This window comes from Homalodisca vitripennis, chromosome 2, assembly GCF_021130785.1.
Source record: "Homalodisca vitripennis isolate AUS2020 chromosome 2, UT_GWSS_2.1, whole genome shotgun sequence".
NCBI classification, from domain to species: domain Eukaryota; kingdom Metazoa; phylum Arthropoda; class Insecta; order Hemiptera; family Cicadellidae; genus Homalodisca; species Homalodisca vitripennis.
In genome coordinates this window covers 142,980,284-143,052,372 of record NC_060208.1, presented here as the reverse complement: position 1 = coordinate 143,052,372, position 72,089 = coordinate 142,980,284, and the positions used below count along the sequence as shown (strand labels likewise).

Below are 72,089 nucleotides of genomic sequence, written 5' to 3'. Positions count from 1 at the left end.
ATGAGTGTTTATGTTTACCTACTAAAATTTATGAAACAAAGTCAATTTTCTTTATTTACAAGTGATTTCATTACAACATTGGTTTTGAAATACAATGGAACATGGATATGCATAAAACATTTTACTGTTACTTAAAATGAACATTTAAGTTTGTAGTTGAGAACTCTACTCATTGTGTCGTCCTCCTTTACCTCAGTAATATGAAGAATTTATTGCACTTTTAAAGATCCAAGGAGTAACTTTAGTAAAACAAGTTTAAATATATTGATAGAAATAAGTTGCATCTATATAAGTATTCTTTGTTACCTTAGACTACTAGTGTGTGTGTAAACTGTAATATATTAGTTAAAACTAACAAATATAACAATTACAAATTTCTTCCTGCAAAATTTTGTAGTTTTGACAAACAAAATCTTGAAAAATCTCTTTAAAAACAGCCATGTCTATGAGTTTTACTAAGTTTAAGATGCGAAACTATTTATTATGAGTGAGAAAACAATGTCAACATAAGAAAAATTTGATTATTGGATTAAAGATGTATAATTCAAAACACTGGTTTAATAATACTGAATTTTTTGGTAGGCTATTGATTAAAAATTGTCTTTGGTCTAGAGGGAAAATGTTGTAAATTATACAAAAAATAACACAGGCCAACGAAAAATTTTTTTGTGAAAACTTTTTTTACTTTAATAGCTGATTTTTATAGATTTTTATGTGCTGAATCCAAATCTGGCCTTAGTTTTTTTGTATCACCCATAGTTTTTCTGCAATTTGGGTTTTTATGTAGTATACATTTTTATGTAGTTTCTTATGTAGTATAAATACGGTATATGGTGAAATTAATGAAACACTATGTTACATCATAATTATGAATATATTAATACAATAGGTTACTTGAAAGAGTTATACATGTGGTATAATACAGGTTCCATTAGTCATCTGGGATTGGTTTGTATTTTCTTTCCCTCTTTTCTTTGAAACTTCTTGTGTAGCTTTTTTCTACGATGAGTCGCCTGCTGAACTTCTCTGTGAAGTGACCAACAGTAGTCCCCCATCATGTTAGTGTTCCAGCGGCCCTGATAGCGTTTTTCCATCAGTTTAATGTCCTGGTGAAAACGCTCTCCTTGCTCCTCACTTACATCGCCCAAGTTTTCCGGGAAGTAATCAAGATGACTGTTCAGGAAGTGAACTTTCAGTCTCATCAAACATCCTAACTTTTTAAAGTTCTTTAACATGTTAGCAACAATAGCAACATATTCTGGATCTTTTTTATTCCCCAAGAACTTGGTAACCACTTGCTTGAATGACACCCATGCTTCTTTCTCATTTGAGGTCATTGTCGATTCAAAGTTAAGGTCTAACATCATTTTTCTAATGTCTGGTCCGACAAAGACGCCTTCTTTCAGTTTAGCTTCTGAAAGGTGTGGAAACTTTAGGCAGAGATACATAAAACATGGCCCATCTTTAGGCAAAGCCTTGACAAACTGTTTCATGAGGCCTAACTTTATGTGAAGAGGTGGTAGGAGCACTTTTTTTGGATCTACGAGGTTTTTGCGAAGAATGTTCTTTTCACCTGGTTTTAAAGATTCCCTAGCAGGCCAGTTCTTTTTGCACCAATGTTGATCTCTAGCCCTACTGTCCCATTCACACAAGAAACATGGAAACTTGGTAAAACCACCTTGTTGACCAAGTAGCATACATGTTACTTTTAAATCACCACATATCATCCAACCATGATCACAATAGCCTATTTTATTCAGCACTATTTCTAGGTTTTCATAGCTTTCTTTCATGTGTACAGAATGACCAACAGGTATAGATGCGTACTGGTTTCCATTGTGTAATAAAACAGCCTTTAAACTTCTTTTGGATGAGTCAATGAACAGCCTCCAGTCTTCCTTTTTGTACTCAACACCAAATTCATTCATCAGACCTGGAATGTCTGTACAGTACACCAAATTACCATCTTGTTCAAAAAACTTTGAAAATTGTTGCTCTCTCTTTCTATACACATAAATGCTGGTTCCAGCACCCAACAAGTTCTTTTCTTTTAGTCTAGAGCCAAGCAATTCAGCTTTTTCTTTAGTTAAGCCTAAATCCCTAACCAAGTCATTAAGTTCAATCTGAGTAAACAATTTAGGCTCTACATTTTCTGTAATACATCAAAATTCTTCATCATCTTGTTCATCTAACTCAGATTCTACATCATAAGATGGTTCAGTTTGAATGGAATCCAAATCATCTGGAGGTTCAGGGACCGGCAAATCTTGACCGTGTTTCACTGGTCGGATGGCAGACATAAGGTTAGGGTAGCTTATTACCTTCTTATTTTTTGAGTTGTGACCAGTTACATCAACACTGCAAAAGTAACAATCATCAGAATGATTTCTTGGCTCTCTCCATATCATAGGAACAGCAAATTTGAAGGATTTTTTCTCCTTTTTTGACCATTTTCTTAGATCTTCAACACATACATAACATACCTTATGCGGCGCCCAATATTTATCCTGATCTCCAAGTAAAGTTCCAAAGTATGATCGATAAACCTTTGTCACAAAGTCCGTAATGTTTCTTTGGTGTTTTTTAATCACAAACTCACTACAAATATAACAAAAACTGTCAACAGAGTTTTTACAACCGCGGTTAGACATTGTGTTGAGCACGTGTACAAAAACCGTGAAAGTGAGGTTAGATTGACAGTAAACAAACATCAGCTGTTAACGTTCAAATGTAATCTTCCTTTTTTGATCTTTTAGTGTGTTTCAGCAGTGCTACCAACACAATTTAAGTCCATTACCTCTACTTTTTTGATTATATTTAAACTCTGTAGAAATCGCTTAGTTAAAAAAATGTTACTTCAAATTGTGAAGAAATTGTGGGTGATACAGCTTTGTAAGCATCATATTTGGATTCAGCGACCTAAAAAACATTAGAATAAGGTATTTTTAGTAAACAAGTTTTTTCATCGTTGGCCTGTGTAACCACAACAATTAAATTAAAACCAATACAATTATACATACATAATGAGGTAAACACAACTTTAAACAGCACGCAGGTGTCCACTGGAGACCTAAACAAATCACGTTGCTTATTACTCATCAGCTGGCATCTAAAGCAGCCAGTAGTAGGACTTGAAGCCTAGTGATGCCAAACACAATGAAATGAGTTCCGAAAAATTCCTGAGAAAAAAATGCTGAGAAATCGTTTTCTATGTGCGTTAAGTAGTTAAAAAATCGCATAAAGCTGTAATATTTCTTTCTACCTTTAGACTTTAGAACTTGAGAGTCTTTTTACTTTATAACGGTTGGAAATAAACGTTTTTAACGACAAAGCATTCTTAGATCGAAATAAGTATTTTTTAATATCGACAGCAAGACAAACTGAACTATCACTTTAAGTGTAATTGAAAAACAATATAATTAAACAAGAAGATGAAATGACTTACTTACAAAACTACTGCTTAAAAATAGCCTAAATAATAATTAATTGCTTAGGAAAGTATTTTAATGCCTGTGAATGCATATTAATATTGTGTTTAACCACATGCTTGAACAACTTCACAATTAAATGCCTATAGAGTTCAATGTTTGAAATTTAGTTCTCTAATGAAAAGTAATTTATTTTACTTGTATAGCGCTTTCAGTAACAAACAATGGACGTAGAACTGTAATCACGGAATATTATGGACACTTCAATAACCTTCCTCCCAAATAACTCTGGGTCTTTCATAACATTTGGACAAGGGCTCTATTGTTTAAAGAAATGAGTTTGGAACATATTTGAATAATCAAATATACATTGTATTACCTTTATAACTAAGAATATATATATATATATATATATATATATATATATATATACATACACATATATATATTTGTGTGTGTGTGTGTGTGTGTGTGTGTGTGTGTGTGTGTGTGTGTGTGTGTGTGTGTGTGTGTGTGTGTGTGCGTGTTTGTGTGCGCGCGCGTCATCTTTAGTTAATTAATTGTAATTTTTTGTTAGATACACCCTTACTTTGCATTATTTATAATATAGCGTCGAGTGGTATAAGATCTGGATACTGACTGGTCCAGTCTGTATGATTTCTGCAAGTTTCAAAAGTTTCTGTCTATTTTGATAAAGATTTCCGTCACCAATTTTAGAGTTGTCGTTTTTTAATTGTCGCGAAGTATTATTTACCTCTCGCTTTTGATGTTTCTTGGTAGCTTCGTCACACTCTTGACCTAGGCTTGGGTTTATTGGTTTTCATTAATCGGAATTAGAGTCTTTATTACGCTTCCCATCAATGCCTGCACAGATGAACCCAGATTCTCTCTTTCTTTTCACCGTATTGAAATACGATGGCGCTTAACCACCAGGGTATTGTAAGTATTTTTTATTCTCTGAGAGTATTTGCATGGCTGTCTTTACTGAACTTGTTGCATACTCGGTACTAAAATATACCACTTTTAAGGCCTTCTTCCGTTTTTGGCCAGTAAACTCTAGAAGTACTGAGAGAGTTCTGGAACCTCATATAAGACAATTTAAGTCTATTAGATTTTCTGGTCAAATATTTTGCGGAATTATTAGTATAGTGAGCAAGAAAGGGTTGGCAATATTATTTACAATTAATTGGATTATGCTTCAACGGTTTAAATAACGTGTATTACCTACAATTTTTGACCAATTCCTGAAGTTATCATATAAATCATATAGAAATCCAAAGTAATTGCAGATATCATGAACGTATAGACCTAGTACAGACAAACTATTAAATTAGAAGAATTTCACGTGTTTCATAAAATTGCTATGTCAAAATATAAATTCCTCTGTTGTTCCGCTTTTTCCATGATACATCCATTCCAGATTCAGCAATAGTGATACATGTAGAAAGTCCTTTATACATGTCTTTATATATCCAAGAGGTTACCTGAACTGTATGATGTTTTATGAAACGTTTATTTTTATATGAAACGCTTTTATTCTCAATGTAAAATTATCCGTAACTACTTGGTATTCTGTATACAGTAATCGTAGATTAGTAGTAGTGTCCTACATACATGTCTGGTTCTTCAAAGTAAAAAATCCTTTTCCTGCTGTTTTAAAGTAAGCAGAATTTATGAATGTTATGTGTTATGATTGATTATATCACAGTATATTACTGGTATCCAATTATTTGTAAGGATTAATTTAGTCTTATTCTGATATTCATATATACGGTAATGGTATTCATATAGATGTTGCTAGATGTCCATCATACGCAATACAATTTTCTTGATTTCAGTTCTATTTAATTAAAATCTTCTTTAGGAGGGACACTTCTACGTGGAATATTGTTACAGGGAATATTGTCACATCGTAGCTGAGTATATTGCTTCATTTCAATTACTATGTTTTGATTATTTCCATGTTTATGAAAAACGATTTATGAACTTATAGTTACAAAATGTTTCATGTAAAGGGGAAATTAGTCATATTCAATATTCTTATTAACTTTAATAAGGGAAATTTGTTAAAACAATTATTACATAACATTTTGCATTACAAATTCTTTTTATTTTTAAAGTTTTACTTGTTCCAAACAATATGTCAAATTGTAGCAAATGTTTGAACAAAACAAACAAATACAGCACAGTTAGGCATATGGACATAGACTGTTGATAGAAGAAGAGGCAATAAGAAACAGTTAGAATACAGATTGAATAACATACTTACAAGGAAAGGAAAGTACAAGACTTTGGAGTGACCGCGGCCGGACCATTTCTCATTCAACGATACTACCGCATCAAATGAACGTTCCAGAACATGTGTCAGAAAAGGTATGTGTGTGTGTGTGTGTGTGTGTGTGTGTGTGTGTGTGTGTGTGTGCGTGCGCGCGCGCGCGCGCGCGTGTGTGTGTGTGTGTGTGTGTGTACATAAATGTTTACCTTATATATTAGTAAACGTAAAAATAGATCTAGAAATAAGAGATACAGTTGTAATCTAATTAACAAGAAACAGTTAATATGCTGTTTACTAAATTCCTGCATGTTCGCTAAGGGTAGTTTAGTATACACGTATAATCTTGCAACTTCTATTTTATTACCTTTGCACGTCGCAAATTTTAAGTTAAGCAAATATATTTGCCACATAGTGAAGTTTACAATAAAGGTATATAAAGGCAAGCAACATCAGAGTTTAAAGAAGAAGTAATTATCAATTTGGAATATCAGGTACGTAGTATCTATCGCTTTCTTATTCATTATTCTGATCTGCCTCACACTATTCAGCTTTTCTGTGGATGAGACCAGTTCAATCTGCACTACTTAAGACCGTTCTATAAAAGGAATGGATTTTGTATTTCGTTGCACTAAAAATCTTTAGAGTAAATTGAAAAAACTGCAAACAATATATTTTCAGTCAAACATACTGAGATTAATTCATTTGTGCCGTACAACAAGCTGAACAAGGAAAGGAAAAGTTCGGAAATATGCATTTACACATGCAACGTTCCTGCTCAATCTCACGTATGATCAAACACAACTGGATGTAGCTTTTTGATGACGTCACCACTTTGACGGTAGGTAATTCGTAAACAGAACAAGTTGTGCTAGTGTTGATTTACTGACTTTGGTGTCAGATTGTAACTGGGTCACTATTCAATAAAGCACACATTACATAAACCGTACCGATGTACGGATTTGCATTTTCGAGTGACGCATGTAAATTACCTTTACAAACAACGTATGAAAACCGCTCATTATAACTGTCAAAAGCTTAAATCTACATTATTTATCATTCGATATTTATGTTTTTAAAATTTTTGTAATAAATGTTTTCCTACTTTTATTGTTTTTAAGAATTGTCATAAGCATTATAGTTTCTACGTATTAAGCTTTAACAAACTACAACCATCCGCTTACTTTAACGTTATTGTAATATAATATTAACTCATCTCGTGATTTCAGACTGGAAAAAAAATGGTTTTTGTAAATTTTAGATTTATATCTTAACATTTTTGTGAATTAAAACATAACAGCTAAAAACACACCCATACAGACAGGTGGTAACCGAAACGAGATAGACCAATGGTTTCATTTTGTATTTAGCTCCTATTGGTCTAGGGAACAATATACTTAAGTTCCTCTAGATAGTCCTTTTAAACCCTGTATATATATTTTAATTAATACATGTATATATTTTATATTTTCACAATAATTGTTATTATTTCAAACATAAAAGTATAGAACTATAATATTATTATGTAGTTTACAGCCTTTTTTATTCCAAATAATAAACGAATAGTCTTTTATTCTTTTGCTATATCATTAAAATACCTTCATTGAATATTTTGCTTATTTAAGTAGTAAATAAGAAAATTCAAATTATTTATGAATAAAGGTTCATCCTGAATAAGGGTACTATGTGTTTTGTAATCCATAACTACACGGTAGTAATTTTTTTAATTGCCTTGTAGTTTTGGAGTAAAAATCATCATCTTCAGTAAAAATGAGCACTTAAGGTACTAGATACTATAAACTTTTCAATATATTGTAACGATATAAGGCATTAATATTTTACAGAACGATATTAACGGTAATATAAATCTATATTTAGCTGCCGTTAAATGCATACATTGTATCAAATATATTATGTTCTTATGGAAAATCACACAGAATGAAATCCTTCGTGAATACAGAAGGTATATCCAAAAATTTAAGAACTCACGTAAAATATTCAAGAAAATTTCTTTTCTTATCAGAAGAAAAAAATCAATTGGCGTTTAATGCACAGTTTATTTTTCTTCCGTGCTTGTGGTTTTGGTTTTAATTTTAATTTCAAAATCTGGTAGGGATGAAAATTTTAAATTTAACATAACAATTATTTTTTTAATCTATGAAATAAAACATCACCACATACTGCAAAACTGTGAATGGTTGATGTTTTAATAAATATGTTATTATTGATAATAAATAATAAGACACTTATTTAAAGTAGATTTAAAGTGATAAGACACCGCCCACATCAAAGTTCTCCACAAATGGCAAACATTGCAAAAACTGACTGGACAGCAGGTCCACAATATCCTATGCATATTGCTGATTTTTATGTTTTGTGTTGTTAATAATTCAAATGGATGTTTCAGGTCTATCTCAAGGCAGTGTAGTGTCAACTACTTAATCTTCAATGAATAGTTTTAAGATCTGTCGTCTTAGGAATTAAATCTTTACTAAAACCAAGTAATATGACAATCAATTCTCTTTCTCATAAAATCAGCAGATCCATGTTTTTTTATCTCATTTAAGCCTCAGCGTCAGCTATGCCAGCTTCGAAGCGCACTGGTTTTTTTATTGTTAAAGTACATGATTGGACCTCCCCGGGATTTGAACCCGTGATCTCTCGGTCGGAGAGCCGATACTATAACCATTAATCTACAGAGGAGGACTGATCCATGTTGTTGCCTATAAAATTATAGGAAGAATATTGGTTTAACGCTACTGTAAGATTTTGCTAGTTGTATATTATTCTTAATATACAATCGTTAACCTACTTAAAATAATTGTATTTTCAAAGGAAGCTTTACTGTAAATAATGTATTTTGTTATTGTTATTTATGAAGTTTGCTTTTATGCTTAATTGTTCATAAAGATGTATATTGCCAGTACATTAAAACAAATTTACCATAATTATTTTTATTTAATTAAATGAAGTAAAAACTACCTATCTATAGAACCTAACTTGTTTCGTCGCATTAAATCAAGATAAGATATTCGGAGCTGCCGTTTATTAACTTTGTTACAATTTGATTATTCCCTGAAAACATCGATGATGGCTATTATTTATCAAAGTAAATCTGTTATTTATTATTAAATTCAAACCAATTTGGTGTCATTACTTTTATGTAAACATTCACTAAAGATATTGTTCATGTAATTATTTATTAAAATTGCTGATTTATACAATTTTAATAACGTTTAAAAGTTTTAACCGCCATCATTTTTAAAGTATTGCAGATTTTAAAAATATTTTGCCCTGACTGGCCTTGTTATCTTCGACCCAAATTTGGTAAGATTTAATCCATTAATTTTAAGATATAATTTTGTTAAAAAAATGAATATACAAACAGAAACATGAAATACTAAGCACCGGTAACCTATGTTCATATTGTGAAACCTATGTTTCATATTGTCTTAGCTCGAGCAATTATGATATATGTTTGTCCAATAATGATAGTTACGGGACCCCGTATTAGAAATATTACCTTATCAAAGTTTACTGATTTACATTATTAAACCCACACATTACGTTAAACTAAATGTCATCCCTCAAGCCGCCTAACTGAGAAATAATGGGAAGTATAATTTTTGCCTAACATTTAGATTAAAATGTATATGTATAATTATACACATTTATGGAATATGACAATGAAATAAAATTGGAATAAAACAGGGGATTTCACAAAACTACCTATCGGGCATATAATTTATTTACATTATAGTGAGTAAATTATTTAAAGTGTAACCATTATTTTCCACGTCTAATATAAAAATTGCAATAATTATTTACCTTTGAAAGTGTCCTAAAACACAAAATGGTCAGAATTTGACTTCGAAGTCTGCCTATGAAGCGGTCAGCAAGATTCATACCAGATGAAAGTTCACTGGTTTGTGTTTTTGAAGTAATGTACCAATTCCAGGTCTAAATATTCTAAAATATAAAAAATAGAGCAGAGGTAAAATACATGCAACGGCTACTAAATTACGTGCAAAGCAGCGGGGTAACTGTAAGTAGTGCGGATGTACGACACAATGTATTTCTCACTTATAATATACATTTTAAGACTTTATGAAAGCCGTCTTAGTTGTATTTTGACAAAAGTATGCTTCTCAGATCCGTGTATGTGTATATGCACATGTTTTTGATCGGGGAAGAGGCAACATCAGGTATGGAACAACAAATACTAAGATTAGAGTAAATGAAAATAACTATAAATATAAAATGTTTCCTGATCGTGGGAAGAAGACAAACTCAACATGGCGTTGAAAATATAATTCACTCGAATCAGAAGTGCTCTTACATGTTCTAAACGTATGAGATTGTGTGCGAAGCTGCTGGTATCTGCTATTTTAAAATATATGATTACTCTACAAATGTTAGTTGTCTGCCAAATAGAGAAGTCTATATAATAATTGTCTGCCGTGTATAATACTTAAAGTAATATCCATGATCAAGGCAGGAGCGCCACACCACGTGTTACGTAAGCGAGCGGGGTTACTGAGGTTTCATGAAAAATGATAAATTTACACCTCATTTCATTCTGATGGTTAGACTACAGATTTCCAATATCATTCCCCATGTGTGATAGTAGCTACTCACTAATTCTCAGCTAATACATTACGAGTACATGTTGTATATAAATAACTAAAAAAGCTAACTGTTATTGGGATCTTTGTAAAAAAAGTAAAACGTTTTTATTTTCTTTGCTGAACATACAAAAACGATGATATATTATAATAAATGCATGAATATAACATTTATTGTTCATTTAAAGTCACTTCCGTAAGTAAAGTTACTTTCACTAATTTGATACTATTTGGTAGTAATTACTTATTAAATCAACAAAGGAACCGTTTTCATGAACTTGAAAATATACTACGTAACGGCTTAAATGTATATTTAGAGTTTTAGCTAGCACAGTGTGAGGATAATTATTTAGGAAAAAATAGTAGTTTAGTTTAAAAAAAATCATTTATAGTTTTTCATTGTATTATGTGAGAACCTGCACGGATACATTGATGACAAAACAACAGCTCGTTAAAATACCTTAAAAATCTGAAAATTTTACAATTAAAAACATAGTATGACAGAGAATATTATATTCAGTCATCGATCAACCTGGTATATATTTACAACCTTACGTAAACAGAAGGGTGTCAAAAACAAATAATTTATTGAGTACATCACAGTTGGAATCCTTAAAATGTCATCCTCTTTCATACCTCTATTACTTCGACATGAGATTTATTTTATATATCGTATAAATAATATAAAAAAATAGTAATGAAAGGAAAAATAATAATTTTTGTACACTTTACGGTATATAATAATAAGAACCAATTTGTTTTATTTGCCTCTATATTATTTATTTTTTAGAATTTTTGAATCCAATGTATATATTATTAGAATAACAAAATATTCAGAAATAATCACTAAGGGCAATATATATAATACAAATACCCATTATTTTGAAGTATAACACTAATCACTTGATTCAACATTACAGCTGAAACGGGTTTTTTACAAAATCTGAAATCTGAAAGTTAACGACAGCTAGTTGCTATTGGTGATATAGAACATAAAGATACTTATAATTCATAGGCTTACGAACCTATACTGGCTAATGCGATCTTAAGTTTGAAATATTTCACCCTCATTATGGAAAGCTTTATCGTACATTGCTGAACTTGAGAAGTTACGGAATAATCTGGCAAAGAGCTATCAGTATTTCTGTAATGTATTTTTTTCGAAGTTTTATATATAAATCGCGGTAGGAGTTTTTCGACGGAACCAAGATAAACCCAAAAACAAATAGGATAATCATAAAGGCAAACTTTTCGAATGGTGTTCCAAAATTTTACATCATTTGCTATGTATCGATGTTTGTTAAATATTAGAATATGATGAAGTGCAATTTGGTGTTACGATTGAATATGCTTAAAAATGTGTTATGGAATGTTATATACAATAAGTTTCAAATATTTTATTCAAATCTCTCTATTTGTAAGCTTAGCGACAAGGATAGTTAACTATGTTAAATTTGGCGAAAATGTATGTTATATTGTAAATTTTTAGAGTAATATTAAAATGCCTTGTAAATCAAACAAGGTTTAAAAACCATTTTTTTAAACTTATTTATATACCTGTGCAATTTTTTAAAGATTTATGCGCTTTTTATCCAGGAAAAGGGGTTCATAGAAGATTAATATGCTTCTACCCTATAAAATGTCTTGTACGTAGCTACTAAAGGAACTTTCTTAAGACTACTTGAGGGCAGCTCCTTAGAAAGGTAATGAGCTAATAAGTACACCTAAACATATTTTTGTATATTTTTACTGCTCATTTTGATGCAATGAGTTTGTTTTACGTGCAATTGTTTCAATTTGAGTTTATAGACGACTCCTTATCTTGCCATAACTAAAAATGCTTTGATAAAAAATTATTCTTTGCAATAATAAAACTTAAATTTTAGAATTAAAACTAATCGATACATTTTATTGCAGATCCTTACATTGTTTTTTTCAGGTATAGCTATCAGCAAAGGTTGAGTTACAACACTTATCTTCTGCAGTATGGATTGTTCCTTGTTTGTCTAGTTTCTTTTGTCATTGTGTTATGCAATCTAAACATCGATCCGTGTGTTCAATATGTTAAATACAGAAGGTGGATTTGATTTCAAAATGTATTAAAGAGGGTTAAATTTAGGGGCAATCTGTGTAAGTGGTACCGGACCCGGAGTTGTGAAATATTGGTCGTGCTGATGTAAAGATTTGTAACTGCTGAGGTTTGGCCTCAACTTGTTTTAGTTTTGATTTATGACCCAATATTGAGAACTTGTAATACATACCTTTCATTTATTTGTAATAGAGCCTCCATGATCAATACTTGATCAATATAAATTTAATTAGTATTTGTATAGCATATTCAATACTAAAATAATTATACATTGAAATACCAAGAAAGCAGCTGTTCATATTAAACATTTCAAACTTTATGTATTTCCAACGTGGTAAACTATAACTGAATCAGAATATGCTTTCGTTTAAACAGGTCTTAATTTATTTTACTATGACAAAGCTAAAAACTCAAAATATTTCGTTTATATTTTTAATTTTATAATTCTTCAAAAGTGATGGATGGTATTTTCTTTCAATTATCTCCTAATTTTGGTTTATACCTTATTTGTAGTCTCTAAATAAAAATCCCAATACTTTGTATTTATTCCAAAAGGTAAACTGAATCTATGTGATTAATAATTTTATTAACTACCTAATAAAGAACTGCTGATAAGGAACTAGAGCACTATCTTTAACCCGTCTTATATTGCCGAATGTAAGAGTAGTTGCCGTACCTGTTCATACATACGAATACATGTAATGTTATCATACGATTTCCTAAGTTGTGTCGATCTCCTACTAGCTAATTTCTAATCTTAAAACCCCTCTACGAGTTTTTGGTTTGTTACTAGTTTTTGCTGGTTACGAAATATTTAGCAAGCAGTTTATTTTTGTAGTAATACAAAATACATAAATATTAGCATGGGTAACTGAAACTGCTTAATAAATTAATATATTTTTAAAAGTGTACCGTAATAATATATTTTACTTCATGCATGAAATACATTTTTAGACAATAATTCGTATTAAGTATTGTTGCTATATACAATTTAAACGTATACATTTCACGTTGTAACAATAACCATTACCATATACTAAAACTTACTTGCCATACATTTTTACTGTCAATACAGATTTATCACAAATTTCAATTCAATTACCCCAAGTACTTCGTTTTATATCATAAATGTGAACTCTTAAAATAAAATAACCTTTATACTTAATTCTGTGTAAGACTATTCAGTAGCAACTTCCCATATCTGATGGAATAACTTGTCCGGCTTTGCGGCCACGCTTAGACTATCGGATTTATTTTCCATATTAAAATTATCGATCTAGTCCTTGGATTCCTGTTTAATTCATAAAATTTACAAGTTTTATCTAGCTTGTAATTATTTTTAACGTTAAAAACTCCCTTTATGACAGAAAACTAGTGAAAGTGTCTTTTTTTCGTTACATCTTTACTTTACTGGACCGTTCGTTGTATATTCAGTCATGCAGCCCTCCAATTTTTGTTTCATAATTCTTCTTCCCCCTCGCCGATTACATTAAGGATATCTAAGTCAGTGATTCTAAACAAGTCTAATATGGATGTTGAATTAGTAAAGTTAATATGATGACGTAAATGTTTGTTGGCATAAAAGGTTTTACCAAATACCCAAAATAACATTAAATATAAGCTTTTACTGAAATTATGTATTTGAAACAATAATATTGGTATGATACCCCAAAACAATATTTGGAATATCATATATTGGTAATTCTAGTAATAAACATTATATAGTAATATGAAGACTTCATGGGCGCCATATATCCACGTTCAACCTGTTTATAGGTATATTTAAAAAAATCAATTAAATATAACTTTATGTATTACATGTCCAAACAATATGCTAATTACGCAGCGGTATAATTTGATAACGGCATTTTTCACGTACTATTTAATTTAATTTATTGGTTTAAATAAACATTCGATATTTAAGTATTTTGCGTGATCTTTAGCTTCTCATTAATAATAAAACTTATTGTACAACTTATGATGGAAGGTTTGTAAACTAAACTCAAATAGTAATATAAGGATTTCATTACTTTCAAACTTGTCTTTTTAAACTTTTATAAGTAGAATAAATCCTACCACCACCTGTAAATAGTCATGAAGATAGAATAATATGTTTTCATACTATATGTTCTTTTTATGTATAATATTACTTAATATTTTTTCAGTGAATGCATTTTTTTAACATTCGAATAAGAAATATAATGATATTTATATATCACCAGTTGTATATATAAGTTTAGAAAGCAAGAAAATAAATCCAGGATACACGTCATATTGTCCAATAATTCACAATTTATACAGTATCACAGTGTCTATTAATAAAGACATGAAGAAATGGAGCATACACTACATAATGAAAAGTGCAATCAAATTCTACTAAAAACTTTGTTATTCAATTTCATACTTCATCGCACATTTTACAATAAGTTTTTAATGTGTTTAGGTTTCATCCAGGGTATATTTTTTTTAGACACAACAAAAATACACCCGGTTTATTACTTTTATTTCATTTTGATTCTCGATTTTATAAGGGATATAATGTGATAAATCTTTCACCGTATAACATAGACATTATATATTTAGGAGTACAAAGTTTTAAAGTTACCTTTGTTATTAGTTTATTACATATAGATTTCACAAAGACAGTACAAAAACTTCTAGCCTTCTAGACAAATGTTTTCGAAATTCACCACAGAAATTAATATATGGGTTTTTGAAATTTTACCTCATCAACACATATACCCAATTTGTTAAATATTTGTTTCAGGTGGACAGAAGCTGTAATTTGAAAAAAAAAAACAAGTAGCAATAGTCTTCTGTTAGCAGCAAAATACATGGTCTCCTAAAAATTAAAAGGCCTTTACTGCACAGAAGATACGTAAGTCATATAATCATATAGGTAAATTACCAGGGGTCGATATTAAGCAGCAGTTAATTACATAAAGACATTTCCAGGCAAAACGTAACAAGCCATGGTCAGATCTCAGTGTGAGGAGCACTGTGCTGCAGTTATCTGTTAATATCCACGCCCAGAGATCGTAATGAAACACACAATTACATAAGGCTAGTTGCACACACACCGATTTTGGACGACCAATTTTTACCGGCCGTCCAAATTCCAATAATAAACTGGCGCCGATCAGCTGTCGGCATGTGTGCCAGGTTCCGTTCCCTCATTCAGTTCACTATTTTAATTTGGACGGTTGGTAAAAAATCGGTCGTCCAAAATCGGTGTGTGTGCAACCAGCCTAAGGGATATTTCAGGTAGAAAACAACATACCAGGATCTGTATTCAATGAGACCAGCAGTGTACTCCAGCTATTAGTTAATATCCACGCCCAGAGATCGTAATGAAACACACAATTACATAAGGGATTTTTCAGGTAGAAAACAACATGCCAGGATCTGTATTCAATGAGACCAGCAGTGTAATCCAGCTATTAGTTAATATCCACGTCCAGAGATTGTCCTGAAATTCACAATTACATAAGGAAGTTTTCAGGCAGAATACAACAAGCCGGGATCTGTCCTCAATATACGCAGCAGTGTTCTCTAGTCATTTGTTAATATCCGCGTCGAGGGATCGTCCTGAAACCCACAATTATTCAACCAATTCCACAGCGGTAGTCACAATCAATTCCAATGCTCAGCTGTCAGGTTTGTGCCAGTTTTTTTAGAACAAAGTTGATTGATTGCACTCGGTTCAACACGCCCGATATCAGTTTTGACAGCAGTATCTGTTTCATTGTTGTGTGGCACTAGTGAAATATTGTGTTACAATTAGTAACTATTAGTTTATATTCAGGAATTATTTGAAAAGCATATCACTGGAGAGAGTGGAAAAATTTAATTTATGCCCATCTGTCTTCTCTCTGAACGATATCTTGAGAACAAACAAATTCATAGATTTGAAACATTTAATGTAGCATCATTTTTATTTAAAAAAACATCGAGTTCAATTATGGTAAACGTTTTCATTTAATTAATTTGACTGGGTAAACTTTTGACATTGATCTTATGGTTATCTAAGGTGTCATTTGAAAATAGCAGAATAAATCGATTTGTAAAAAAACTGAGTGCATTAATATGATCTTTTAACATTGAAATATCAGTTACAAAAAAACATGAAATGTTGTATGCAACTTCAGTGAATCCTTTTATTTGACGTATTATGGAACTGATATGGCGTATTCCTATATTGTTCACTAAGTTTTTAGTTTCTTTGTTAATCGCCTCTCGTATTTCAAAGTACTGTGAAATAAGTTCTTTTATGAAACTTCAAATAGTTTCACGTGCATCATGAACATCAGAGGCTTAACAGAACACATTAATTCATAAGTCTTAGGAACTCTGCTGAGAACTTTTCTCAAAACAATGTTACAACTCTGTACTGCCGATAAACATTAAAAAATTGGATGACAACAAAAAAACTACGGTTGACATTTTACAAGATAAGACGTGGTTTGGAATTCAATTACATCATGGCCTGTGACAACCGAATGACAATATGAAGACAAAGATGACGATTATTAAAATCAATAAATCTTTTATTTGTTGAGTTTGATTTTTTATCAAACCAAATTAAACCATTCATTAAATAAATGAGTTTACAACAGAAAGAAAACATATTCACAAGAAAAAACCCATTTTCCCTGTTCCCTGAAATTATTTTTAGTGCATAAATATATGTAATTCATACCTGGAAATACAATTAAATGTCTTGCATTATTATAATTCAATCCTTTGGCTTTATATTTAAGTAGTTTCTTCTCCCCTGAAAAGTTATGAAACTTTGACCTGTTGCTTTCTTTCTTTCATATTCATATTGACAATTCATTTAATATTGCACAACTTGTATTGTATTTAAGAGATGCTACATCACCATTTAAGCCAAAAATCACCTGAAAATGACAGTATATTCTATTTAAATATTCTGATTGGCTAATCTAGGTAAATCTTACAAACTTCTGATTAAAAAAATCACTACACACACACACACACACACACACACACACACACACACACACACACACACCTTAACAAGTGGCATAGTAACACATGTGATTAATTTGTTTTACATATAACGTAGAGCAAAGGTGGGAAGGGTTGATTCAATACAAAAGTTAAGTTAAGTTCAATTTCACCTTCCGTTTGGCTGATTTGACTCTGGACATCTGGAATCAAAATCCGTATGAAGAGATCCAAAAAGTCAGCGGCTTCTTGATGAACCTGACGAGACAATGAAAACAACACTTCATCTGGATTAAATTTCTTTGTAGTCTAGGTATCTCTGATGTCAAAACAAGTAAAGAGTTCGTTTTCAGCTACTGGTCGCTGACTGTTTTGGGGGTGTGGTCAGAGAAAATAAAAAAAATCTCCCGGAAATTCCGTCATGATGGCAATTCGAAAATTCTTATGAGTTGAGTTATAAAATGCGAAGGAATCCAAACTCATTGATTCTTGAATATTGATTATGTATAATTATATCAGTATTATGCTTGTTTTGGAGCGCAATAATATGTTAATAATTTAAACTAAAAGTCTTAAAAATATATATATTCTTGAACCTAGTGTATAAAATAAATTTGACTATTTATTAAAAATACATCGATTAGTGAGTCAATCATTCAAAGAGGTGTCGTATATTTTGCTCAGATAATAGAAATTAGGTGAATACTTTTTAATATATAAAATTTTGAAAGGGTTATAAAATCTAAACTTATTTAAAAAATTCCATTGTCAACGGTAAAATAAAATAGAAACATACATATTTTCTTTACTTTTGTACAATATTTATAAATCCAACACTGCATATATTTATATATATTGTATATAAATATATGCAGTGTTGGATTTATAAATATTGTACAAGAGTAAAGAAAATATGTATGTTTCTATTTTATTTATATATATTGGTTCAATATGAACCAATTATTTTACATTTAATTTTGATCATACTGTGTTGTGTTAAAAATAACGTTACTTTTGCTCTCATGATTGCGTTTGCTGTTGGAATAGATAAATGACTGTAGGTTTTAGGCAGTTTAAAGAAAGGAAACTGTATTAAAGCCAGCAGTCTGTCTAACTGTGTTATCAGCAGCAATGGTGAATGTTAATCAACCACTCACTATTCTCTCTTAGTGTTCACTCCAACCATTTGCATTAATGTTGTCTTAGAGGAATTCTTACTAAAATAACATGGATTTTCTAAAAAACCTTATTAAAAAGTGACAGTAAAATTTACCATCGCTCGTAATACCAAATAAAAGTAGAAAACATATTTAAATAGCATTAATAGACATTTTATATGGATATAATAAATATAAATGTATATATATACATGCAATAAGTAATTTATAGTTAGCAAGTCTACGAGTTCAAGACTATATTTCTTTATGATAATTTAAATACTTTATTATGAACATAATACACATTTATTAAAAATTCAAATTACAGATTATAGCTTCAGAGTGTGTAAAGACCACGAGCTCCATACGTCTAAAAAATAACGCCCGGAGAGTTAGAAGTTCATATAAATCTGGATACCATGATAGTGAAATGAGTAAATGAATTTTCTTTTCAGGTATGTATGATTGTTACATGAATTGTTTATTTTTATACAAAACAGATACTTATATCTGTATTATAATGATGCTTGCAACAATGATGCTTGCAACAATGATGCTTGCAACAATGATGCTTGCAATAATGATGCTTGCAATCTACATTGTGTTAGAGCTAAAATGAATTATTATTATCAACCGGTAAAAAATCTAAAGTGAATTAAAATAAAACAAATTGTAGTACCAATTCTTAACGTCTATAAAATTATATACAAAACATAATTTGTACTACAAAGGTTGTTTAGGAATTCTATATATATATATAGATAGATAGATAGGGGATTCAATCTTCTGACCTACTATTAATACATTAATACGCATAGGCATACCTTTGTATACTGGCTTTCATCTATAAGCAAATACAAAACGCAAAGAAATGTTCATCCAACTTTTCAAATCAGACTATCTTTGGAAAAACCCGACCGTAGAAATCCAGATCTTTTTGGATTAAACTGGGTAAATGATACAGAACGAAATACGTTCTAAATATGCTTTTGATTATTTTGCTTGTAACATTTAAAAATAGTAAAAATCAATCACTTAAAAAATACAACTTGAACATTTAAGAGTCAAAAGATGTATTTTAAAACCCATAATTTTCTATAATTATAATTATCACTCTTATCACTCGGTCAGTTCTGAAAATTATTAAAGAAAAAAAATTTAATATTTACTTAACTTAATAATAAATGCACTTTCGAATGTTAGGTTCTTGTTTAATTTTACAGTTCTCTCTAGTTGGTTTCCTACCATTGAAACTGTAATCAATAATTAAATAAAATATATATTATTGGTTTTATTCGTATGTTCATATACTTTATAAATTTTTCTTAAACTTAAAGAAGGCACAATGATAACACCATCTTCTTGCCACAGTACACAGATAGAAAAGGGATAATAAGGCTGTTTATATACGGAACTGAGCTCTCAATGCCACTGGCAGATGTTGTTTTTGTTGATGGTCAGTGTTTGCGTTCCAGTCATCTTTGTTCTTATTTATAGATGCTGTTGGGATTAACCAGGACTTGCATAACCATTGCCATGGTTAAAGATTTTATTAAAATTTATTTTTACTGATAAGACCATGAAAACTACGAGTATACGTTTGATATTCTTATAAAGCACACACGTAAAGATAAGTTCGGATAGAGATTAGTTGAGTAGTTTAAAATTATAAAAAGATAACTTCATATAAGCGCTATATGTTTAAAGAAAAAATGCTGAAACAACGCTAAAGAGTTAGCGTTTTAAACAGAGATTTAAATAGAGACACATATATGAATAAACAGTAACTTTTGCTTAGAACACACATCCGTAAAAATTTTCGTACTTAAGTTTGGTATGAAACCTTTGGTGTTTGTTGTAATATACGGACAATAATCTGTATGTAAAATTGAATATAGAACAAACAATACTAATAGTTTGAAGTCCTTAGGCCTTTGATTATACATAATTTTATTTCAGGCTACACAATAATGTGAGTGATGTATCAAGGCGCAATCCTTCTACCGACTTGATGTGGAAAGAGAGGCAAGCTAACTTCAGCTTTGTTGCACCCAAATAGAGAGAGCCTTGTTATAACTAAGAGTAGCACTTGGCTGTATCCGTGTGACACGGACAATACAACAGCTCGGGGCAAGGAACACCTACAACTACTGTGGTCAAGGGCTTCCCGTTATTGTTGTTTCTTCAAGTGTTAGCATCGCAACTGTCTAGTAGTAGTTTATTGCATATTGTTACTATACTTTCACTCTAGTAAGAGTAATTATATTTTCGGTTTGGAAATGCTTAAGGTTGGATTTTTTATGTTTGAAACACTCATACAAAAACCTAGAGGATACATTTTTAGAAGATATCCGGTATGTATGGTACTTGGGTATAATAACAAAACACAGTCATATTTTCATTCGAAAGTATTGGACACAAATACTAAGTTTGGAAAAACTTATGTTCTGTAAATATAGAAAATATTTTCAACAACTGATAAAAATATAAAAAAAACACGATGTGCCACGCAGTGTTACATTACTTTTTATTTGCATACATAAATATCAGCCGTCATTGGATGGTACATATTGTAGTAAAAAAGAATAGTATCTAAGTTTTGTTATATGTGACAGCAGTAATGAATTCGCAACCAATTAGTTTATTCTGTGTTTTACTTAATTAGCGAAATTGAAAATGTGGACATATAAGTTACTAGGAGTTGGATTCATTTGACATTGTGGAATGCTTTTGAGGATAGCCGAATAAAACACAAAGCGGATCTCTTCACTTACACGCACGGAGGCACTAGCATGATTCAATGTACCATTCGCTCCGTAACAATCTATGAACTATATTGAGCTTTATGTATTAAAGAATTTTCTTCATAATTATTCCAATAACAATTGGAAAAACGAGAATTACATTATTTATTTCGTTACGTTTATTTTGTTACGGGGTGGTTATACAATTTTTATAACATTCCCTCTTACACATATCAGCCGACCTTACAGACATACATGTCACTAGTCTTATCAGGTTATCTTATGTAACCTTAAGCTCAATAAGAATATCTTTATTTTATGGAATGTTTTTAATATACAGAATGTGATTTTTAGTGGTTACCGTCTCGGTACTTTAGTTTGTTGTGTTGAAGACCTTCAAAAATAAGTTTTGTTAACCAGTCTTATTTAATTAATCGAGTTTAAATTTATAACACTTAAGATGTCTCTCTATGATTAATGGTTTCACTATAAACATAGGTTCTCGAAGTTCTTATCGTTGTGGTGAGTCAATGAAAAATCTAACTGTACTGTAGTAAGATGTTTTAAAAATATATTAGGAAAGTTTGCTGTGTTAAATATAATAAATAAGGAGTTTCAGAAGGCTCACCATTTTCTACAGTTTATTAATTCAGTTACATCTAAAACATAAATCTTAGAAAACCAACTTAGAGTTAATTCCGATTTTTCCTCATCTTATGAGCTTCATTCTTGAAAGATTATAATCTTTTATAACTTTTCGTTTTTAATATAAATGAATCAAATATTTCTATTTCTGACAACAATAAATAGTGAGCAACAATGAAGATTTTAGTAAAAATATATATGACAGTGCAAGGTCTACAAGTACTGCATGCAACTTAGGTGTTGATACAGAATTTACTATAATACTGCTAACTAATTATGCAAAATAAAACTTCATATATGTAATATGTGTATATTATTATGAACAATAATCTTTGTAATAAACAAATAGAACACTATTGCAGTGAAATTGTCCTGGGATCAGTAGTGGACTGTAAACATATCAATAATATATCTGACAGCCTTGTTTCGTCAACACAATATTACAATAAAGAAAACATATACCCAAAAGAAAGTGTTATTGTTGCACACCATAGTGAAAGCAATCAATAGAATGTGCTGAAGTCGTCACTATGCCCATTCATGCCACAGATCCCAGTCAGAGTGTAATGGGACGATCGACACTGCCATTGTTGGATCAGACCGGCCTTTGAGAGCGTTTCGATGGCGGCCTTTACTAACATTACTCATTTCTGTCCGGCCGTACTCTTTGTTAGTGGTATTATTCTTATTGTAAAAGTGAAGCAAATTGCATTGGGTCATTTTATAAAAGCTGTTTTGTATTAGAGGCCTGGTATAATACCCACAGTGTACTTAATTCTTATAATTTAATTTGATTAAGTTAATATTTAGAAGTTTATTAAACGATCCGTCGTAGTTTCTGGACATGACCGGATTCAATAAGTGCCAGTATTGATTTTGGTATTTTATAGATATAAAGTTTCTTTAATAACTGTTATTTAAGATTTGAATCAAAATTTATTGTGATTCTTTTGTCTACTACTTGTTACGCAAATGGAAATTATAGGTTTCATATTAAAGGAGTATTATAAGTTTTAAATATTACGTTTAAATTTACAATTAAGTATTGTACATTTAAATTAAATTCTTCTATTGTTTTTAAAAAGAATCAGACTTAACATGAGGAATAACTTGCCTTTAAGAAAATTATACTTTATTACTAACACTTAGACTATTAGGCAGGGATATATAATGGATCAAATCATGTGCCACAATAATTACTTTTTGCTCCTGTAAAATATATTTGTTTGACAAAAACTACTAGTTTTAAACTGAAAAATAATAAAATGACAACTAGTAATAACATGAATATATGCTATAAATAAAAATTTGTTATATGATTTATATGAAAAGTTCATTCTGTTAATTCGTCATTCTTTATCAGGACAAAGTATTCGCGCCGTATTTGGAGGCGCAATATTTCTTTCCGATCGGTGTATTAGTAACGATGATCAACGTACTATTGTATAGTTCTTTCATTGATAATTAGTTTATATTTACTTCGTCATCACATACATAATGTGTCGAAGTCTAAGTCTATCAACTGTACTAGTCAATATGACCGCGCATTGCAGTTACAATAACATGTTGGCCCAGTATAGAATTTGAGGCATATTTATGCGAGTCGAGATGTTTCTACGTTTTTTGTAACTCTATGGTTCCATAAAAATATACTATATCTAATGATTGATGTTTTCAATTTTAATTCAACAACAAGCCCTTGATTTTGCTGTACCTCATCCTTTGTTTTTAAATAAATTCTTAACATATGTGGATGTGATTTAATTTCGCATTAGCTTCTACGATGATATTGTGGGGAGATATACTAGGTTTAATTTTTGTAGGCATTTTTATTAGTTTTGGATACATTTTAGATAAAAAACCCCCGGTAAAAATGTGTTTTAAATATATGTATATGTATTTATATAAATACATATACATATATACATACGCGGCTTCTTGAAACGATAACTGCTCCAAAAGAAGCCAAACAAGTTAAAACTTTTAAGCAAACATCTCGGCTAGGTTCCTGGTCTAGTTTGCATACTTTTTCAAAATGGTAGCCATTCATACTTGAAAGAAAGAAAAAAAATTCCGTTGTTTATGTACTTAGCGTAAAACTGAAATTTAATGCATATACAATTGCATAGTTTTTTCCTATAAACATATTTTTCCCGTCTCGAACGATTTTCTAGGTATTGAGTACATGTAAATTCCATGAGAATAAACTAATAATAATTTGTTCTATGGTTACAAAATCTACGTACTTCTTCTACCTGAGCAGTAGGACTACTAATTATACATACTGTTATTTTTCATTTGGATTTTTCTGTTAAATGTGTTATTATTATTTTTAACAACAAACTGACGAATATAGATCCTTTTAATTTTGTTGCTTACGTCATTCGTAATAAAATTCTAAATTGTTTCACGTTTTCATTATATACCTTTATGTCCAAGATTTAGTTTATTAAAATACTTATGTAAACTCCGTGGATTATTATTTTCAAAATGATTAAGTGGCACTGAACGGTTTTCATTTTTATTGCTCGTTTGTTATTAACCATACATTTTATCACACCATTATACTCTATCTTTTAAATGACATGGAAATTACGGTATGTAAATTAATTTATGTTTCTAGATGAAACAAATAGCAGATATATTATTTTGAATGTATTAATTTGTTTAAAATGTATTGATGTTGAACTTTTACCTTTATTCGAAGGCAATTGAGATTGGACATGATATTTTTATTATAAATTTGAATGTCAGTTATTTAATGTTACATTTAAATTGCATATTTGTATTTGATGATAAATTTAAAAATTGACCCTGGTGACTTTCTTGTTAAATCTTTAGCGCTATGTGACTACTTTTTGGATAAATCCTACGAACATACTGTTTAATAGGTTGGTATACATTAGTTGATTATGTATAAAATTTGAAATGAAATGCAAATCACATGGTAAACAGAAAGAGATAAATATTTGATTAAGTTTGAGTTTTTTCTTTATATAGGCCGAGAAACAATAATCAAAAGTTTTTGTACATTTTTACACCCTGTGAACTCTCCGGTCCAATTATAAAGTTAGTCAAATAAATAAAAACATGTTAATACCTAAAAAAAGAATCGGTCAATATATCAGATGTAATTTTGTAATAATTTAAATACAAGGGGAAATTTTATTTGCTTATATATTCACGGAATTACTAATCGTAAAGTACTGCAGTTAAAACTTTTATTTAGATTTTTTAATCTCCAATTGATGTGATATACGTGTTAAAATGTTTGTGCTTATACTTAGAAACATTTATTGTTTTTTTAAATACTTTCAAAATCCTATTAGATTTTACGCTTCTAAGAGTTCAATGTTCGTTTAACCGTAAGATAATATAGCAATAATATTTTTCTTAATTTAAGAATGAAAGAACTTATATTGTCAAATGAAATGGGAGCAGAATGATGACAAATATCCGTTGCGAACATTTGAAGTCTATTGCTTGTTTATTCTGAAGATAGGAATGAAATTTAAATGATACATTTCCCAATATTTCTTGCCAAAGGCTACGTTTACACTTTTAATAAAGGTTAGGTACGGAGGGTTCTACAACACAAAAGTGCTTTGAAATAAAATCTCGTCATCTATCTGTAACATCGAGTCTCCACTCTTTTGTTTGCTATCAGTTTGTACATTTATTTATGCTACTATTTTCTCGTTGCCATAATAGTTATAAGACCAATCTAAAAATATTAAGTTTCACTCACCAAAATCCCATGGAACACACACCATTATTGAACGCTGTGAATCCTATAATATATACACGAATCTCCAGAACTAAATTTTTAGGTCGGCTTGTTTTTGGAATATTGTTTAGAAAGACAAACGTAAATGAACTTGTTCCAGCCTGTCAGCAGTTTTTAATAATAAAATAGATAGTTAACTATAAAAAATATGTGAAAAACATTTATTTATAGTAGCTTACCTCATAAACCTACTGACATTCTTTGTTATCTTTTACATCAAGCTCTGTACATGTGATTCCGTCTCGGAGTGTTACGATTGTATAACAATGAAAGATTATTATGGGAATTTCCTTTTATGAATTTTATTTTTAGATTCTTAGCTTTCTGGAAATATGTGTTAGGAAAGAACTAAAAGTATGTGGAGAAAAACATTTTGACTGTTTTTATAGTTCTGAGTAACACTTTTTAACTTTACAGATATAAAATAAAAACAACTCTCTTTTCTTATTTCATCGGGTATCCCATGGATTGCAAACAACTTTTTCAGTTTTTCTATGAATAATTGATAGTTGTGATCGACACAAATTTGAATTTGAAAAATCAAAAAAATAGCTTTTCCTATCACGAGATTTTTTTCTCCTTATTAAAATAAGTTGGAACCTAAAAAACTATTTCCCATTCTATAAGAGTATTTTAAATGTAGTATTTTCTGAACTTGTTGCACACTCGGAACTTAAAAATGTGGTTTTAAGGTATTCTTACAATTTTTATCAATAAATATTGCCTCTTGTCTTGTTGAGAAAGCTCTGGAAACAGTTATGAGGCCTATGTAAGTCTCTGAAAATTTCTGATCGCATATAAATAATATCTTTTGATCATAGCGTTAAAAACACTGTTATTATGAGGATAGATATCCAGTGTGGTTTTTTAGAAGTAGTGATTTCAGTAAAATCTTATATATGATCTTTAAATCGATTTACATTGCTTATAGTCACCGGGATCCGTATGTCAGTTTGTACTTCCTCTCGTAATTCGTCATTCTTTGGATTGAGTATTAATAAATATTAATACTCAATACTCAATAAATATTAATAAGTATTCTTTGGAATACTCTATTAATAAATATTAATAGACTATTCTTTAGTCATCGTGGTAACAATACAGATAGATGTGAGCTAAGAAAACACTTGAAAGGTAATGCAGCACTTATTTATATCAGTGTTTTGTTATTTATTACAATTTTGATAATCTAAAATCATGAAATGAATTGCATATTTAACTTATTTATAAACATATACAGAATTAATTAGTATGTTTTAACTACTGCAGTTGCGACAAAGGAGATTAGGCGAACCTCGACCAATCGTTCATACGAGTTATAAAATTGACAGTGAACCTGAAACGCCTGATAACTGGATCGATTTTACTACTAAAACTCTTGCAGTTGTCATGAAAGCGACTGGGTGATCTCACTCAATCGATGATACTGAGTTATAAAATCGACAATGTACCTGAACTAGCAGATAACCGGATTGTTCTGACAACTTAAACTCTTGCAGTTGAGATAAAAGAGACTGGGTGAACCTCGCTCAATCGATCAAACTGAGTTATAAAAGCTGACAGTGGACCTATCCAGCTAATAACTGGATTGTTTTGGGACCGACTGTTTTATTGGATGATACATTGGTTCAAACAGGGACAACCGTATCGCACTGCTTTCGTTTGGGATACGTTTCATTATGTTTCCCCAATGCGTTTATTGTCCTTACAAATATATTTATTCCTAATTTGATTTAAAAAAGAAATCATGGGGAATGATTATTAAACTTGTGTAATGGATTTGTTTATTTTCAGTAAGTCGGGGATGTATTAATAATGAATCGTAAATTATGGTCCAACTTAATATTAAACAGAATTAAGTAATTTTCATTTGTAGATTTTTACATGAAGTACAAGGTGTTAACTAGGCTACCCTTGTTTGTATTATTTCACTTCATAAACTATTTTGTTGTATTTCTTTATTTAATCAATGTTCATACGCTGTGAGAAAGTAATAGCATATCATTCAATACATAAAAATCTATAAAAAAGATTTACAATATGTTTTTTACATTAAAATTGATTAAAATTTAATTTGACTCATTATATACACCTCATAGTTTCATATTAAGAATAGATGAAACATAACGCAACGTCGTTTTAGAACATTATTTAAAGCTTAATGAATTATGATTGATGTTCCACAGTCCACTAGTTTTACGTTTTCCAGGTGTTCATCAACTGTATATGCTCTTATCCTATTATTTATAAAAATCTTGTTATAACTAACAAAAATAGAGAAACAATATTGTTTTCTCAAATAAAAGTTACTGGAGTGATAATTGATTTTCTGGTGCACAAGTATACATCATTTTAAAGAAACCCAAAGATTTGCCAGATGACATACTTACATGAATAATATAAAAGGGATATTGCTTTTCACCGATTTCTTTTATATTGATAAAAAATTTCTATCAGGTGGAAAATTATCTGCTAAAAATACGATATGGCTCTACTGAAAATGATTTATGTACCTTATTTTATCTTATTCTGACCTTTCATTTACAACTATTTAAAGATGTATTCTATGTATCTCCTTTTATATTGTAAGCAACAATATTAAGTTTACGTGAAGTTTACGTGAAGTTTCTAAACGTAAAAAGTTACGCATACAGAATTACAATTTTCAACATGCCGTTAATATTATTTTAATGACTTTTATAGTGATACCAAATATTCAATTTCTAATACAATTATTTATCTATTTGAACCTTTTATTGGTTTAGGAATTTAAAACATTTCAAGTTATAAGTAAATAATGAATAAAGGGTGTGGTGTAGTAGTTTATATCTAAATAATTAAACATAATAAATACGACAATCAGTACCTGTATTCACACGGTTGAAGGAGTAAGTTGTATTTAAGTCTGAACTAGAGGTTGTATACTTAAAAAGAGTACCCTCGTTCGCTTACCCTCCATAAACTCTTAGTTAAATTTGTGGCTACTGAAGGACGACAAGAACAAAAAGGAATTAACAAAGTAACTTGTAACGTTATTTAGTCGTATTTTATATAATATATAAATTCGCAATCCTGTTACTCGTTACTAGTTAGTATAAGTTACATCCGATGTTTTAGCCCTAAATTATTGGTGGATTAATAATCTAATTGGCACGCGTATTATTTTTTCTCTCTTGAACTTTGTAGCTGCCGAGCAATACCTCGCGCGCCATGTCCGTAAGTTTAATTTATATTTCCTTATTATAAATTAGACCTTTTGTAGGAGACATTTAATTTCGAATGTAATATAAAGTAAAGTTGTTGTAAATAGTGAAGTAACTTACCTTAGTTTATATTTTATTTGGAATATTAATATGGATAATAGTGTGGTGATGTCCGTCTGACGAGACGAAGTTGTTATGAATCTTATATCTCGATAAATGGCTAATACCGTCGTCATTTTATTTTAGGCGAGTTCAACTTCGCGTCTCCGAGATTAATTTTAACTATGACAACAACTTCAAGTGCTTGCAGCACCCATGTTTTAGCCTTCTAGTCTAATAATCTTCAAGTTTTTCCAACTAAAGCTGCAATGTCGAATCAAGATGCTGACGCCTGCGCTTCTAAGTCGACATCAATGTGAAGGGGACTGAGTTTTAAAGTTGTAATAATTATACAGTTTGTATGAAAAATTCCCATGAAACTTTGGAACTATTAGGTACACCCCCCACGATATCATTTAGTTCATTATCACTCTATTTGGCAGCAACGTAGCAATTACATTATTATATTTTTAACATCGGCGCTTTTATGTTTATTTGCATCAATTAAACATATAAATAAAACTTTTTAAATCAAGTATTTATTACTCCAACCTCAGCGGTATCCGACCCCATGTGTTTCATTCTATTCGTTACAATTGGACCATTGATGAGGATAGCTTAGAACAATATTATGTAATCGATTACTCATTTTAACTAATTACATAATGTTCGTATTATTCTTGTAATTTGTAAAAAAAATTACTGTTCAATTACAATAATCATCTTCAGATATATAACATCACAAACATTTGTTAACTATTTTACGAGTCACTTAGAAACTATTGCCTAATAGTTTCCTTAGTTTAATTTGTAGTTACTTGTAGTAAATGTTCACTTGTTCACTTCAGAGCCAGAAAATGAGTACATTTATTTAACTGATCTGATTAAGCTCCACAGTCAATCTAGCAAAAGGGTGTTTTGCGCACACAAATAATTTATAAATATACAAATTTGGAATTTATATTAAACCACAAAGTTAAGTTGTATGATCAGCAACTGATCGTTCTCAACGTTTTAACAATATGTTAATATAGCATTAAAAATTGATAAACATCGGATTATTAGTGAATACAGTACCAAATTGGGCAATACACCTGGGGTTGGATACCGCTGAGGTCATAATAATGAATACTCGAAATTCGAAGTTAACGTATATGTTTAATATTAGAAAATAAACATAAAAGCACCACTTCTAATTGAGAAAATAAAACAAAGTATTGACACGTTGCTGCCAAATAGAGTATGAATTAACTAAAATATAATACCATGGGATGGGCCTAAATATTGCAATGTTATATGGATTGTACCTTCGAAATTGATAATTATTAAAACTTTAAAAATAACTTCCCTTTACGATGAACCTAACTCACAAACGAAAAAAATGTTGGATTCGTTTTTAATTATAGTATATAGGTATGTATTTCACATTATAGTCTTTTAAACTTGACAGGCTGGAATATAATTAGATATTTAAGATTTTAATTTTAAATGGGGACCAAACGGATGGCCTTCTATGTTATTCCACATTGTCACTGGGGTTATGTTATTTTTGGTTAAGTTATTTTATTGTGTTATGTCATCTGTGTCAATATTTGGAATCGTTCTCTACGTCCCTAGTTACATTAAAGTGAAGAGCAAGTTGCCCACACACATTAAATTTCATATATCAGAACGAAAATAAGCTGTGACCTAAAATGTTAAAAAATCTCCTCTCAGCACTTCCAACATTTCGCAATCTATAATAGAACAATATTGTGTCCTTCCAATTTATTGTTCTTACACATTCTCTTTATTGTTGTATCAGAGATAGAACAAAGAGTTACTTAATTACAAATATTATTCTCAAGATTTGATGTATGCATTGAAAAATAAAAATAGAATACTTAACTGGTATACTCTTCACTCTTTTGTATTATTCATAGTCCAGCATAGCCCTGGATGTAGTTACACCCTCGCGTCAAGTTTTATATAAAACCATTTAAATTTACTTTTCATTTTTATACTATTTATTTATAAATTGCATTACATATTTAGCACAAGGTGGTATTATCGCATGTTCCGTAACAACCTTCACCAAATTGCTTGAAAAAAAGCAATTGTATAGGTCAGAAAGATAGACAATCATGTTGAGAAAAAATTGTTATATCCCCTTCTCAGAAAAATAAAAGGTACATTGTACTAGCTTATCCATTTCGTGATATTATAATACTAAATCATGTTAACAAATTAGATTAAATGTGTATATATTTTACATTTTAAATGCTATATGATTCTACTCAGTTTGTTAAAAATCTTATGGATACTAAGAATTTTTGTTGCCATAATAGTTACGTACAAGACGAATAAAAACGTCTTCGTTTACGCTCAGCTGAAATCCATCGAGTGACAAGTACTTAAATCGAAGTCTACGGTGCTTGAGTAGGAATAAAGCCTAATGCAAAACTTAAAGCATATAGGTCAGGTTAATTTTTTTCTGTAGACAGATAGAGAAAATGAAAATCTTCCATTCTCTCGTGAGATTTTTCACCCACGCTCAGTTAGTTATGTGTGAAGTCAATTCCAAAGTATAGGAAAGCTTTATCTCTTACTTTAAAACCATTTAGGACGTACCTTTAAATTTTTAACTCGAATCCATTAGCACATGATGTTGTGATTATAATGTGACATTAAAATAAGAAAGTTTCCTTTTTTGGGAATCACACTTATATATGAACCACAATATTTCCCATAGTAGGTAGCTCTCCATGTAACGTCATTAAAGGATCTTTTTCTGAAGTATTTATTACAGATATTTAAAGTCAGAATATATTACATTGTTTCATATTTCAATAATGAACTTCTTGTTTTAGTAAACGCTCTATGGATAAGAATATATCTAACACTCACAGAGATACTGTCTGCTCATGATCTACTCCTATCAGCACCGCCTGAGCACCCAACTGTGAATGATGGATGGGTTGAGTCTTGGAGCTGTTATACATAAAACATAAGATAGACTCCATTTGGGACGATCTAAGTCATGGGGGCTATAAAGCTCAACTTTTACAATTCTTTATACGTCAGTTCTTATTTAAAATAACAAAGAATAATGTACTTGTATTAATAAACGAAAATAATAAAAAGTGCAGGTTTGAGCTCATTACCTTCATGCAACCTGGAAGGAAATGCGATCTCGGGCGTTTTATTTGAATTAAAAACATAATAAAACGAACTCAGGTAAAACATTTATAACGCAATAAATACCATTAGACTTCAGTAAAGTAATAGATGATGGATGATATTGAAAACTTTGTTACAACAATGGTATTTTGTAACATATATTTTAAAATCGTGTACTTTAAATATAATTATTTTTTACGATTAACAAATTTTGATTAAATATTACCAATATACTCGTATATTTAAATATATAAATATAAATATATATATTATTGTTATTGTTGTTGTTCTTTATCTGGTTGCGTATCAAAATACCATACCACATATGTGTTGGTTTTGGTAAATTTTTCTAATATTTTACCCATAATAATGTAAAAACTGATAGGATGATTTAAAGTTTAAGTATTAAGGATATAGCTATTCAATTGTTTTTTGGAACTTATGGTAAATGTTCACGTTGAGAACAATTCCAACTCATTGTTATTTGACAATAGAGGCTCTCACACAATTGAATCATGGCACACAATATAAATCGTGTGTAGCGAATGTACTGTAAATGAATAAGTCATGAACGCCATTACACATCACGATACATTGTTGAATGCACTATGTTTGTCCATGCATAACAAACACTATTTAAACTGTTTTATAATGCTGAGTAAACTTTCATATACAATGTAGAAAGAAGGTAATGTACAGTTTTAAACTGGTAAGCTGGGATACGAAAATGACAACATATTCTTTAGTGTTTATTTACATCTTACAACGTTACATTACTACGGTAAACATTCCGCGTACTATCATATAATGGTAATAAATTATAAAAGTCTGGATGTGGAGGTGATAAATACATATTTATACGCATCTGAGGGTTTAATATAAAAATTAATTTAAAACATCCTATATTTCCGTAGTTAATTTATAATTTGTGTTTGCTTCTGAAACGTTATTTAAGATATCTTATTTTAAATTTTTTGTATTAAAAGGAAAAAAAAACTCAATATGCACTTTAGTAGGCTTTAGTATGCTGAAAGTAAATTTTGTAATATTACACATTCTGTTATTGCCTAAATTGTTTTAGAAACAATCCAAATATAGTATGTTATATGCTTTAAATGAATTTTTGTACGCTAATTTTCTACATAGTAGGGCCTACTTTTAAAGGAGACATTTGAAAATAATTGCAGCTTTCTCAATGCTTTTTCCGTTAATGAACACATTTCCTAAACAATTTCGTATTAATGTTACAGTGGGAAAGAGGTTTAAAAATGTCCCTTAATTTTAAATCAACAACTATCCACATGTAAAATTTTATTTAGTAACAATTCACTAGCATAAATTATTCGCTTATATTTTTATATGTTATATACCCACTGAATCCAGAATCTGCAAACTGAATTCGAAAGGGCATTGTAATTTTGATTCTCTCAATCTTCAATATATAGCAATTAGATGTAAACGAGAAATCCGTACAATTTTTTGAAATTGAGACACAAATTTTATTTTATTGTTAAAGAAAACTTTAATCGAAGTATAATTTATATTTTAAGAACAAAATAATTAAATTAACTAGTCTTTAGAGTTTTAATGTAGTTTGCCTGAAATTTCACAATCAAGACAAAATTCCAATAAAAGTTAAGATTATAACAAAAATAAAAAAACTATTATAAAGTTTTTACCGTATAAACAAAAATTATACCATTAAGAACTGTAGACTAAAGACTTTGGAGGATTTTACCACACAAGCTGGGGATTTACCATGCGGGCGACGCAGATACCGGAAAAGACGCGGTGGCTTTTATTAACTTGGTTATATTTTTATTCATCTTGCGGTCTCCATTTAATTTTAAGAGTAAATAAATACTAAACTGGACCAAAAGTTACACCCAAAACTATATTTATATCCTTCGATTGTGAATATATATTATTTCAGATTCTCATATATTTGTACTTGAAATGTAAAGAGCAATATATTACGAATATGTTAACCCTGCAGAAGAACATCTTATAAATTATTGAACTAGCTTTAAATTATTGGTGGTACCAGTATAGACAATAGAATATTAGTTTGCAATGATTAGAAACCCCATAGCTCTGAATAAAATATTGAACTTTCTGGAGAGACCGAGCACTAATTATTACCGGTATATTTAGAAAACATATTTCGGTTAGCGTTATAAATCCTTCTACGGTAAAATTAAATATTGATCAGAATATTTCAGAAGTAGAGAACACGTAGACGGAAAATGGAATCATGGTTAGGTTAAATATGTTGATACATAAACACATGACCAGTCCGAGTTAAAGATATTCCAGTGCTTAAACTATTCTGTATGCCACAAATTATAAAAAACAGGCTATAGCCCAGGAACTTCCTTTCACTGGAGGTTCGAAGGTGTTTGAAACATGAAGGTTCGAAAGAGAGGAGAGTTTTATGAAGTTGATATCATCCGGTAACCAATATATTCAATATGACAAGAGCTCTCAAAGATCGGGGGCTCCTCAAGAGATGACCGATGCTAGAATATGTTATTGCATGAATAACTTCAAAGGCCACAAATAGTTTGATTACGGAAGCATACAGAGGCAGGATCTCTGTATAAGTCAAACTCTCAGGGCCCAAGAGCACTAGTGAAAACATTTCCTCATGGTCATGTATTGTTGCATTGTTCATATAAGTATGTATTTCTTAACAACCTAAAATAAAATAACAAAATAATATATGTAAAAATTACTGATCTAAATGTATTTATATCTTTAGTAGCTTGCTAAATGTTGACACAAAGAAACCTTTTGAAGTCTCTTCATTTTCTCGTATTTATTGTGTTTTGTTCTACTGATCACCATTGACTGTAAGTGAGCTTGCTTTATTATTTTTCCCCTAGCCTGGTACAGTGAAGGACAAAGAAAAGCAGGTAAGAAAAGAAATCTAATTTAATAAGCACTCACCAAAGTAACTCCAACCTCTAGACGTTCCATTAGCTTGCCGTGTTTTTCTCACTTATGTCATATTTTAAATACACAATGTATATGCAGTAGTTAGTTCTCTCAGCCTTATATCTAATACCAATTAACGAGGTAACTCACTGCTGGTTAAAATTATCAAAAGTAAGTATTACATTTAGATTAATAAAATGTAGATTACATAACATGCAATTGCTGGTGAAATCCAAAGTATTATGTGATATTATACGAAGTGAATAGTCTATTTCGTTAAACTACAGGCACACTCCTCGAAACTATAATACCAATCTGGTAAGTAAAGTGCTTGCTTGATTGTGAACTAAAATCAGATTATAGCAGATTCCTTAGGTCTTCAAAAATGCGTAATATTTTCTACCACATAATTTTGTATTCCAGTATTATAAAGTATTATACTACGAAAACTTGTAATAATAACCCGTCCTTTACGTTATTTATAATCTCTACATGTCCAAGAAAGTGAATTCGAGCTTCAAAATTAAATTAAGAAGTATAAGCAACTAACAACAATTATATTTTCTATTCGTATTATATAAATTTAAAATTCAGGAAATTGTGGATTAAATTACCATGTTTTATAAATATCTTGGTTAATAGAAAAACTATAATTGCCACGTAGATTTAAAATTAAGATTTTGGGTAAAATTACAACATACGAAGCAAATAACAAACCTAAAAAGTTGCAACTAGTAACCATTGCAGCATAGAAGACCATTAATGACATTCACATTTTGATGTGTATAGTTAGGCTATCTATATATAAGAAGACTCACAAGCTTCTATTATTTCAGATAAACGTTATGAAAAAGGAGGAACCGATCATTTGGATTAAATTTTTTAATCATATTCTGTAACTTGAAATTTACTGTAAAGATTACAGCTCTCTTATTTAAAAATTATCATCTGAACCTTCCTTTCGAATTATGAAACCAACAGCCTTGCTCGTAACCAAAATGTGCCACATCAGCAGAATAACATTTTTTAGGACCTCTCTATCTGCTCTCAGCAACCTCTTGCTCTTATTTCAAGCTATCTCTGAATGAAAATGTATACTGGAAAACTGCCAGGTATAATTAAAGTAAAAATTTTTCCCTATTGAGGGTTCGAGTTTTAACGTCTTAAAAAAAATGTACAGGAGTGCAAATAGGAATATCTGCCACCGATCGTCAGTATTCTTACGAATACTTCAATGATGAATATGGGGGCAATAAGTTCACCCAAAAATGGTCACTAGCAACTACTACTGCGCTCCGTGAAACAATTAGAAATGGGAATGGTATTCAATTATTTAACTCTCAATAAATTCCAAAACCTATCTCCTATCTGAAAAATCTGTCCCTTTAGTTATGGAGGTTTAATAATTTATGTTTGTATAATCGATACCAATTGAAGAGGCTCTGATAAACTGAACATCTTTCTCGTATATAATGTCGAGTAATTAATTGTAATGCAAACATATCTTGTCAAAAAACATAATACGTTCTATACGTAATATGCATACAAGGGGAATGCTATAAATATTTTGTGACTGCTAATTAACCAATCAGTAACAATGCTATTAATTATTGGGCGTCAGATAAAAAATTCCTGAAATTTTAATATTTCATATTATTTCCGTAAAATATTTTGCCCAGAAGAAGCAGAAAGCTCAAATATAAAAACGGTAAAAACAAAGATAGACAATGTGCTATATCAACTAATAAGCTGCTCATACATTTGGAAACCCAATATTTGACTACTGAAACGTATAAGAGTATAATAGAAAGACATATTTTAATAAAATTTAACTATTAGATTTATGAATGTACTTAATAGTTATAGTTTTTTAATGCAAATGGAAGTACCCACCAGTATAAAAACATTTTTTACTTATATTACCCAATGTTATGCTTACTAAATGGCCAAATATAACTTTGTTAACAAGATTAGTTTAAATAAGTTTTAGGTTAGATATTTTCATACGAAATTAAATAAATATTTATTTAAAAATGATTCAGTATTAAAATATACTTGGCAAGCCTAATCATAGTATTCAATTAACTAGTTCATTTCTTAACTATATTAGTTTATGAGCGCTAAATACCTGGAATTATTGTTGTCAATTTCATTATTATTAAAAACACCTGGATTTAAGATACTTTTGGTAATTATTCAAGTTTTTCTGTCTTATTATCTGACAGTTTCGTCTTAAATATATATTACCCGTAGCTTTGCACGCAATTTAGTGGGATTTACACATATATGAGCAATTCTCGTTGGAGTGAATTATATTTCCTATGCCAACCTTGAGTTTGCCTTACAAGCAAACAAAAAGAAAATATGTCAAATATGGTATATCTATAGGAATTTTAATTAAATATGATCTTAAATGTACATGTACATACACAGATATATGAAGCCTGTTTCGCGGCCAAACGATATATGAAGCGGCCAAAAGATAACTAATATGGGTTTTATAATAGTCTTTAAATGTATATTTAAATCTACATATTAATTTTGTATGTTATCTACATTACTGTACTAATATAACACGGGATCCTTATTGTTTGCTAAAGAGTACAATTAAAAGTATATCTTTGCTAACCAAATTAATTTTTCTTAACTGGATAATATATTTCTAATATGTGCTCAACAACAGTTGCTGAAAAGGTTTACGTAAGAATTGTTTTAAATATCAAGCTTACTCCATGGCTCAAATGAAATATTGAAATAAAATTGAATATTATGGTTAAAATAAATTAAACATATGGTTGTGCTGTTTAGACATAAAATAATGTCCACACAAAAACGTTGATATTAATAATTCTAGCAAGAGCAACACAATTCTACGCACATGCATCCTACCCCATCCAGTCTCATCTCCCCTTTTATATATTATGCTTTTTTGTTTCAAGCTACTTACTGTAATTTTGAAAATTTTTTCAGTTATAAAGATTATTTTTTAAGATTGAAATATTATTCATTTATTTAGTAAATAAATAGTTTTCATCATTTAACAGGCCATTTTACTTAATAACATTTTTTTGTGTAATGTACCTTTACAGACCAAGATCAGATATTTCAAAACTTTAGAGTGTCGCTTAGATCGTTGGGGTCTTTCAAAAATTAAATAAGCCTATATGAAATACTAGCTATAGGGATGGAGTCCTAGGAACCCCAAGAACGTTTGTGCAAAATTTAAATACAATTGGTCCAGTGGTGTTTACGTGATTGAGTAACACATACGCATACGCACGGAGCGATACCATAGGATTGAAAAATAACATTATTATATTTCAACGCAACTAACCATTATACATAATTTAGTTATAGTCCTTGGACAAATTTGAACCTATGCAGTGTGTATATTGTTCCAAGCCTCTCGTGATAACATTCGAAAAAGTCCTTGTCAGAACTTTAATAATGTATAATGATTGTAGACGCTTCACATTAAGCTGCAAGATTTTCTTTTTTCAGGCTCAACAAACCTGTAATTGGGTTGCTTATCTAAAAATGTCTCAGAGCTTGTTGGGAATTGATTGATTGTTGAATATCTACAATTATTATAAATGGAGTGATATTCTATTATTTCTTAAAATGTAGTTTAACTTTTCTAATTATTTAATTCACATTAAGCCTAATTTTAGTGTGAGGCTATATAAAAGCGAGGATTTAGCACAAGATGTTTAATTAAAATGTTTGGATTCTTTAAGTTATGAATCATAGGAAGAGATAGTTATAATAAATCTCACATAATAACTGCTACAAATAAGAAATGATAACGGCAAACAATCTTGGTTTAAACAAGATGTTAAGTCGTCCTCCACTTCAGTTTTGGACGATGTTTGTGTTTGAGATTATCCGTGTTGATAAAAATATCAACGGGTTTACGTTGCATAAGATTTTAGTCTCCTTTTAAGAATTTATTAACTTAATATTGTTTTATTAACTTACTAAAAAACCAAACGTTTAACATTTATATTATGTCATCGTATTTTACTAAGGATAGTTTTAGATTTAAAATATATGAAATGTACGTGACCAAATTAGAAACAATTATATCTGTTCAGTGCATTTTACATGCTTTGTATTTCCACGGTTAGTTTCAAGATAATATTTTTCGTAAGACCTAAAACCCGTCTTACGCGTACTAAACCACTACAGTATTAAAGTAATAAACCATTTCAATTAAGACTACACACATATTTATGTTGTATGCAAACTTTCTGTGTAAGTTTTCATCTCTAGTTCAGCTTTACTTATTTTACTGAGGAAACAGGGTATTTGAATTTCATTATCTTGAGAATGAAGGTACGCACGCACACGCGCACGCGCACACACCTTCCACGCACCTTCACACGCACACACACACATACACACATACCTATATATATATATATATATGTAAATATATATACAAAATATATGACTTTTTCTTTTCTTAATTAAAGTAATGCTAATCTAATTCGTATCCTGCTGGAACTCAGTGCTGGCCTTCATAGTTTTAATTTTAGAGAAAATGAGGTACAAACTGTAAGCGTTTAGAGTACGTTGACTTTCTACGAACACTCAAAAAATGATTTGTTTCCATGGTCATAATCAAAGTCCGATTAAGGAAGGAATAAGTAACATTTGAAATTAAGGATTAAGTGTCACTGTTGTATTAGTTTTTGAAACATAGGACTGGGAATATTTCATATGGTACCATTTTAATTTAAACCAAATGAATTTGGGAAATTTCAGATTTGTTTAACTTGTTACATAGAAGACGACCTCTTACAAAATTTAAACAAGTATGTAAATTTAATTTAATATAAATTTTCTTTTGACTCTTTTAAATATTTTACGTGTTCTAGATTTAGGTTTTATAGGTAATAATTAAAGCATAATTTGCCTACAATAACAGGTGCCGTCTCATGAAATTTATAAATTGATATTATATTTATAAATTAATTCTATAAAAAACACATTTATCTAATTTAGTTTCACTGTGCAGACACGAATGTTTTAATTCTATACTATATTTACATTAAAAATTATTACAAGGTCATTAAACAATGGCCTAAATATAAAATTATTGGTAAACGATGTCTCTTGATAGCACAAGTTGCTTCAACAAAGGATAGTTTAAGATTCCTTTATGTAATGTATCTAAAGAATGTTTAGCATCCCAGCACCCTCGTCTTCTAAGTTAACAAAGATGACGCAAACCGAATTATTTTCCTGATTGAAAATATGTAATATTTTACATATTATAATAGAAATTAAGAATTGGAAATTTATTACTTATACAAAATTTTAACTTTGTCAAATATTGTTAGATAGCTAACGCGAATAATACATTTGACCTAAACGTGTGTTTTGATATTATACTAATGGTGGTAATAAGTACGATGTAAAAAAAAGGTAATTACGAGAACAGTTGATTACGAATATACCCTTCTGTAGGAAGGATTGATGCAAAATGAACAAAAAACAATGTGCTGTTGAAAATAAGTACACAACATTATATCCTGAAGATCAACGAGGTAATTTGGAATTGTTATGTAACAGATAATGTTTATAACGGATTTGAGTGGTGTAATGTTGTGACTTTACAAGTACTACTCCATGTTCCCCAACAAAAGTTCATAAAGGAACGCTATTGACACCACTTAGCATTACACATGCTTTTGAGGTCATACATTACCCTCACATCAGCAGTATCTTCACCAGGATTAAGCGATAACAAATTTTAAATAAATTTTAACTTTAACGTTCTAAATATACTATAAATATTTTATAACATTTATGGAGTTCAACTATCCCCCAAAACCAAAGAAAATTCTCAAACCATATATAGAGTTCCCACGTTTATAAATTCTTTTAACAAATATTTTACCAGGTACACATATTTTCAAACCTAATTTAGAATAATAAAATTTTAAAACTGAGCAATCTTGATACTAATTGTATTTTTCGTTATAGTTTTAAAATTTATGGTATTGTCTTCTCGAAGATCTTAATATTACATAGCTGTTTTGGACCGTTCACTTACACCTACACAACAAAATAAGTTTTAAAAATACACACACTGAGATAGAAGACTATGTATTGTACCGGTTTTATCCAAAATCATGAACTTTGTAATTGATCTAAGGAAGAAATTAAAGTCGAATATAACTGTTTACTAAGGGGACCTAACAAAGTGATGGAATGTACTCGTAACTAAACTAGAACCACACTTTAGAAATAGCTTCCACAAATATTTTATTGTGTTTTTCATTTTTCTTTAAAGCAAAATGTACGTTTTAATGTAAACAAAAAACAGATCGTAAAACACCTAATGTTTGTGTTGGAATATAAATGCAGAGCACTTCATCTTAATTATTTCTAAATTCCAAATTTTTTCTCCATTTTCTAGTAGTCATTATCAACATGATATTAACAAAAAAAGTAAAGTTTATGCTCAGGAATCTCTAATTGTCATGGATCTACTATGCCTGATGGATGAAATTCTTAAGTCTACGTTCTTAATCCCCCCTTTCTCCGGAACACAGGTCACACACGTACACTCTGCTGTGGTTTTCAATCTTTAAATCATATCATATTAATTTAAGATACCTCATTTACAGGCTATAATTTTATGTATATATACGTACGTGCCGATTTATATTTGTATGAGGTATGAAGGTATGTGTAGAGTTTAATGTTTAAATGTTCATTTTTTTAATGAAATGAATTAATTATTCATTAATTCATCCTGCTCTGTCAGGATCTCTCAATTGCTGTCCAAGAATACTGAATGTGACACCGTCGTCGGCTTTTCTTTCACCCCACATCAAAAAATACCCTGGTCGAAGATTAATTCTCAATTGATTGATGTTTATGCTTTCAATTTTGGCAAAAAGGGAGTATAGGTGGAGCTTCAAACCAACCTAACTCAACTAAAATTTTAACCCTATTTGTTAGTGAATTCAAAAGGTATTGAGTGCAATGAAAAGTACTTTAATTACTTAAAGAAATAAAGCTCGTCTATCTAATAAATCCATGTATATTTTTAGCCTTTAACAAATGGTGCAAATATTTTGTGTAGTAAAGCAATTTTAATATGATATTTAGCTTTTATTTTAATTTTATAGACAATTATAGTGAAATAACAGGACAGGAATGTAATATAAATTTTATTTAGGTGTACCTGAATATAAGGAATAAATTGGAGTATTAAACAGCTGTGTAATAATATAAAAATAGTATTGTTAAATAGAAAACTATAAGTTGTTAGACCTAACAGGGACGGCCATTGCAACTCGATGCAATGTACACGAGACATAGAGACCGTAATAACAGTCTAGATTATATGAGAGTTAAACTGCATACTGTACACCGCATACGTTAGAAATAAATATTAAAATGCATACGGAAGCAACAATATGCGTACTGAGGTACAAATAACATGAAAGAACCTATTCAAACAATACTGTATTTTCCTTCATATTACATCTTAGCTTCTCTTCCGAAAAGTGAGAAACAATCTTAAATGTAGCTGAAAGCGAACAAGACGGAAATGAACCTCCTGACATTTCATCAAGGAAAGGAATACAACAGGCTTGGATTATTAAAGAGCTTAAATGAAGCAATTCCTAATATGTCATTCCGAAATGTTCGAGATGACAGTCCATTTAAAGGCATCGAATGACTGAAAATGTGTTATACTGTGTGTGTGTGTGTGTGTGTGTGTGTGTGTGTGTGTGTGTGTGTGTGTGTGTGTTTGAAGGTACGTCTTGTGTGCGTGTATGTCACTGAATTCCTCCAAAACGACTGGACAAATTTTAATGAAATCGTTTATGTATCTTCAGGTTGCTTCCAGAATTGCTTAGATTTACGACTCGCTCAAATTTTAATTGATTATTTAATTTATGTTTTATTTATAAATAATTGTTGATTTTTGAATGTTTCACATTATATCCGGCAGACTATGCTACGAAAGTAATACACTGTGAACTGATATGTTAAAGCTGTTAATACTTTCAGTTAAAGTTCATGAAAGTGGCAGAAACATTTGTTTAAGTATTAATTTTAGAAAATATTAAATTATTGTAAAGTGCAATGCACTTACAATACTGACTACAACACTGACTTATGTACTGATTATTATCAGTATTGCAATGCAGATTACAAAGATGACATTATTATATAATTTTAATTTTAGTTTACACCAATTGTCAAGAAACCATCTAATGCAATATAAATACTATTTAAACGTTGTTATAAAAATTACCTTACTGTACAAAGCTGTTAATGTTTACATATAAGGTCATATAATCTGGTTAGATCGAAAGTAAATTAAAAGAGCAGATAGAACACGCTTTATAATTGTAGTTTATTGCAGTTGGTATACATTTACATGATAGGGGCACAAGGCAAACTCTTCAATAATATTGGAAATATCTGACGAAAAGTAATTTAAACAGACAGAATTTTCTTCATTATAACCAAATTAGTTTATTGGGACATCTATATAAAGGAACTGTCCTAAATTACTTATCAATGCCTTAAGAAAAACCACGAAAGATAGAAACAGGAAATGTTGTACATGCCCTCATATTGTGCAAACATACCCTAGAGGCTCACGAAGGAATGCCCATGAATTATCTCAGGAGTGTTTAGAATGTGAGGAAAATAATACATGAATATAGTGACCTGGTTTTCAACAGGAAACGCATACGATACCGAAGGCAACTGCTATTATATTTAAAAAACCACCTATTTTAATGATACACTTTCTGACATGGCCATAAATAATGTACACTAGTTTTAAGTATTAAATTGATGATGCGTTAATTTGTTAATTGGGTAAGCTTTAGCGAAACCTATCACTCGTGGGGCTGGGAAAATTTCATTCCTGTCAGTCCCTGTGTTTTAATGATATCTTGAGCTAATAGACCTATAGACTTGAAATATTACATGGAGATTCATTTATATATGAATAACACTGAGTTCAATGATGATGCATGTCACACTTGTGATTTGGCTGAACGTTAGCGAATATTTTTATACTGTCTTATGAAGAAACAAAATTGAACACAATACATACATATATATGTACATAATACCTGAATGTGTTCAATATATTATGATATTGGTACATTTTGCGTAAAATCATATGAGATTTAATTAAATGAAACTTTTATTCATAGAGTAAACATCTGATATAATAAACTTGATTTAATATTAAACGTTGGTGACAATATTTGACTTCAGAACACTATTACGTTGCAGTACCCTCGCTTGCTTACAAGAAATTTATTTCAAGACCGCGTACTGTACACACTCTCTGTACACTTAGAAGTTTGCATGAAACTTCATTACTACGATGACAAGAATGAGTTCTAATGTTACATGTAAAACCATGGAATTTGGCTGAGTGCCATTGATGCCTATCACTCAGTAAGTTAACACAGTTTCTATTTGGTCAGCCGGGAGGATGTTAAAATTTATTTTGTATATATATATATATATATATATATATATATATATCTATCTCGCTATTTTGTAAAAGATATATATATATATATATATATATATATATGTACGCACTTTCCTAAGACATGTTTTCCAAATTTATATGAGATTACAGTTTATATCAAACTTTTGTTTAACGCCACAAATCGAAGATAAAAAATGATTTGATAAATAAAATATTCTACAATAATAACGGTTTGATTAGATGTACGTAACTCATATTAAAGTAATGAATGTGTTAATTTTGTGTATTTATACTTATCAAACATATTAACGCCAAAACACTTAGAATATATATGTATATATATTGCTATATATATATATATAAATTTTTATTTTTATTTTCTATGAATGTACAACTCCAAAACAACAAAATTGTTAATATTAGTTTAACTTTAAGCTGTTAAAACGCCTTTTTGTATTATTAACCTAAATTTTAATATGAAGGACTTAAAAAAATTTGACTATAAATCAGAATAGAACGTTTAAGCTGATTCTAAAAATGTATATGTTTACTTCTAATTCTATGCTTATATAGTCTTTTTGTATCCTTTTTGAAAACAGCAATATTAGTCGAAATATTAAAGGATTATGTGGGGTCTTTTTCTTTTATTGTTTTTGTTGGCTTATAGGCCGCCCATTGTTAGGCATACCTGTCTCGCTTCTTTGTTTCACTCTCTGTTCGTGGATCTTGCGATCGAAGTGAGGGGTGTGATATGTTTTAGGAGATATGAATGTTTGATCTCATGTCAAAAACAAGCAACGTATCTCGATATTACTGCCGACTCTTGAAAGAATCCAATACGTCACAGATTGTCAATGAGCCCACCAGAGTGACAACAACCTCAGCCACATTGTTAGACCACATCATTGTGGACAGGTCGTTGAGGGTCAAGAGGAACGGCGTCGTGGATGTCTCGAGTATTAAGGATCATAGGGGCGTAAGCATTACAGATCACAAGTTAACCTATTGCATTGCTGGGGTTACAAAGAACAAAATAGAACACAAATTTATTAAATATAGAGATTTTAGCAGCTGTGACCCAGAAAAAGTTGTAAGCGAGATAGCTGCTTGTGACTGGGATGGTATATTGAACGAAACAAGACGTTGATATTGTGGAGGCATGGATAACAAAAAATATTAGGAAAGTATGTGACAAAAATGGCCCTGTAGTATGTAAGAAAGTGTCCAAGAAAAAGGCCCCATGGCAAAACGATGACATCCAAAAGATGACGAAGGTTAAAAATAAGTTGCGAAATAGATATTGGAAGTACAGGCAGATAGATGACTGGGAGAGGTACAAAGAAATAAGAAACCGACTGAATAATATGATCAGAATTGCAAAAAAAGAGATTTTTTTCTGAAAAGCTATCCTCTTCAAAAAATCCAAAGGATCTCTTCAGAAAAATGATATTGTACAAACAAGGGATTGCTCGAACATTCCACCAGAACTTAAAGCGCATGAGATCAATGAATACTTTATAAACATGGGAGCTGGCCCGAAGATTGATAAAAGCGTATGGGAATTTTTTTGCAACCAATGGCCGAGAAGAAATTAGAGATAAATTTAAGTTTTACGCTGTCAGTAAAAGAGACGTTATTCGGCAATGAATGAAATAAAATCTAAAGCTGTGGGCAGCGATGAAAATTTCGATTGACATGATCAAGTCAGTGAGCCCCTACGCAGTCAAAGCCATTACACACCTTGGTAAACGTTTCCCTGGTTAGCAGCGTGTTTCCAAAGTCATGGAAAACAAGTATTGTTCGGTTCGGCCAATACCGAAAGGGCAAGCTGCCAACAAGGTAGACCAGCTTAGGTGCCAATTTCAAATAACTCCCGATTAGCCATGTCTAAGATACTGGAAAAGATTGCCATTAGACAAATAGACAGTTTTATGAAAACATCGGATATTTTACCGAAGCTGCAATCGGCTTCAGGCGCAATCATAGTACATGTACAGCCCTGACAAATCTTTTCATGATATGATTGACGCCAAAGAAAGGGGTAAATCATAACTGCATTGTTATGTTGGATTATTCTAAGGCCTTTGATTCAATGGACCATGAGATGCTTTTAGCGAAGATGAGCTATTATGGCTTTGACTTGAGCGTAGTCAAATTTGGATAAGGTCATACTTAGACTCCAGGCTGCAGGTGACGCGTTTAGGGAGTGAAACATCAACCCCGCTTGTGAAGTATCGAGGCATTCCTCAAGGTAGTTGCCTAGGGGCCTATTCTGTTCAATATGTACACAGCCGATATGCCAAGCTGTGTGCAAAATTGCACAGTTCATTTGTATGCTGACGACTCGCAGCTGCACTTGTCTTATGAGCCATCGCAGATGGTGTCAGCCATTGATATGATCAATGTCGACCTTGAAAAAATATTGGGGTGGTCAATGGCGAATGGGCTGAAAACTAAACATAGGGCCAAGTGCACTGTGTTGCATACGGCGCCACACAACATTGTGCAGTCCCTCAGTAGAAAGAGGAGTGATGGTGAGGCTCGATGGCCAGAGTTTGGCTGTATTTGATAGGGCGAGAACTCTTGGCGTTGTGCTAGACAGTGGCCTCCAACTTCTCTGACCATGTCACGCATGCCTGTCAACGAGCACTCGGTAGAGTGAAGGGGACTCTACAGATTTAGAGATAATTTTACCTGAGTCTGCGAAAAAAAAAAAAGCTACTTATCATGCAGTCACTAGTCCTGTCCGTTTTCGCCTACTGTTTCCCAGCCTACGGGAATAGCATTTCTGGAGAAGACATGCATCGCATTCAAAAGTTGCAAAACTCTGCTATCCGTTTCATTTTTAATTTGAAACGATTTTGAGCATGTCTCTCCTTACAGAGATGCCGCTGGGATGATGTCGGTAGAGACCGTCTGCAGGGACATGACGTGTTGCATGAGTCCACAAGGCTCTTGTTAATCAGGAGCCTCAGTACCTTAGTGAGAAGCTCTCATTTCGGGATGAGGTCTCTCAGCGCAGAACCCGCCATGGGAATCTTCTTCACTTTCCCAAAGTTAGGCTGGAGTTGGGAAGGAGGAGCTTCTCTTATTTCGCCCGAAATTGTACAAAGACCTCCCACCAACGTGAAACAATGTTCAATAGCTACATTTAAGAATAAGATGAGGCAGAATTTGCTTAATGTATAGATTTTATTTATTTATTTCTATTTAATTTTCATGTATATGTTGTATTTGACGATAGTTGTTCTGAAAAGCAGTTGTTCTGTATGTAACCTGAGAAACCGCTTGATGAAAATAAAGACAACATTATTATTATTATTACAGAAGCCTCTGCGCATTTATTTTCTGCATACAGTATATATATGTATATATGTGTGTGTGTGTGTGTGTGTGTGTGTGTGTGTGTGTGTGTGTGTGTGTGTGTGGTGTGTGTGTGTGTGTGTGTGTGTGTGTGTGTGTGTATGAAACTAAGTAGTAAGTTTCATCTGCTAAAAAGTAAATGTCGGAACAAATCTCTATGTAGATTTAAACAAGGTAGGAATACGCATGTACGTATACAAACACACACACATATATGTATATACATAAAAAAATAAATTATAATCATTGAAGTAATAAATTTAAAAAATAAAGTAATAATTAAGTAATAAAATTTTGGCTTTTACAAGCAAGGAATTTTATTTTTAAAGGGCAGCTCTACCTAGGTTAGTGCATGACATGTGTAATATATTACATGATTTGTTTAATCCTGATTATAAAATACTTAGAATTTTACAATGCTGTTTTTGTCTTTGCAATTTTCAACAAGATATTCCATTCATATTTCAATAGTTCCTAGGAAAATTTAACGAGACTGAATTATTGTTCATTGCTTAAATATATATTTCATCTCACAACTACTATTTATATCACAATAGTTGCATTGGACTTATTTTTACCTTAGTAAACTTTCATAAAAACAAATGTTTTACCACTGCTTACGTTTAAATTTATTTCATATTTTACGTTTCATAATATTTACATCATAGTTGTTTGTTTTTAAAGAAGTTGATATACGTTAATAAGACTTACGTTATTTTATATTCAATGTACTGTCCAGACAAATAAATACTCAACTACGTAAATAATTACGTCAAATGTGTCATGTTATAAGAGAATAATTGATTAAAAATTTCAAAATGTGTGTAAGTATGAAAAATCATGAACGACATATTTTATATTCGATATATTGTCCACATTATGAATTAAATAACATAAATTGTGTGATGTTTAAAAATTTGATAGTATATTAAACAATGCACAACTGTGTGCAATAATGGTCTTGATTTATTCATTTACAGTACATTCACCACAAACAAGCTATATTGAGTGAGATAATCCAATTGTCGAGAGCCATATTGTCCAAGAACACTGAGTATAAAATGTTTTTAAATGCATTGTATACCATTGTAACATAAAAAATATATAATCTCTCCAAAAATATTAAAAATTATTTTAATTTCAGCTAAAAGGCTATCACAATATTTTTATTAAAATGTATACATATTGACTGATACCTTTTGTAGTAAAATATTATAATTATCATTTTATTAATTTTCAATTTCACACAGCAACATACAACATAAACATACTCAATGGACGTTATGGAAACATATGCAATACGCATATTAAGAATACCATTATGGCTGTTGTTAGCAGTACAATAGTTACCGAGTGTGTACAAAGGTGTCATTTTATATTTGGAACAATATAAAATATTTAGCGTTCAACACAAAATAATGTTATTCTTTTGCATACTAGGCACTGAAATTCGTTGTTAAACCCTTAACAGAGAAATCTAGATACGTTATGTTTGAACTTTGTTTTGTAACTATAGTAACTGACGTGTTTAATGAGGATTCAACCGTATATTCTTTTATGTTTTGCTGTATGAACGGAACATATATTTTAAATGGATTAAGAAATCTTGCATTAAGGATTACGTAATCCATGTTAAAACCCAATTGGCTTTTGGGTCAAAAGACAAAAAGCAGTCCATCTGTCTGTAGGTCTTCTCGTATGTACAATAACTCTTGGTAGAAAGGTATTATAGGACACGTGCTTCCTTTGGTCGAAGGAAAAAACTGCATTGATTTAAGAGTCACAAATTTAAATTAATTAAATATAACCTGTCTGTTAGGGTATCTGTGTGCTAACTCTTGTGTTAATTTATGTCGGGTCCATGGATTCTCCGTTGCATCGGTTTATTTTTTAAATTGTGATTAACTCTTCAAAGGCAAGTAGTGAGCCATTGTCTAAAATCAGCTTTTGGCAGATAAATGCGTGTTTTCAGTATAATATTGTGTTATACAAATTATGTCAATCCACTTAAAAAGTGCCATATACAATACATTGTTATGATTGCACTTTAATTGCAGATTTGGAACAACTTTATCAGCATCAGCCTCTTTGATATCCTAATCAACTCGACGATGTCAAACATAACTGCAACTAATTATTTTACATCAAGTTTTTAATCAACTAGATAATATGATAAATGATTCAACACAGGCACTTGCTATGCCAATGCTACAATATCTAAATTTTCCCTCAATATATTAAAAATTTTGTAGATCCAATCTCTTTAGCAAAAATATACTTTCATGAGGGTCATTTTTGTAAAGTTCCCTTTATTTCAGTCAAACAGTTCAGAAAAAAAGCAATGTACTTGCTAGTCACAGTGACGATGTATTTAAGGGGAATCGTCTAACCGTAAGGTTACATTTTTTGTATATTATTTATATTTATTAAGCCCCCCTAAATAATGTGATAAGTAAAATATAAAAATGATCAGTAGGAACAAGTTTATGGAATTTTATATTAAAAAACACTTTTTCATATGCCATTGCGCCAAACTTATTGCGCATAATGTTTGAAACTGGATAGTTTTTTGTGTGTATTGCACAGTAGACAATACTTAATTTTTCTTTCGTTCATATTTCTTTATGACAGCTGTATTTTATATTGCTATTAATGTAAACAAGCAAACATTTGTCATAGATAAACCGCTCGCAAAAAACCTGGGCAGAACTATATTGCATTTTCGTGAGAAGGCCTATACAAGCGTAAAGTATTAATTGAATAGACTAATGTAACCATAGACGTATACAGGGAGCTTGCATTTTTGGTGAGGTTAGCCGCTAAATTGAAGTGGCCAGGTCAGGGGATAGAGCAAGCGGGCGAGTGCCGAGCAGTGGTGGGGATACTGGGAGAGGGCGGCATCACAGCGGCGAAGGGGTATTTACCCCACCTTGCGTAAACTAAAATCGCCAAGTGTCTTTTTGTTTGCGGTTTGTTTTTATTTATTTATTTCCCAACGTATTACACCATTTTACAATAGTTTTATACAATATGTGAACAGATGGAATTATACAATGATTTGAAGCTCAGGCAAGCAAAGTAGGTAATTGACTTAAAAATATGGATTTAGAAATGGTAATTACTAGATAGTGACTAGATGTAAAGGAGGCAGGTACAGTTGCTGAAAAATAACAGTGATGATATGATACTGAACTACACTAGTATACAAAAACAAGTAGGCAACTAAATACGTTAATAAATATATAAAGATATTTGGCAACATCATGCACAGCGATAAATAATGAAGCGATTAATCTGAAGTAATGCTAAAAGTTACATATAGGTAAATAGATTGCTACTTGAACAGAACTAGATTACACAATACGCTGCAACAAAACTAATAAATAAGAAATAAATTATAATATCAACAATAATAATAGTAATAACAATAATAATACAAAAAATAATGACAATAAATTAACACTGCAAGTTACAACAACTACAAAATTTACGAGTATGCTGGGGTGTGGTTTCTCAAGTAAGCAAGGAGACCCTTGAACGGGAAGGGCTTCTCATAGTCCAGTTGAGCAGCCACCGTGCTACCAGCCTTGAGGAGACGGCAAATTCCGCTGTTGTAAGAATAGTAGGCTGGGAGAAAGCGTCTGCGGAAGATAGTCTTGGAGCGAGTGCCTCTGGGTGTGGCAATGTCAATACCGCTCAGGATGTTGGAACAGTCGATGAGCCCGTTTACTAGCTTGTAGAGCAGAATGATGTCGGCATGATGACGTCGAAGTGATAGAGGTAGAAGAGCGAAGGACTTCTCCACATCGTCAACCGGGGTGGTGCGGTAGTTATAACCAAGTGTCGGTCCAAGCATCCGTATGAAGCGGCTTTGAATGTTCTCCAATTGTTTGACATGGTTCTTCTGGAAGGGAGATCAGACGATAGACCCATACTCCAGCAGCGGGCGTACCAGGGACTTGTAGAGCGTGACCAAGGTAAGAGGCGAGTTGAAGTTCCTAGTCGATCTGAATATGAACCCGAGCAGAGAACTTGCTTTGGCTGTAATGTGGGTAATACGCTCTTGAGGGTTGAGCGAAGGGGTCATTGTCACTCCGAGATCACATACTTTGTCCACTCTCTTCAGTGTACATCCATTGAGGACATAATCGTGTCGGACTGGAGCTGCATCACGTTTGTAGGAGATGACGACGCATTTCAAGACGTTTAGCTCCATGAAGTTCTCCTTGCACCAGGCATCGATGTTACTCAGAGAAAGTTGGATGCGCTCAAAATCAGGAGCCAATGAGACCGAGCCAAACACCTTGATATCATCGGCAAACATGAGATATTTGGTAAGGATGACGTTGCCAATGTCATTCATGAACAGATTAAATAGCAAGGGACCAAGGTGGGACCCCAGATAGGGCATTGAATGGCGCAGAAAGGCACCCGTCAAATTTGACTACAAGGGTTCAGTTGGTCAAGTAGCTGTTTAACCACTCAAGCAGGGGGCCCCCACACCATATCCGGCAAGCTTGGCTACACGAATGTTGTGATTAACCTTGTCGAAAGCCTTGGAGAGATCAAGGTAGACGCAGTCAACTTGGTGAGCATTGCCAGAAGCAGCCATGACGTATTCTTGAAATTCCATAAGGTTATTTACTGTTGAAAGTGAGCGCAGGAAGCCATTTTGAGAGGAAGAGATACATTTCCGGAGATGAAAATAAAGGTAGTCCAGAACAATGCTCTCGTACACCTTGGTAACAGCAGAGAGAATGATAATGGGCAGATAGTTTTTGACGTTTGAGCAATCGCCAGATTTGAAAATGGGAACGACAAAGCCACGCTTGAGGGCCGATGGGAAGATTCCAAGTGAGAGCAGGGAGGAAAACCAGATAGCCAGATGAGGAGCCAAAACAGGGGCACAGTATTTCAGAACGTATGGAGGAATAGCATCAGGACCAGCTCCCTTATTAGGGTCAAGCGAAGCAAGTTTGAGTTGAACGTCCGAGGCAGTGATGACACATTTTGTGATGGAGAAGTTCCAGCTAAAGTCGAAGATTGGTGAGGGAACTTCGTTCTTCGTGAAAACAGAGGAAAAATTGTTTGAGAACAATTCACACTTTCCAGCAGAACTCTCAGCCTCTCCTCCGTCAAATGATAGTTTGGCAGCAGGGGAGGGGCTGCTCTTAAGTCTGTTGACGTGAGACCAAAAGGATTTTATGTTATGAGGAATACTGTCTTCAATTCTGTTTAGATAGTCTCGATGACACTTGGTGGCCAAAGCTTTGCACTGGCTTCTCAAATTGCGAAAGCGTTCACAATGATGAAGATTCCCTGAGGTTTTAAGCAGTCGATGGGCGGTCTTCTTCCTTAAAACAAGCCATTTTAGTTCCGCGGTAAACCAGGCAGGAAAGGCTGAGGTTTGAAGCTTTTTGCGGGTGTATTTTGAGTTATGATAGAGCCAAGGTGGTCGCAGAACTATGAGAAGGCCGACCGATCAGGTATAGAGGAAGGAGAAGGATGGTTAACACTCTGCAGAGTAAGAAATATAGGGTCCAAGTTGCATTTTATAAAGTCTGGTACAATCCTGACGTTACTCGAAGCTGAGGATTTCTGCAGCAGGATTGAGCAGGAGAGCGCGGGGTGATGAGTTTCTTCGGCAACAAGAAGGTCGTCAGCGCGGATAACTACAGTCGCAGGGGTAGAGGAAAATATGAGGTCCAGGTAGACACCTCTGCGATTGCAGATCTTGTTGATTTGGAAAAGGTTGTGAGTAGAAGCTAAGTTGAATAAGTAGCTGGAAGAGGAATCTCCTTCAAAAGAATCAACAACTCGAAAATATAGTTTGATTATAGTTTCGTGGAGTGTACGTGATTCTCACTAAGGTTACTGTTTTACAATAGTGGGTTTAGACGTTTGTTTGTTTTTTAGTAAATATAATAGTATTCTAATATGCCTAGGCCATCGTTTTCCCTGTTAAAAGGGTATGAGGTTAAAATGCCTATTTATAATTTTTTAGGTGATAGGCATTTTTAGTTTGAATTAATTATATTGCCATCGCCACAGCTGAGTTGGCCTTGTTGACCCTATACAAATACATAGGTCTCGGAAACCTAATTTTAGTCAACAAGTATTTATTTCTAGCCCTTATCTGAAAATAATTCATTGATGCTATTAAATTAGTAGAATAACATATTGTACGGTTAGGCCTAGTATAATACATATTATAATATGTTACTTTGAATATGATTGGATTTAAATTTTAAATATTATAGGATGATAAATATGCTGTCTCTTGTAAATTTAATTGCAACTATGAATCAAATAACATTGGTAGATGATACGTTTAAATAACTACTCGTGCCACTAACATGAGAGCCAGGATATTAGGTGTCAGCTTTCCACCTACAGGTGGAAACTTTAAAAAGGCATTAGAGTGCCCATAGGACATATTAGGTCATAATGAAGTATATAAAGAATTGTTTCAGCTTACGCTAAAAATAAATTTAAATTAAAAAAAAAACTGCGTTATTATGTACTTTGAAAATATAATAATACCAGGTACCTTGGTATATAATAATACTAGGTAACTCATTTTACAGTCCCAAATGTAAAATATTTAATATTTGTAAATTTTTAGTAATATAAATAATTTTATGTATTTGTAAAATTAATAATGCAACATGTTATTTGCGAAGGTACATATTATATCTATCTGAATTAAAGTAATTAAATTTATTTAGGTTTTCAAAGGGCTTACACATTTATTTTTGTGTATTATGTAGTGACAGTATCATATTATTGTTTGGCAAACGTTTGTCCCCCCAAAGAACATAACCTGTTCCCGTGTTATGTTTTATGTTTGTGCACTGTCTCTGTCCAAAACAGACAGATGACAGATGTGTAGTGTGCATAATCACATAACCCCTTGATAAAAAAATCATATTAGGTCGACTCTCAGTTTATATGACGATTGAGCGAGTTTCTCCTCACTCTTTTTATCGCCAATTCGAAAACTTTGTTTACTAAAATATTGTTAAAGATTCTTATTTAATCTGATGAAAAACTCCTTTGTATATCGTGTGGGATTTGCTTATTGGAAATTTTCAAATTTGTGTTCATATGAATAAATCACAAATCTTGAATACGTATTTAATAAGTAAAAGGGATTGGATTGGATAATTACTTATCTCTATTAAAACAAAATTATGTATTAAATATATTTCAGATTTACAGCAATGAGTCTGAAACAATTCTAAAGCTTTGCATTAAAACTACTTGTTGTTTTTTTGGTACATTTTACGAGTTATGTATACATAATACATTAAACATTTTAAAATGTAAAAACAATATTGAAAACTACCGTTGATAAAAAATTGTTCTGTGAAATCACATAATCTAAACACTCATAAATTCTTTTACTGTCTTGTGTATTAAGTGTATAGTATATTTTAAATTATTTTTAATATGCCCATGTTTTATTCTTATTTATTGGTGTAATGTATATGCCAAACATCGTCATGCCAAATACGTACCAAAACATTTCTCTAGGTTACCTGTAATTAAGTATCTAATATACAAATATGTTCAAACAATTTATAAATATATATATATATATATATATATAAAACATAAAAAGGGTAATAAATTTATTTAAAAAATCCTTTTGTATTATAAAAAAAGGCTTAAATTGCTAATTATTAACTTTGTTTGAAAAAGTACAAGACTCTTATGTTTATTAAGGCATTAGTGAAACCAAAGAGATCTTTAAAAAAATAATAAAAACTTTGTTATTTTCTAAAGTAAAAACCTCAAATAATTGAAACAATATTACGAATAATGGCGTTTTTATCATCAAACTAAGAAAAAGTTTACGTTTATTATTTAAATGGACCTTACCGCCTGTCTTCACAAAGTTTTGGACCAAGACTTTGTAAAATAACTATATGAGAATATGAATTTTTTCAGGTTTCTTTATAAATAAAATAGAACAGACACACCGAAAAACTGTTTTCCTTAAGATAGTTGAAGAATTAAATACGAGCACATACTAAGTTCCAACAACATAAAAATGTACTCGCATTTATCATTGATATCCAAAACACTAAGTTGCATATAAACTGCTTTATTACTCGCATACGAACTGTCTGGAAGTTCTGACTCCTTCCTACTGCCCGCAATGTGGAGTTGAGACAAACATTGCATATAAGATCTACTGCTTATAATTTTAATTATTCATGTTATCTTTTATAATTTTATTTAGGCGTATATACATGTTTTAAATACTTATTTTCTACACATTTTGCACTTTGCAAAAACGCAGTAAAATTTAATGTAGACATTAAAAACTTTTCAACCATACTAATTAAAATTTAATTACTTCCAGTCTGGTATGTACATGGTTTAACACTGCTTATTCTAGTTTGTTATAACCATTGAGAAATGGTTCAGAGACAAGCTCTGTCATTATTTCTTAGATTTTATCTAGACAGATATTTTGCAAGACACATTAATAATTATTATAACTTGGCAGTGATAAATCCTAATACTATTTTGGAAACTATTTAAGTAAATGTCCAAACTATCTTACCTGGATAGTTTATTAGTCACAAAGTTTCAAATAATATAGGGGTAACACTGTAATATCAACAAAATAATACTTGGAACGAAAATAAGATATTTTAGGTAAAAATTTAAAACATACCAGATGAAAAAGGACAATAAAAATATACTCATAAAGTATATATTAACTATAAACTTCCGTATAGTTCAATAGGAGTAAGAAATACATGACATCTATTTATATTACTCTTTCTATGAACAAATTGCAGGTTTGTTACATACACTGGTAATTAAGATATTCAGACGAAATGGTTAATACAACTCCAATTCCTATTCCATTAATCGAAAAATGTATTAAATATCGAGAGTTTGAACCCCTCAAAGTATTAAATTATATTAAATAAAATGTGTACACCTGTGGGCCTTTGGCACGAGTGACGGCAACAACACAGAACAGCAATTGACAACGTCATCACTAACCTTTCAGGTGTCGCGGTATCCGTGGTAAACACAGCCATATCAGACCACTACGGCCAAGAGGCTGTAATTAGTGGCGAAAAAATAGAAAGGGAGTCCAAAACTACTAAAACTATAAGAGACATAAGGCCAGGTAACATTGCTCTCCTCAACGCTTCCCTTTCCAAAGAAAATTGGGATTTTCTTAAATCTACCACAGTCAGTAGAGCAGCACTTTAAATTGTTCTCCCAAAAATTTTAATTACCATCTAAATTTATGCTGTCCTACTAAAACAATCAAAGTTTGCCCGAGAAAGGCAAACAACAAATGGATCACAAAAGGAATATTGGTATCGAGAGAAAAACTTAAATTTTTCTCCGAAATTCAAAAAACTACTTCAAACGAAGATTTCAAAAATTTTTTTTCGGAATTACAAAAGAATTTACAATAAAGTGGATCCAAGCTGCGAAAGCATATGATGTCTCTAAATCAATCATCTCGTCAAAAAATGTTTCTAAAAACTGTTTGGGGCATCATAAACAATAAAAATGAATCACAGACCCAAATAAAAATCAAAATAGGGGATAGGCTTGTAGAGGATGCGACTGAGGCTGCGAACGAGTTTAACAGATTTTTCGCGTCTGTTTTGCTGGTGAGCAAGGTCCTTGTCCATCTCCTCCGCAAGTAAACCCCACGCGAAGACAGAGCCCAGTGTCATCATTGGCTTTGGGTCCTGTAGTTGAGGATGAGCTCGAAAGAATTATTCAACAGCTCCCGGCAAAAAAATCAAACGATATTAATTTAATGTCTGTGTGGCTCATTAAAAGGTGCTCAAAGCATATTGTGAGTCCATTATCCCAATTAGTCAATCATTCTTTTCAACAAGGAGTTTTTCCCTCGCTCCTTAAAATCGCGTAAGTAACTCCAATTTTTAAAAAGATGATCCCCAGCTCAACCAATAATTATAGGCCTGTCTCAATTTTGCCCGCATTGAGCAAAATTTTTGAAAAACTCTTTTTAACTAGAATGCTTCAGTTTCTAAACAACCATAACCTGCTTTCTGAACACCAATTTTGGTTTCAGGAAGGGGAAATCGACTACAGATGCCGTTGTGAGTCTTGTCGAAATGGTTGTAGAGGGGTTATAGAGTCGAGACTCCACATTAAGTGTGTTTCTCGACTTATCTAAGGCATTTGACTGTGTTGACCACTCGAAATTGCTTGACAAACTTGAATCTCATGGCATCAGAGGCGTGCCGCTCCAATGGATTAGCTCATTTTTAGGCCACAGAACACCAAATCGTCCAAATCTCAAACAAATTCTCTGAACCGATTCAGCTGAGCTATGGTGTCCCTCAGGGATCAATACTCAGTCCGATTCTTTTCCTCATCTATGTCAATGACATGGAGCCATCACTACTGCATGGAAAAACTTGTGCAGTACGCTGATGACACGACACTTTGTTTCACCAACACAAATCAAAAACTATTCTGGAACAGCAAATTTTTCTTGACACCAACAATTGTGTCCAACACTTTTAACAGTCTCAACCTCAAAGCAAATTTCTTCAAAATCAAATTTCTTGACTTTCGCGTTGCGATCAGGAAACTCCAATGACGGGCCAGCCGTTTTATTGGATGACTTTTTCCTGGAGGAAGTCGACTGTTCAAAATTCCTCGGAATATTCCTGGATCGGGTTGACTTGGAATTATCACATTGATCATGTTTTTGCTCAAAACTGGCCTCGGGCATCTATGTATCGAGGTCTTTAGCCAAATACTGCCCCAGTCAGGTACTGATGACGGCTTATTATGGCTTGATCTACCCCCCACCTCACCTACGGTTTGGTGCTGTGGGGAGCCAGCGCAAACTAATCATTTTTTCAGGGCATTCAAATTGCAGAAGCAAGCGATTCGCATAATCGCACAGCTAAGGTTCAGAGAAACATGCAAGGAAGCTTTTAAAAAACTGCAACTGTTGACTCTGCCGTGTCTCTACATCCTAGAGACAATCTTTTTCTGTATGTCTAAATGTGCCATGACACGTGGCCGAGACATACATTCGTATGGGACAAGAGGCAGAGATACCTACCGAACTGGAAGTCACAGGACGGGGGTTTACGAACACTTGCCTTCGCAGGCAGGAGTTCGTTTTCTCAACAAGTTGCCAAATTCAATCAAAAACGCCCCAACGCCCAAGGCATTAAAAGCTCGTTTAAAACGCTTTTTAGCGTCTCAAGCATTTTTATAGTGCGGACGAGTTTTTATGGCATTCGACTGGGTGACCGCACAATTGGAACACTGACAACCAGCGTTGGAAAATGGGAAAATTGGCATGAGTGAATGTGGGCGACTGAATTTCTGTATGTTTGACTGGTCTCAATGTGGAGTGATTGGTCCAAATTATAGAAAAATGACTATTGCTATACATTTTTGTAATGTTCTGGCAAAAATAAAAATGATTTGATTTGATTTGGATTGTTTTAGAGAATTATCAAGGCTAACTTAACCCCAATATTTAGGCTAAGTATTCAATTCTTAAATGTGATTTTATACTCAGTATTAATATAATATATATATATATATATATATGTGATGTTTTATTTATTATCAGTGATATTTCGTAAAAGATGAAGAGATGAATTGACCTTGCCATAGTTCAATGTTATAATGTAGCAAAATTAAATTTGAAATTTTGTTTAACATAATTTATCCATTAGGTAAGACTTTATTTATATATCTTTTGGAGATAAAAAGCTATTGAATAACTTCTATTATAACATTGCAGTTGCGCTTATGGTGTAGGTTGTAATTGATGAGCTATTGAATGTGGTTTAAAAATACTTTTGAAAGTTTGAAAATTATTAGGGACTTCTAACAGGAGTAAATATTATTATACTATACAGATTGCAATAATGGCTCCTAAAAGATTTTTCATATTGATCGCAAAAATTTTTTAACCATCTTTCAATGTGAATATCCGCTTTTCGTGTGCGTTTGAGTATTGAGATTCACAGTTTAGGTAGATTATCAAACAAAACTGTTTCAATAACGAGGTTTTATGAATATTACAAAAATAAGTAAATAAACTGTCTAGGCCAATGAAGATTTGATTTTTTTAAATAAATGGTTTATTAAAGTTGTATTTTCGTCCACATAATTAATAGGTAACTGAAGTAACATTTGCACAGTAGTAACATACCTCTAATAATATATCATTCCTAACTGTTCATGTGGTAATACTTTATTCAATATTTTAATATCACAGACTTTGAATTACTTAAGCATTTGTTCTCAGCTTTCGTGTAGAATAATATAATTTATTACATTTAGTTAAATAACTTTCAGCTTTTATTTATGTATAATATTACTATATTCCTTACTAAATTCACTCACCCAAGACAATATTGTATTAATATTTATTAAAAACCGAGGAAATGCTTTCAATTATTAAAAACGTCTCGAGCACCATTTCTATGAAATCATTTTATTAAGTAATATTATTATGAGGATTTCCTCTAAAACTTATGAGAGGTATGACATTTAATTTGTCGTTCCTCGTGTACTTTTAATTAACTGTCTCGCTATCCAGAGATCCAGAAAAGTTTCTTCATTATACTTCTCCACTAAGTGAACAAAAGTTTGTCTCTAGAAAAGAAGTATCTTTAAAGAGAGCCTGTCGTTTTTTGTACGTTAATGATGTAAATATTCAAACTCCATTATAATTTGGCGACTGTTTTCGTGAAGTTATTGTACGTTCTTGTATTGATATATGGTTACGTAATGTGTTCTATCATAATCTTGGCTTATTATGATCGTTAGCGAAGCTATTACTCCAAGTTTTTATTTATGTCTGTCTGTCTCTCTGACATCTCGAGAATGAACAGATCAACAGACTTAAAATTTCTTATAAAGTGGAATTTTTAGATTTAATTGAAACTTTATAATCAGAATGTACTAAATGGGGATAAAGGAAAAAGTTTGGCATTGTTTAAAATTGACTTCACACATAATTAAATAATAATATAATAATAATAATTTTATTTTCCATTCGTTTAATTTACATGAATATAACATAATATGTCCTTGGAAATAACTGACCACAGTTACAAGTATGTGTGGCCAGTGAGAATTATTAAATATAAACAAATTTACAACATCCTTAAACTAATTCTATAAATACACAGTGCAAAAATGATAAATGAGTCCAGTCTTGATACATCCAAAGATACTCTCTGTGGGCGCTTGGTTCACTTATAAAATAACTAATATATGTACAGATTATATTCCTATAATAGGTTGGTACTGCAGTTCAACTTAACATTTCTCACATAGTATACGTACTTATATTTACAATTTTTAGAAGAAAAATAAAACAACAGACGAGAAAAAAAAATTTAATTAGTTTCGACATATGTACAGAATTTATACCAAGCAAACATTCATAAAGTCTACATCTTGTTTTAAAAATAACACTCTTTTAATTTTCCGGAAAATATTTTTAAGTTTATACAACTTTTTACCTCATGTGGTAATTGATTAAAGTACTTAGGCCCTATATATTGGAAAGAATGTTTTAAAAATACTTTTTGTAACTTTTGGAAGTTTGAATATTCTATTTGATCCACTTCTTGTATTGTGCATTAAATTTGTTGTTCCAGTGTTTCCACTTTTAAGATAAAATATTCTTAAGACTTTGTAAATAAATAGATTGTTGAACAGGAAGTATCTTTAATGTGCAGTATAGTGGAAATGAACTGTCTCTCTCTTTTTTTTTACATGTAATTATACTGATAAGGTAATTTTGGGATTTTCTTATCCTCAAAATATAAGTCTTGTAAGTACCTCCCCAACAATGTATAGCATACTGAATTCTCGAGTGTACCAGCGCAAAATAAAGCATTTTTAAGGTTGTTTCGTTGCAAAAGTTTCTTAAGTAGTAAAAATGTCCTTATCATTGATTTAATTTTACTGTGAACAGTTATTGAGTGTCTTTCCCAATTTAATTGTTCGCCCAGCACAACTCCCAGATATTTAAAATATTTTACCTTTTATATGGTTTCATACTTTTGGTTTTGAGTACAATTATCTATGTTGTATACTATATCAGAGGGAAAATCAAAATTTGTATGACTGAAATTAACGTACTTAGTTTTACTGACATTTACTTGCATTTTGTTTTTCACACACCAATTTTTTTAAAGTGTTGAGGTCTTCTGTAATAAGTTGCCAGGCGATAGCGGCGTCTGTGAATGAATAAAAGAACGCGATATCGTCAGCAAAAAGCACATATTTGCCCATGAAAAGGAAGTTTTAACAGGTCATTTATAAAAAATTAGAAATAGGATTGAAGAGGTCACTGACCCTTGTGGTACTCCAGCCTTGACAAAGTAAGGGTTTACTAAACCTATCTTTAATCTTAACCTGTTGGGACCCTATTGCTTAAAAAAGCTTTTAAAACCAGTTAAGAGCGATTCCTCTTACTCCTGCATGTTCCAATTTTTCCAATAAGATGTTATGGTCAACATAATCAAAAAGCTTTTTTAAAGTCAATAAATAGACCTGTGGCTTTCTCTTTTTTATTTAAGCTACAATATATTTGTTCTGTAATTGCAAGTATTGCTTCTTCAGTTGATTTTCCTTTTCTAAATCCAAACTGGCAGGGACTAAAAAAATTGTTTCTTTCCAAAAAGCTTATTAATCTTGATTTAATTATTTCTAAATTATTTTAGAAAAAACTGATAGCAAGCTTATTGGTCTTAAATTGTCAAGTTTATAGGATGAATCCTTCTTGAATATGGGAACAACAGTACTTAATTTAAGTCTTTCGGGAAAAGTACCTTCATTAAAACTTAAGTTAACAATGTACGTTAAGACAGCGGATATTTCATTTGAAATGTTTTTTAATACAGTCTACGGAAAAATTAATCAAAACACCACATGATTTTTTATTTTTAAGGTTTTTTTTATTATTTGTATGATTTCTAAGCCGTTTGTAGGATTGATAAAGATGGAGGAGGGACTAGGCAAGGAAAGAAATGTCTGAGGTGCAGAAGTGTGCAGGTGAGTTGGACCTTGGGTTGAGATAAGATAAGAGTTGATTGACTCTGCCACTTGTCTTGCATCAGACACAACTTCCCCGTTATCTAAACTCGATCTTATCTACAGATTTACGATTTGCCGCTCCACTCAAATTATTTATAATTTTCCAGCACTGTGCTTGGTCACCTATGCAACTGGTTAACTTTGTACTGTAAAAATTCTGCTTGGTCAAATTAATATCATTTTTTAGTTTTTCAGTAAATCTGTTATAATATTTTTTAAACTTTAGATCATAAGGTCGTTTTCTTTAATATTGAATATAGGTTTCTCCTTCTTTTTAATCGATTTAATAAATTTATGATTCATCCAAGGTGTGATAGCCTTTGCTTTGTTTAATCTAGAAGGCACAGCAACTGTTTTACAACTATTTAATATTTAAAGATAATATCTCACAAAATTTATTATAACTTAAATTAACATCATTTAATACAAAACATTGCATCCAGTCAATTTCATGGAGTTTTTTTTAAGCTTATCATAATTAATATTACATTTTTTAAGCGTGATATCTGTTAGTATATTGAATTGACCTTTATTTATTTTCTCATTGTAACAGCTCAATCCTAGGAAACAATGATCTGTGAGCCCTACATCAAAAACAGCTGAATTAAAACAATCTAATTTCCTATTTCTAATAAACATGTGATCTATTAAAGATTTAGATACATTTGTTATTCTAGTTTGGACTATTAATAAGAGAAACCAAACCGTGGTTACTTAATAGGTTAATGTAACTTTGAGTAATTAAGTTGCTTTCTAATATGTTAATATTTATATCACCTACATAAATAATATTTTGTTGGCAGGCAGTAAGTTGGGTGTCTAGCTCTTTTAATAAAATCAGTCTCTGAACTAAAATTAAATCTATAAATAGAAAATAATTTAAAATAAACGTTTTTTATCCTGATATTTAGAAATAAACAATCAGCCCGTAACCATATGAATGTCTGTTTGTGTGGCACATACTCGTATGTCCTTATGTATATAACAAACAACACCACCTGCCCTATAGTTCTCATTACACTTGGCAAACATGTTGTAATCCGGTATTTTATACAAATCAAGTTCATCTTTATTGATCCAAATTTCGCTAAAGACAACAATATCTATTTTACTTTTAAATTGGCTAAAATCAGCTATAAAATGGTTAAAGTTTTTCCTTAAACTCCTAATGTTGGTATAGATTAAACTGAATAAACTATTCTCCTCTCTATTTACAAAAAAATTATCTACTTCATCTTGTTGTTGTACAGTAGTATACTTATCCACCATATTTTATAGTAAAAAAACAATAATTCATTAATAAGAAATAAGAAAAGAAATATATACAAGAGCAAGAAATATAAGGAAAAATAACAATATATACAAAACATCAACAAAAATACCTCTCTTATTGCCGTTTGTAGTCTCGATCACTTCAGATGTTTCTATCTCATGAAAAAGAGTAGGTAAACCCTCTGCACTTTCCCTCCCTCACTTTTCCTAATAAAAAATTTTCCTTCACGGCACCAAACGAAGGCGTAGTTTAAACTCACGGCACTTCTTCTTTAGTGTAGCGAGGAAACAGTTTGTTGTCCGGTGACAGATGTTCATTCACGTAGACTCTTTGGTTTTGTGGGAAGTGTTTGTTGACTTGGTAAGCATTTAGGGTCTTCGTTTCTCTGAATTTTGGAAATCCAAGTATCTCGTAGACTTATTTCTCGAAACTGGACCACAACTGAGGGGATACGTTCCTTCTTGTAGGTAGGAATGCGATGCGCAGCTGTTATATATCTTCCTTCTGCACCTCCATGCCGATAGCTGTCCCCACGTCTTGAATAATTTTATTCACGTCCTCGTCAGGTGTCGCAGGAATGCCGCTTATCTCTACATTGTTCCTTCTGCTGTACTGTTCCAGGTTACGTACTCGATCTTTAAGTTCGACCAGTTCCCTAGACATCAACTTGTTACTCATCTGCAGCTGTTCGTTTTCTTTTTTAATCTCAATGAACTCTCTTTTAATATCATTCATAAGGCTGTTGGCAGAATCTACCCTGTCTGAAAGAAACTGCATGGATGATGTGACAATTCCGCCATTTCGTTCCTGAACATCTTAAACTCACTAAATACGTCCTTTTTGAATTGACTGTACGACAGCAATAAAACTGTACCGTTATTTAGTTATATTTTATATTATGTATATCTTTACAACCATATTACTCGTTACTGGTTAATATAAGTTACATGTGATATTCTTGGAACTAAATTATTGGCGGAGTAATAACCTAAATTGGCCGGCGTAATAATTAATTTTTTCTCTCGTGAACTTAGTACCTGACCACGCAGCTGCCGAATAAAATCTATATTATCGTATTAAAGCCACTAGCCATTTCATGCGTGACATCATTTTAATGTAATATACAGTAACGTTGTAATTAGTAAATTAACTTACCTTGGTTGATGTTTTATTTGGCAGATTTATATACATAATAGTGTGGTGATGTCCTTCTGACGAGACCACGTTTTCAGGAATCTTAAATAAAACTGTTACAGAAAATTTTATTATTAATAATTTAACATAAAATGTAGCTGAGACTATTCCTAATTACTTGAAATAATTTGCCAATTTTTAATATTTTGAGGTCTCAAAATCTTATCTCATCTTAAAAGTTTTTAAATTTGCCAAACAGTTAGTTTTTAGGAATTTTTATTATAATCTTTTCCGTACCGAATGTATATAATAAATTAATATATTTTGTTTTGGTATAGGTCTTAAGTGCATTAACACGTTGACTGCCATGAGGACCACCGGTGGCTCTCACTGGTTTTACATCTGAGGCCAATGGCATTTGGGCCAGGAACGTCATAACTGAACTATCATTGGTTATACATCTCATGTGATCAAATACGGTCTCCTGAGTATTATAATCAACAAGATTCGGTCCTAGGCCAATTGTATTAAAAGTTGTAGCTGAGGACCACCTGTGGCTCTCATGGCCTGGGCAAATCTTTTTCTGCTTCCATCTGAGTGGTTTTTTTTAACTTAACCAGCTGTTTTAGTTTGGTTATGTAATTTCCCGCCAATTCTCGTCACCCTGTTGTTTTGTTTTATTGTGTGGACCACCGGTGGCTCTCATGGCACAGCCAAGTCTCTATATCTAGTTTACAGCTAATTCGTGTTCTATTCGTTTTGTCTAGATCATAATCTTGAGTTTTAGTGCTGTTACAAAAATGAGTGCGGGTCGATTGAGACATGATGACGAAGATTTAGGGGATTTTGTGAACAGAATATTAGAGGAACCTGCGAGTACAGGTACAGAGCCAGTGGGTGTTGAAGAGGAGGATAATAGTGAATTTGACGACAATGGTAGTGAATCAAGTGAATTGTTTGGAGGTCATGATTCAGATATGGACCCTGAATATCTTCCTTCAGAGGATAGTAGTGAAGACAGTGATAACAATATGAATACCTTGGACCAAAGGCAGCTCGTCCACAACCAACTTATTTAGCAGCAGCCCAACCCACACCCACAGCCTGACAATGGAATCCAACAGGAAAACCAAAACATTGAACCAAATTACTTAGCCTTGACCTGGGGAAATACTAACCAAAACAACTTATCATCATTCGAGTTCAATGCATTACCTCTTATCTCACAAGAAATAAGGGACAAAATTGAGGGTGCTTCCCCATTTGAAGTCTACAACCAAGTCTTTGTTGACAACTCTTTTTTTTACAGAAATTGCACTGCAAACAAACCTATATGCACAGCAGACAATTGAATCTGGTGTACCTTCTGATAAGTCTCGGCTCAAATCCTGGCTTCCAACAGACGAAAAGTAAATTAAGCAATTTTTTGGTCTCATAATATGGATGGGGTTAGTTCAAATGCCAAGTTTAAATTTGTATTGGAGCACAAAAAACATATACAAAAATGAAATGTGCAAAGTAATGCCTAGAAACAGATTTGAACTGTTACTTAGAATGCTTCATTTCAGCGATAATACAAATGCAGATAATACAAACCTTTAAACGTTTGGTTCCGCATAAACACGCCGCGGGAGGTAGGAGAGGCGATATTTTATGTTCACCGCAATGCGTGAGCAGACTCTTCCCAATCTTTTCACGTTTTTATATCAATGATCTTTTGAAAAATATAGTTACTTTGTGGGAATATTTTACATTTTTGGTTCTATTTAATATTGAAAGTTTTAGAATCCTTATGGCAACTCATTCAATCTCATATTAAATTCAGCTCTTATTTTGTACATTATAAAAATCATATGTGATTTGAATACACAACTAAGTTATCGTTTTATAGCCTATGTTTATCTAAGTAAAATAATATGGTTAGTTCTTCGTAATATTTTTCATATCAGAGTTCCAACACTTCAAAATAACGCTTTAATATTTTATTGTTATCGTTATTGATCCATGTTTTTGTTTACTTAGAACAAGAAGCTGTATAAACCCCTCATTACGCTTTGTTCTAAAAGGACCTTTGCGCTTTATTCCCGAGTGATACGATTTTTAAGATGGAAGAGACCTGTGGTATGCCAGGAGCTGCCTCCTATGAAGATCTCTTGAAGAAGGATAGCATACGTTATACCTTAGTCATCACCTTGAACGGAGTGGACGCTAATTCCCTGTGTGCCTCTTACAGTCAAAGTGAGTAAGGAAAATTAATTAAACATTATTTCACGGAACTACATTTTTATACTAATCATGTAATATTTATTGATATTTTTCGTTACAAACATACAAAATCTGCTTGTGTAGTGTAATTTCTTTTTAAGTTTGAGATTTAGTAAAGATTAGAACTTGATAGTATCACTTTTATAATACAACAGAAACACTATACGTCTCTCTACTGGAAACCTCTCTTGACTAATTACACCTGTAACTCAATGCGATATCAGATTAAGTCAAGGGTTTGTGTCAAAGGACTTGACAGCCGAGGCTTCAAAGATTTGATCAGAGAGCTCTCAGACCTCACAAAAGAGGTGATGTGAAATGGGCGACCTAATAACATCTCTGGTTTTTTGTGAATCATAGTTTATTATTGCTAAATTTAATATTTAAGGTCATAAATGAATGCAGTTTTTGTTTATTAGGTTTGCTTGAAAGAAATCTCTAAGACATTGAGTAATATTTTGTAAGAATTATGTTCCTCAACGGAATTGTGTTTAGGGGTAATGACGTTTGGTGTGAAAATAGTTTCATATGCACCATTGATAAAATTTAAAATTCTTAAGCAATAGCTGATATTTGAATAAATAGTTCCGATTTTACTATTTAACGTCAGTTTTGGGAAAATAATATATTCGGCGTTAGCAGCTAATGACTTAATCGGTGGTGCCCATGATATTTGGAATCAGAAATACATGTCTATAAGGTTTATGAAGTTCATATGACATTTTTGTGAATCATAAGTTTTGGTTTTTATGTAACAAAAGTAAAAACATCCATATAATTTATATGATTAAATATAATTCTCCAAAAGAACACATATGCCTTCCTAGTGGGTTACACGACTCGCTGCCTTTGTTTTAATCCTCGGTATTCCTTTTTAGCAAGTATAAATATCTTTATTCTTGATACAATACTATTTCTTTGTTTTCGTATAATAGGCTTCACTGAATCTTAGCCGATACCAAGGCAATGGGAGCAGTGAAATAGTGAAATATTCACCCATAATTTAGAAAACAATAGGCAGTAACTTATATTTTCTTATTTACAAATCACTCAAACAATTTATCTTCATCTAATAGAAATATAATTCATAGAAGTTACCAATTAATTGTTAAGTAGTTTATTTTTACGATTATTTGTTTTTTTCAAGTTCATAATTGATTGGAATGACTTAACGGTACTGAACATAAAATGACTTAAATATGTTTATTAATAGCTTACTAAGAATTCAGTTGTGTCGTTGGTAGATGTTTGTAAAAATTATAAGATAGAATTACATACATGTCTCTTAATTAGGTTATATTCTCATGAAATGTAAATATCGTTTTAGTAAGTTTTGTATTATGGAATTGAACTATCTAGCCCTTCGCTTAAACCGCACCTAAAAGTGTGTGATTCCTCAATAAGGTAAATAAAAGGTCGAACAAAATCACCATTATTTGTTGTACATAAGTTAAATTATTCCTATTCCAATAATAAAATATGAAATCCAAATTTTGTAATAGAAAAGGAAAATCAACATTGACTAAGAAGTATGAAACAGTTAAATTAATTAAAGAGGTATATTGAGTGCCATGGAAGATGTTACTATGATTATTCAGAGCATCAAAATAAACGACGTTTTCTGTATGCTTAAATCTTGTTAGATCGCTTATTTAGTGCTTGAAAATGATACTCGTAGGAAACACATCTCTGAAGATGATTATCAATTAATTAATCAGTTTTAAAGGCTATTTATAATGTGAAGTACATAAAATCAGTAAAGTTTGTGAAACAATTACATTCGATATATTCATATTCTGATTGGTTATTTCATTTTTAACAGTTATTCATAATTAGTTTTATAATTTTTACATTCACTGTTGCCTGTATGACTATTTTATAATCGGTACACGTATTCAGAGCATGCCTGGTTCCATAAGAAGGGACATTCATTCTTTGATCTAAAGGACATATGAAGCGATATATGTAGTTTGTTTCAAACTTAATCTAAATTCTGCTATGAATAATAGAAGTGATTAGACATGTATTGTAACTATACAATCTAAACACTAATACATTTTGTCAATGTTCTGATTGGGAATGGTGTAATAAAGATAGTTATTTATTTACGATCAAAAAACAAAAATTTTGTCACTAAATGATAATACCATTAAGGGGTAACTCGTTATATTTTAAATCTGTCTATTATGAAAAGCAACTGAGGAGGTATTAATAAATGGGCACGAATATTTATGCTCAAAAAGGAATAGTTCACAAACACGCCGTTGTACAACAAATAATATTTTTTAAATTCTCTTATAGGTGTGAGCACATGTGTACAGTTCACTGGATTATTGAACTCTTTATATACAGAATTTTGATTCACTCATAGTGTTATTAAAGCAATCACACGTCATATTATGAGGGAAAGAAGGATTTATCTTTATAAACTAAGTGTTAGTTTAGTAAGTATTACTAAGGAAGTTACTTGAAGCTGCCGGGTTCACCCACACTTTGCGGAGAGCCACAGCTACAAGAAAATAAGATCATGAACAATAAGGAAACTTAAGTCTGTGTAGATTGTATAGTAGGAGGACATTCACACTCCAGACTTCAAAGAATGTCCTTACGGTATGGGACTCGTTTGTACTAAATAACACCGAGAGGAGTGCTCACCCAGAGAGAGACAGTATTGAATACATCAAAATTGATTACGAATGATAATGTCACAAATGCGTGGCTGCCACAAATAATTCTTATATGATTTAAAAAAAAATTCTTGTTTACTTACTTGATTCCGATAATAATAACGTTATAAAGCCATGGTCTTCTTTAATCCTTCTGGATTGTTATAATTAATTTGAAATCATCATACACTCCTAAGTAAAATAAAGCAATATGAAAGGAGCAATATAAACTATAGGAGTTTTTATAATTTATACACGGATCTCCGATATAAAAACTTAAATGCATAATAATTGTGGATATATAATATATATAATTTTGCATCAGCCTATAACCTTCATATAAGTTTAAAATAATTAGGTCGTTTCACTAAGTTACGTGTGTTACGATGTCACATGTTAAAGTGTAATATGATTGCACTCAGCTTACAAAAATTTGTGCAAAATGTACAGCCTATATGACAATTTATTCTCAAGATATCATACATATAGATAAACAGAGATAAATCTATTTCTTCCAGTCCCTCAACTGATAGCTTTCTCTAACGCGCAGCCAATAAAGTATAATCCAATGCTTAATATTGTTTCGTTTTTTGTTCCTAAAACACGGTCCCAACCCGGACAAACTTGAGGAGAGAGGCAGAAATAATTATCGAGTTGTAAATACTCGTAATGTAAAGTTTCCCACTTTGTGTCTGTAAGGTTAACAATCAGTCAATGTTACCACCACTGAATGTGATACCTCAGAACGTTCAATACGAAAGCTATCAAAGGTGTTTACTCGCTCTAATGCAAAGAGAGCTAAGTTTAATTAAAGTTTTCCGCTAGATTTAATCTATTATAATCCGATACAGTAATTAAATGCAGTATGGATAAGTGTAATTTACGCTGCGGAGTTTAATAACTGGAAGTAGGTGACAAAACAGAGTAACAATTATTCTTTCAATTAAGATTCTTATTGGTTCTTACCGCTTCCATGGGACAATCCTTATTAAAGGATGATTTTTAATATTACCTAAGGATGGAAATACTAGCGTGATATAGCAACTTATTATGGTTGGAGTAGTTTACGAACTCGAGTGTATTTGATTATTTCAGTCCATTGCTACCCATTACATGTGGCACTAAAACGCACTAATTACACTTTATCTTATTAATTATCTTCGGATTTTGAAAACAACAGTCCTACTGCTAGTGAAAATGTAGATATTATTTCGTAGAACATGTTAATATTCTATACTGGGGGATTGAAAAATAATGTGCACCCCTCCTAAAGTTTTTTATTATTTTACATATATTAAACTAGTTTTTGGCTCTCTTACTAGCTACCAAGGTTTACATTAATACTGAGCGTTTTCAAATATTTTACCATGAAAGGAAATGGGGTAATTCAATATTTTCAAATAGCACTTAAAGGTTTGTTACATATCATTTTAAAAGTCGTGGTTAATCAATAAAAAATACACTAAAAGTATTAAATTATGAGGGACCACTTTTCAAGAAATGGAAGCCCCAAACTTATGACGTTGAAAAGTAATTTGAGTCCCCATTTAATTTTTGCAGATATTACTAGACATTTTGCGGGAATCTTTCAGAATGTGAAGTGAAAGGCTACAAATCAAAAACAACAATTGTTTAATCTCAGAGAGAACATTCTTGAAAAAGATACTTTTA

General features: G+C 31.5%; 2 protein-coding genes across 2 annotated transcripts; both read right to left on the bottom strand.

Moving 5' to 3' along the window:
• Positions 1 to 51,888: 51,888 nt before the first annotated feature.
• Positions 51,889 to 52,335, bottom strand: LOC124355832. The gene has a single exon (XM_046806986.1). The coding sequence runs from the start codon at positions 52,333 to 52,335 to the stop codon at positions 51,889 to 51,891; it is 447 nt and encodes a 148-aa protein (XP_046662942.1).
• Positions 52,336 to 52,446: 111 nt separating this feature from the next.
• On the bottom strand, positions 52,447 to 57,037 carry LOC124355831. The gene is made up of 3 exons (XM_046806985.1): positions 57,000 to 57,037; positions 53,452 to 53,754; positions 52,447 to 53,326 (listed from the first exon to the last, which is right to left on the bottom strand). The coding sequence occupies exons 1-3, from the start codon at positions 57,035 to 57,037 to the stop codon at positions 52,447 to 52,449; spliced, it is 1,221 nt and encodes a 406-aa protein (XP_046662941.1).
• Positions 57,038 to 72,089: the final 15,052 nt, after the last annotated feature.

Coding starts and splice junctions, on each gene's coding strand:
- LOC124355832 (XM_046806986.1), bottom strand. CDS start 52,335: ATGAATGACATTGGCAACGTCATCCTTACCAAATATCTCATGTTTGCC.
- LOC124355831 (XM_046806985.1), bottom strand. CDS start 57,037: ATGGCTGTGTTTACCACGGATACCGCGACACCTGAAAG. Junction 53,755..56,999: donor GATACCGCGACACCTGAAAG/GTTAGTGATGAC, acceptor TTCCTCTTCCAG/CTACTTATTCAACTTAGCTT. Junction 53,327..53,451: donor CCTTCCTCTATACCTGATCG/GTCGGCCTTCTC, acceptor GCTTGTTTTAAG/GAAGAAGACCGCCCATCGAC.